Source organism: Haliotis cracherodii, unplaced genomic scaffold (assembly GCF_022045235.1).
Source record: "Haliotis cracherodii isolate W230 unplaced genomic scaffold, xgHalCrac1.p SCAF_1, whole genome shotgun sequence".
Lineage (NCBI taxonomy): Eukaryota > Metazoa > Mollusca > Gastropoda > Lepetellida > Haliotidae > Haliotis > Haliotis cracherodii.
Genome location: NW_027266264.1, coordinates 61196809 through 61256586, shown reverse-complemented (window position 1 = coordinate 61256586; position 59778 = coordinate 61196809). Strand labels below are relative to the sequence as shown.

Here is a 59778-nt window from a genome sequence, read left to right as displayed (position 1 = left end):
ATATTGTCAATTGGTACCGATAATTCCTCATAAAACACGTTCACATCGTTTCACTACACTGAAACACATTAATTATACAGTGTTTCAAAGAAAGAGATCATGGATGAATGAATGTGTGTGACTTGCTGATTTTACGAAACGGGTATCATATGTTTTTGTATTTTATCAAGGGAGAGCGAGATACGGGAATTCTGACTCAGGATGACCGCCTACCCACCACCGGCAGTGTTGAGACCCTGAAGAAGGAAGAAGAACAAATCTCAAATGGCCACGATGCGGGATATAGCCCCGCTTGCGACACATGTCTCCCGACAAAGTTTGAAATCATTCACCTGAGTGTCAAAACAAATATAGTTCCGACAATTCATGTGTACATGTTGGTTCAAGATAATGTCGGCATGAATATTTCACAATAAAAAAATAAATAAAAAAATTCACAATCAACCGTTCATTTTCGAAGGTAAAAAAAGTGACGTTGCATATGTGTTTTAAATAACTTGGACTGAAATCCGTTAAACGTATAAAATATATGTAAGCTAAATACGTAGGCAAATGTTACAATCTCTGAATTATTTGCTACATGCGACACACTACATGTATAGTCAATATGGCTCAGCTAAAAAGGTTCATCAGACCCATGAAACGCAGCACAGCTTAATATAATCCATTGAAAGCCACTGACGCTTAAATGACGAATATAAACACACATTGGTTCCACACCAGAATATATGACAATCAACTAGTAGAAATAAATAAAAAAATGAATAATTAATATGCTTAGTTGTATATGCAGTAATAACGGATGAAAAGGTAGGAGTTTAATTTGCGGTTTAACACTGTACAGAGTCACGGCAAAAGATTGGGAAAATAGATCGTTTGACATTAAAGAATGCAAAAGAATTTATACAAGTTTTTGTATATGCATAAAAGTGTAAAAACTTTGATGGAACAATTCGGTTTCGATTTCGAACCCTACATACATACATACATACATACATACATACATACATACATACATTCTTGCGTGCCCAAGGGACGCAACTCTGCACAGCGAATCGCAACAGTCAATCATAAAACTTTGTCAGGATTTGTGTGATATGTAAACTTTAAAATGTTCCCACAACGTGTGTGTTATAATGTGGGGATACGGGCACAGACAGGTGCCTGGTCGAGCCTCTTTGGCACAAAATAAGAAGGAAAAACGTAAACCACCGAAAATCCAAGCGGATGCCATTTTTCCCAGATGGAAAAGGACATGCAATGAAACAGCTGAACCTGGAATTATTTTTCCTCTCAGGTATTTTGCCGGTAGTGATCGAACTCGTTCACCATTTAAGTTAAATCTTTCAAGATGAATATACTATAAAGTTTGTTTGTATATTTGTTGTTTAACGCCGCACTCAGCAATATTCCTTCATACGACGGCGATCTGTAAATAATCGCGTCTGGACCAGACAATCCAGTGATTAACATCATGAGCATCAATCCACGCAACTGGGAAACGATGACATGTATCAACACGTCAGCGAGCCTGACTACCCGATCCCGTTAGTCGCCTTTTACGACACGCATAGTCACCTTTTACGGCAAGCATGGGTTGCTGAAGATCTATTCTACCCCAGAATCTTCACGGGCCGCACAGCATTAAATCTAGGGACGCAAGGATCACGCTTGATTTCAAACACTTCATGTAGAATTGTGTTGAATTGAAATGCATAAAAAAGTTTACTATAAAATACAAATAAAGGGTTAACACATTTCTTAAAAAGTGGTCTCTCCGGCTGGGGAAATTCCATGGTGAAACTATAGTAGTAATACAACCAGGGCGTTCCCTGAAGTCTTTAAAGATGAGGACACGCCCAGACCAAGCGCATTCAGCTGACAGCAGTTTAATCACAAGGTTAATTGAACCTTTGGATTTACATGGCAGATGGAATTATGACATTATCTAGTCATAGACAATCAGTAACGTCATTGAATTTTAAAGGAGACACTCTGAAAAATCATCAAATTTAAAATGTGACAATCAGAGACTAATAGATTTACAACAAAGACAATCTGTTCGAAAGAGACATCGAATTCAAAAGGAGATAAGCAGACATGCATCGAAGTCCAGTTGGGAAAATGAGAAACTCTCCAAAGGTAATCGAATTCCAAAATTGAAATATTCTGAAAGATGTAAATCTTCTAACGAGTAAATCCGAGTCACCAAATTGTAAGAGAGACGTTTGAATACTACTACGTATATGTACGTTTATGAAGCCAGCGATAACTAGCAGGGATGTCGTTACGATCATCTGTAGAGAGTGATGAACTTGGACTCAATAGAAGCTGAAATTTATAAGTCGACTCCTTCTTCATTAAAATGTCACTTTAAACACAGAGCACATAGCTGTTGAATAAAAGAATGAACATGACTTACATTTTTACCACAGCTGACGTGAAACAACATATCTACAACAACACCAACAACAGAAACAACAACAATAATAATACAGCGGTTAATATCCAACTAAATTGAATTGTATTTCATATGAAGCTTGTATTTACATAATTTATGTACAGTTTTGATATGGTTGAACATCATTGAGTCTACACTGGGCATGCTGCTAAGGAGAATTATGTTTTCTACATTCTTCGGAAAGTGTCAAGACTTTAGGCACCTTTGAGTTTCAATGGGAGAGCATTGTCATCAACAGGCAAAGTCCCATATATGTGTATTTCAACTGAGCAATGCAAAGCTAATTTTATCATGGTTTGGATTTCTAAATCAAACGAAGTTAAAGGTTTGATCTTAATATTTTCGTCTTTAAATTGTTGCCATCTTTCATATTGAAAAATACACGCCAAACTACAGCATGTCGCAGAACGAAAGTACATATAACTTTGCTTTTTCTGAAACAATCTTTAACCATTTTGAACAGAAGTTGTGATATAAGGGAAATAACTCTTGCAACACATTATGACACAATGCGTCAATCTATTCATCGACATGATACCAACTTCAGATAAAGGGCTTTAAGTAAACCAAACGCAATTTATAGTAAATAAAATCATGTGTTGAATTTCCACAGCATGATATTGATTTTGTTTCTTGTGTAATGAATACGAGAAAACCCATCCGGGCTCTTCACTTCATCAAAATGGCGACGGAAGCTCTTCGGGCAGAAAATCCCGACTCCATGGAGGCTTTGACGCGTGAAGCTGAAACACTCAAAGCTAAATTAGAAGATGAAAAGGCCAAACTAAATGATGTTGACAGTATGTTTATATTTTGGACACAGATTTACTACCTACGTATTTAATGGCACGCCATAAAATGAAATAGACCGTTTCCTTGTAGTACCTTTCGTTCGGTTTTCGATCACCAACACCGAGGCCAAATGTCAAGAACAACAACATATATTAGCCTTTAGCCCTACAAGTCCGAACACAGATAGTCCTTAGAATCACATTATACAAAAAGCCAATCACCTTGAAAGTATGATGCAAGATATTTCAATGAATTCAAGCAGTACGATACTCTATTTTGACAGATTTGACAGAATTAGATATGGTAAAAACAAGGTTATGTTCAGATCAAAAGTACCGTTATGAATGATTGTTTCCTGCTTTTTGTAGCCGGTATTATCGTAGTTTCAACCACTGATGCCTCCTTTATATATGTGTCAATGTTTTCTTTAATCAATAGGCATTATGTGAGATGAAAAGGTGGATTTAAATGGTTGTTCACGTGTAATTTGTATCTTCCAGTTACGTATAATGTAGCAGAGTGTTACTTTTGTCCAGGCATTCGCAGAGGTTGATATAAATTTAGCAATTTTACCAAATCTGAAAAAAGAAAATGCAGTTCAGATTATTTATTTACTATATCGATACTTGTGACAAATGTTTTGGCCTTGCAGTGATGATTTGTATTTCAATGATTAACAAGTCCCTCCAGGTTAGAAAAGATCCACAGCAAACTATGGAGGTTGCATTAGGTGAAAAATGGTTCGGATGGTCTGGCTCGGTGACTTGGTTGATTGCATTTTATCATTGCTTGACAGCATGGATTTTTACTTAAAATAATATCACTTAACAGGATTGTCTGGTCCAGACTCTCGAATATTTACAGGTCACCAGCTGGAATATTTCTTTGTAAGACAAGAAGCATGTTTCAGTAGCCTTGAATGGCGTCTGGTGTCCTATGGAGGTACTGATAGTGATATAACTGTATCATTGTCTGGTACTGGGTGCTCAGCTGCTTGTCTTGCATGCATATGTAATATTCCATTGCTGAGTAATTTTGTTGTTTGTTCAATCATATGTATGCTCACTGTCACTAGAAAAGCAAATGCCATACATGTTGGTTAATATATGAAGACTTTCAAGATATATTAGATTGGTTTGATGCACAAACGAACATATGGGTATGTTGTGTGAACAGATGCTCATGAATGCATCACATGCGACGTTAAAGATCCATGACTCAGGATGCACAATTTGTCTCGTGCAGGATTAGCGTGTAAAGTTTGGAAATCATGTGCAGCATATTGTGATAAGAGTAAAGTCACACTGGTAATGCTTGACTGATTGTAACTTTTGTCATTAATTGGTACACATTGAAATTATCTCTTTTTAACGTACATACTTCTCTATAAGTTTCTATGGTTCAAGTTTCTTTTGGCGGTGAGTATATATGTTATTTTTCTGGTGGCCCATATTTGCAACTGACGTCTGGTAACTTTTGACGTCGAGTGATAGTATGAAAAAAAAGGTGGTAGATTTTCAGAGTTAATCAATAATAAGTAAATTGCAGGCAATTCAGTGGCTTTTGATTGGCTAAGCAAGCCATTTTTTTTTGCATTTGTTTCCTAAAACCAAAAACAAAAAAGACCACGCCCAATAACAAACAACTGTTTTCTGATTGGCTTACAATAGAATGGGCGGGGCTTGTGTTGCATTATTGCACTGAACGATGTCACAGATTTCTTACTGTTGGCTTCAGTCTTGTGAGTGTTAAAGTGTAAATAAGCAGTCAGTGAAGTTTTTGTTGACATATATATATTTATTAGAAGTGACATGTATTTGCATTTATGGAGATCTAAATATAAAAGCTGTGCACACATTGTAAATCTGCTTTGCGTACATACACAGTTTGCGCACCAGTTTTTACATTTATACCTGGGCACCTATATACCTATATATATCTGGGCACAAGTGGTCTGTTGTCTTAGGTGCTGCAGTTGGCTGTGTAGAGTTGTGTCCCTTGGTTGCAGCAGAAACCTATCATCATGGGTTCGAATTCTGGTTTGCCCCTCAATATGTTTCTTGGTTTGTCGGCACCATACCCATGCTGGCTGGTTCAGCAAGGTGGTAAAGGTCTGAGACCTGCATCACTTTAGGCTTTCATCCCACATTAAGCTGTCACGGCATGGAATGCTGTTCAAAGCTGGGTAAAACCCCAATTCACTCCCTCGTATATTTTAGTTCTACCACTAAATTCTACACTTTTCTCTTGTACGTGAAGTGTTTGAAATCAAGTGTGGTCCTTAGGGACTGCTGTGAGGATTCTAGGGACTGCCTACTTCATCAGCTGTTAACATTATGTAATGACATGTAGAGCTGGTTATCTATATAGATCATAGAGATCGATAATCGATAACTAAATATCGATCAATTATTGAAAAATATCGGAGAAGGAACTTAAGCAAAAAAACAAGGAAGTCCCGAAAGAAATCAACATATTTCACACCACTTGTGAGCTGTGACACATTTATGCATGAATTACTTTGTGGACATTTTAGATATGTAACTGTTGCTTTCAGTCTTAGACAATTGACAATATTGACAATGACAAGCCTGTTTCGGTAAATCTAAACTTTATTTCATCACAATAGTTTATTTGAGTTTTTATCTATAACAACAGTTTCATATCCATAATTGTAAATATTTCTTCCCATCGGGGATAATTCCGATTATCGATCTTATTAGCCAAACCTAATAACAAAAAACCCGAGACTTTTATGTATACTTTCAAACACTGACATGTCTTTATGCTTGTTCATCCTACAGTGTGTGTACTGGGACAACGCTTGGCCAACCTGCCTCCATTCAACATCAAGACCCGCCGAGCCCTGAAAGGTCACCAGGGCAAGGTGCTGTGCATGGACTGGTCATCGGACAAGCGGCACATCGTCAGCTCTTCACAGGTGGGCATTTTCACCAAAACACTGTTGCAACTAGGGGTGACTATAGAGGGTGTGTTAGATATTGTGGTATAGGTACAGCTGTTGCAGGCAACAAGAGTCAAGTAAATTAACATCTGTTCATCACCACTAGTTTATATCATGAAATTTGATTGGACAGCTATTTTTAGCACTGTGTCATCGAACCTGACTCAAAGTTTAGCAATGAAGGATGGTATCTCTGATGAAAGTTGGGAGGTGGGATAGACTTGTGGTTGGGTGTCTTTACTCATCACGGCGAAGACCTGTGTTCAATTCCCACATAGGTACAATGTTTGAAGTGCGTGTCTGGTGTCCCCTGCCTGGATGTTGCTGTAATATTGCAAAGAGCAGCGTAAATCCATACTCTGTCACTCACTCTGTTGAAAGAATCTTCGTATGATGTCAGCACCAAGTTTATTGTGTTCCAGGATGGGAAGATGCTTGTGTGGGATGCCTTCACCACAAACAAAGTAAGTATAATCTAACATGTACAAGTGATACCTGTGAGAAAACCTACTCACCAGTTGGCTCCTTTGATTTGATAGGTGTTTGAAACTGTAAGACCCACTGTAATACCAAACTAATCTATTTTCTTGGTGTACACACAATCCTAGATCCTAAGTTTTGCAAATGTTAAATATTTAATGCTAATTTGATTGAGAATATTCCTTCCTGACATTTATGTTGGTGTGTAGTTTTATTAAAAATGCGTATTTCAAGAATATGTTTTGGGAAATTAACCTTCAAAGCAGTAGAAATTAACCTGAAGTGTTTACTTGCTTCAATGACTGCCTCCAGGGTTTAGTGGAAGAGCGTCCGCCTGGAGAGCGGAAGGTCTGGGTTTTCATCCCCGGGTGCATTAAAAGATGGTTGTAACCCTGTCTGGCGCCAGGCATTAAGGGCACAAAACAAGGACTGGTCAGCCCGGAGTCAGTATACAGTGTCTCAGTGGGGTATTCATGTTAAACTGCGGCATGGTATCTCAGTGAGCTTGCACTATAAATCGGCATCAGTCCGGACTAGTACAAGCAGGCACGGGTGGCCAAGTCGTCTACGGCGCTGCGATGCGCTGTGCAGAGTTGCGTGCACACCAGAAACCTATGGTTGTGGGTTCGAATTCCGGTTCGCCCCGATTATGTTTGTGGTGGTAGAGTTGCCTGGTTTGTGTACTGTTTAATATTTTTCTTGGTCTTACCTCAACAGGAGCATGCAGTTACCATGCCAACGACCTGGGTAATGGCATGTTCCTACGGTCCATCAGGATCTGTTGTAGCATGTGGGTGAGTACCGTGTGTTGTACCGAGATGCTGGTTGGGTTGTGCCATGTTCCTGCGATATGTGAGAATCTGTGGTATCACATGGACTAGTACAGTGTGGTTTCCCCAGCTGCTGGGTGAGTGATGGCGTGTTCCTGAGCAGTGGGCGAAACTGCATTTTTTGTGGTTCATATTGGGAAAGGGAGGCCACTCACAATCCAGAGCTGTCTCTGTTGTTTTCATGTTTGTGGAATATGGCCTCTGTCACGCACGTGGGAATTTTACGATCACTTTAGTGCTAAGATCACTTTGTACAACGGCACCCTGTTCAATATTCAATCCCTGAGGTAAACGGTAAATTTTGTCGAGAATATTTAACTTATTTGCAGCATGTGGAATATTTCAGGCTTTCCTGCCTTGATCAGCAGTTTGGATTACGTGGTATGGTTCTAACCAACTGTTGTTACATTCCAGTGGTCTGGACAACAAGTGCACCGTGTACCCACTGAGCCTGGAGGAAGACCCTGCCACAAAGAAGAAAGCTGTGGCCACTCACACCAGCTATCTCTCATGCTGCTCCTTCACATGTTCCGACTACCAGGTGAGCTTTAGTAGTCCCACGATACACCGATGCATTGGTAGGTCGCTACGTTTTACTTCTTGATACAAGTATCAATCACAATCGCACAACAAGGAAAAATGTATTCTTTAGTAAATGTTACACCAAACACTAATTACTAGAGAAAGTTGGTATTGAAAAAGTCAATATTTTCATTCATTGCAAATGTTAAATATTTAATGCTAATTTGATTGAGAATATTCCTCAATATTGACACTGCCAACTGTAAATCGTTAGTGAGCCAGGTATTTGGCCACCCTGTCTATGAAAACGTTTGCTTACGCACCACATAATGCCAACACCCACTATCTGTCCAAGAGCTACCGGCTATCTCTCATGTTGCTACTTCACTGACTGCTTCCGTGGCCTAGTGGTAGAGCATCTACCTCGGGAGCGGAAGGTCGGGGTTTGATTCCCTGCCACGTCATACCAAAAGACGTTTAAAGATGGTACTTGCTGTTACCCTCTTGGCGCTCGGCATTAAGGGGATAAAACAAGGACTGGTCAGCTCAGAGTCAGCATACTGTGTCTGAGTGGGGTATTCATGTTAAACTGCAGCATGGTTATCTCAGTGAGCTAGTGATGATTATGTTTCGAAGTTTGTCAGCTGAAGGGTTTCGCCAAAGTGGTAATCGTCCATGACCACTTCAGGATTTCCTCTCACATTAAGCTGACATGCCTCGATATAACTGGAATACTGTTCAAAGTGGTGATAAACCCAACTCACTCACTCACCCAAGTGTATTTAGTGGTAAATGTTCACCTTGTCATGCATGATTTCTGTGTAAAGATCCTTTCTCTGTTGCAGATCTTGACGGGCAGTGGGGACAGCACATGTGCCCTGTGGGATGTGGAGAGCAGCACACTCATCCAGAGTTTCCATGGCCATCTGGGGGATGTCATGAGTATTGATCTCTCCCCCACAGAGACGGGCAACATATTTGTATCTGGGGTCAGTGATTTATCCTAAAATCTTCTGTTATCTATGCTTTAAACTAATCTTATAAACTTGGTAATATGATCCGATAAATATGCATTATCCATATGCTTAGATAGTGGTTTCTCAATGTGTTGCCAAAACATGAGGACAGTCATGGCTGCAATTCATTTGGCACTCTATATCAAATTGGGTGGTTCACTCAAAAATTGTATTTGTACTTAAACATGGATTATTTTAAGAATAACAGTATATGATTAAGAGATGAACAGAGATCATTACACTCGTGTGGTGCCGTAGCATAAATATGATAAACAAGGAATAGAAAAGGTGTACTGTGATCACCATATGTATACGCAGTACAATTATTATTACTACCTCGGTGATCAGACTCGCTGATTTAGTTGATGCATGTCATCATGACCCAATTTGGAATCGTAGATTGATGCTCATGATGTCAATCACTGGATTGTTTGGTCCTGACTTGATTATTTGCAGCACTTATACTCCTTGAATGTGAGGCATGATTTGTGCATTGTCTAATGATGCTACTGCAAATCTGTTTTTGGCAGTGTTCGACCAATATCAATTTATGTTTTAAACTGCGATGCTGTTTTTGGCAGTGTTTGAACAATATCAATTTATGTTTTAAACTGCAATGCTGACACTTCAGATTGTACTCCGATACGAGGCAGCGTCAATAGTAGTAGCATTTATGTCATATTTAGTTTATGTCATATTTAGTTTATTTTACTAAATTTGCTAACAATACTGATGATGTAGATTCTAGAGCCTAGACATGATGGGTATATTTTATTGCTGTCACATGACTGCTGTGTTGTTCTAGGGCTGTGACAAGGTTGCGATGGTGTGGGACATACGAACAGCCGACTGTGTGCAGGTGTTTGAAGGTCACGAGTCGGACATCAACAGCGTCAGGTTCTACCCCAGTGGGGATGCCTTTGCTACTGGATCAGATGATGCAACGGTAAGTCAACTTTTTTTACCGCTTTCAACAATATGTCATGGCAGCCTGTATAATAAACATTGAATGCAAGAACAAGGAATGTCGACAATGACACAGGGTACAATAATGGGACACAGGGTACAATCACAGGGTACAATGACACATGGTACAATGACACAGGGTACAATGACACAGGGTACAATGACACAGGGTTCAATTACACAGGGTACAATGACACAGGGTACAATGACACAGGGTACTATGACACAGGGTACAATAATGGGACACAGGGAACAATCACAGGGTACAATGACACAGGGTACAATGAAAGGGTACAATGACACAGGGTACAATGACACATGGACAGTGAAAGGGTACAACGACACATGGTACAATGGCATAGGGTACAATGACACATGGTACAATGAAAGTGTACAGTGACACATGGTACAGTGAAAGGGTACAATGACACAGAGTACAATGACACATGGTACAATGAAAGGGTAAAATGACACAGGGTACAATGACACAGGGTACAATGACACATGGTACAATGAAAGTGTACAATGACACATGGTACAGTGAAAGGGTACAATGACACCTGGTACAATGACACAGGGTACAATGACACATGGTACAATGACACAGGGTACAATGACACGGTACAATGATGTAGGGTACAATAACAAGGTACAATTGTTTTGTAAGGTTTTATGAATGTTATGTTTTGTGTGCACATGATGTACGGTTGTTATTATAAAGTGTTGTCATCTCCTCATCCAAGCAGCTTCATATTGAATGAATACACACAGTTCTGATGGGTTATCAACAGCCTTTGTTACATGTAGGCTCTTGAGAGATTGATGTATTGATACAAATGTGTTTTTGTGTGACAACGCTTGTTAATTTAGAGGTATCAAATGCCATTTGATACCTGATTTTAATCACATTTTGACCAATCAGAAGCAAGCATTCTTCAGTGTCATGCTAGAAGTAATGTCAACTCTGACCTTGTGGCAGCACAATGACAGACATGTGACAGCCTAGCAACAGAGTAGTGGTAGACTAGCAACTGAAAAGTGTGTGACTAGTGACAGACCGGTCAGTAACAGAATAGTGACAGAATAGTGTACAGACATGTTGTGTACTAAATCAATCTGTGTGTGTGTTTCAGTGTCGTCTGTTTGACCTGCGGGCAGATCGTGAGGTCAACTGTTACAAGAAGGAGAGCATCATATTTGGCTGTAATGCAGTTGACTTCTCAGTCAGTGGTGAGTACCGTTCTTCGTGGGTTCACTCCTCAGTCAGAAGTGAGTTTTGTACATTGTAGGTTGACTTCTCAGTCAGTGGTGAGTACTGTACATTGTACGTTGACTTCCCTCAGTGGTGAGTACCGTACATTGTACGTTGACTTCCCTCAGTGGTGAGTACTGTACATTGTGGGTTGACTTCACTCAGTGGTGAGTACTGTACATTGTGGGTTGACTTCTCAGTCAGTGGTGAGTACCGTACATTGTACGTTGACTTCCCTCAGTGGTGAGTACTGTACATTGTGGGTTGACTTCCCTCAGTGGTGAGTACCGTACTTCGTGGGTTGACTTCCCTCAGCGGTGAGTACTGTACATTGTGGGTTGACTTCCCTCAGCAGTAAGTACTGTACATTGAGGGTTGACTTCTCAGTCAGTGGTGAGTACTGTACTTTGAGGGTTGACTTCCCTCAGCGGTGAGTACTGTACATTGTGGGTTGACTTCTCAGTCAGTGGTGAGTACCGTACATGGTGGGTTGACTTGTCAGTGAGCGATGAGTATTGTACATTGTGGGTTGACTTCTCAGTGAGCGGTGAGTATTGTACATTGTGGGTTGACTTCTCAGTCAGTGGTGAGTACTGTACTTTGAGGGTTGACTTCCCTCAGCGGTGAGTACTGTACATTGTGGGTTGACTTCTCAGTCAGTGGTGAGTACCGTACATGGTGGGTTGACTTGTCAGTGAGCGATGAGTATTGTACATTGTGGGTTGACTTCTCAGTGAGCGGTGAGTATTGTATATCGTGGGTTGACTTCTCAGAGAGCGGTGAGTATTGTACATCGTGGGTTGATTTCTCACTCAGTGGTGAGTACTGTACATTGTGGGTTGACTTCTCAGTGAGCGGTGAGTATTGTACATTGTGGGTTGACTTCTCAGAGAGCGGTGAGTATTGTACATCGTGGGTTGACTTCTCAGTGAGCGGTGAGTATTGTATATCGTGGGTTGATTTCTCACTCAGTGGTGAGTACTGTACATTGTGGGTTGACTTCTCAGTGAGCGGTGAGTATTGTACATTGTGGGTTGACTTCTCAGAGAGCGGTGAGTATTGTACATCGTGGGTTGATTTCTCACTCAGTGGTGAGTACTGTACATTGTGGGTTGACTTCTCAGTGAGCGGTGAGTACCGTACATTGGGGGTTGACTTCTCAGTGAGCAGTGAGTATTGTACATCGTGGGTTGACTTCTCAGAGAGCGGTGAGTATTGTACATCGTGGGTTGACTTCTCAGTGAGCGTCGAGTATTGTACATCGTGGGTTGACTTCTCAGTGAGCGGTGAGTACCGTACATGGTGGGTTGACTTCTCAGAGAGCGGTGAGTATTGTACATCGTGGGTTGACTTCTCAGTGAGCGTCGAGTATTGTACATCGTGGGTTGACTTCTCAGTGAGCGGTGAGTACCGTACATCGTGGGTTGACTTCTCAGTGAGCGGTGAGTACATTACATCGTGGGTTGACTTCTCAGTGAGCGGTGAGTATTGTACATCGTGGGTTGACTTCTCAGTGAGTGGTGAGTACTGTACATTGTAGGTTGACTTCCCTCAGCGGTGAGTACCGTACATCGTGGGTTGACTTCTCAGTGAGCGGTGAGTACCGTACATCGTGGGTTGACTTCTCAGTGAGCGGTGAGTACATTACATCGTGGGTTGACTTCTCAGTGAGCGGTGAGTATTGTACATCGTGGGTTGACTTCTCAGTGAGTGGTGAGTACTGTACATTGTAGGTTGACTTCCCTCAGCGGTGAGTACCGTACATCGTGGGTTGACTTCTCAGTGAGCGGTGAGTATTGTACATTGTGGGTTGACTTCTCAGTGAGCTGTGAGTCCGGTACATTGTGGGTTACATCATGACATGCATGTGCTTGTATTACAGGCCGACTGCTGTTCGGGGGCTACAATGACTACACCATCAACTTGTGGGATGTACTTAAGGGCACTAGGTTGAACATCCTATACGGCCACGAGAATCGAGTCAGTTGTCTCGGCGTGTCACCAGACGGCACTGCTCTCTGTACAGGAAGTTGGGACTATACTTTACGAGTAAGTTGTTGCTACATGTACTACTCAAATTTTGATAGGAATATCCCGTTTAGTCCTTGATGTATACAACTCAAACAAGTTAAAGAACACACGACAGATTGACTATAGTAACAGAGTTAGATTTCTTGAACTTTTGAGAGTTATATTTGATTGGTTTTAGTATGTAGATGTGTGTCTATGGTATGAAACATCTCTGTGTAATACATCAGTGATCAACATCAGGCTGTAGTTTCTTTTTGTGTACGTCACATAGCTTGGTTAGGTTGTCATGCTGAAACATGGGGTGTCATCAAAGCCGCTGACTTGAAAGTGTACACATCTGGCCTGTCAACGTTTGGTTCATGTAAAGTACTCTATACCTGTCAGAATAGTTTGTCATCATTCAGAATTTTGTTAGTCATGTCATGATGAAAAACGAAGAGCAAAATAGTGTGACTAGTATAAGATGACAAACATTCATATTTTGGGTATTGGTTTGAAACTTTCAAATACCTTTTGAGTCTTAATGAGTCTCAAAACACAGCTTTTCATTCATGAAAAACATGTTGAGGACATCATTTACCGCATACATACTGGTATGAACACAATTTTATGTTTTGATTTCTCATCCCTTGAAATAAAAGCAATGTCGACTTAACTGTTCAATAATAAGGAATGCGAGAATAATTGTATGTTTTACCTTACCTGATGCTACACAGTTCTATAGGTGTATCATCAGGTAAGTATAAAAACATTGTATTTATTCAGAAATGCTCATGTTTTACCAATGTAACTTGTGGGTTTCACCGAAGTGGTAAAAGTCTGAGACCTGCATCACTTCGGGCTTTCCTCCCACATTAAGCTGACACGCCATGATGTAACTGGAATACTGTTAAAAGCGGCGTTATACCCAACTCACTCACTCACTCATGTTTTACCATACCTGACGCCACCCGTATAGCTACCCAGGCAAGTATAAAAACATTGCATTTAATATGAAATACTCATCTTTACATTTTTCTAATCTATCATTGATATAATATATATGTAAACTTATTTTATGTTTTCTGATTGGTCTCTGTGAGGGTCATTGCCTTTCCTGCCCTCATATGGCTGGAAGGTTGGTTATAAATGCTGACAGAGTCCCCTGTCCACTGTTCCAGGTGTGGGCTTAGGTAGTCTGATGGTAGCCATCGAGATCAGCATAGACAGCAATATAGAGGAAAGTACATGGAACAACGAGCCTTGGCTGCCAGGCAACTGTTGCCATGGTGATGCACTGCTTGGCAACTATTGCAGGAAGTCTGGAACCAAGAGGATGTTAAACCAGGAGTAGCATCATGTCAAATCAGGACCTTCCAACTTGCAACTCAATTTTGTGCTTTGCAGGTTGTAAAAAGATGATTGTGTGTTAAGTGCTAGTTTATTGTGCAATATTTACAGTATTTTAAAGACAAATAACATGACTTGTTTCTTATTCCTTTAGATCTGTCATAATTTTGTCATCTTCATAAGTGAGGACCAAAGCAATGCATTTTATTAGCAGATTATATTTTGCCTAATAACTATCACAATTATGTTTCTTACCATTTGGATAAGTAAGGTGAGATATGTTTGTTTACTTTTTGCCTAATTTGTTGACATCTGGTATGATATCTGCTATGAGATCTAGGTCAGGGGGTAGCCTGGTGGTTAAATCATTTGTTCGTCATGCCAAAGATCCGGGTTCGATTCCCCTTATGGGTACAATGTGTTAAGCCCATTTCTGGTTTCCCCTGACGTGATATTGCTGGAATATTGCCAAAAGCGGGGTGTTAAACTATACTCACTCACCACTATGAGATATACTATATGATTTTCGTTAGATCTGCCGTTAGATCTGCTATTTGATATGTCTTAAGATCTACTATGAGATGCATCATGAGATCTGATATTTGATCTGCCAAGTGATCTTTTATGGTATCTACCAGAAAGATCTACTCTGAGATAAAACATGAGATCTACCATGTGATGTTCAAAGAGATCTACCTAGAGATCAATCTCATTAAAATCAGATCTTAGTTCTTGCTACCCCGATCTGAGGACTACCCATTCGGGGTCACATCAGAACGACCTTCATCCATCCAATCAGAGCGTTGCTTACCAGATAATGAAAGTGACAGACAGAATGTGATTTCTAGTCATGCAAACTTTAACTTTAACTTGGGGTATTCCGAACGATAGTTACAGGCTTAACGACTGAATCCATACAATCTAGACCATCTATTAACCATTCCAGAATGTTCTTTTGTTCAGGTGTCAAATTTTAATCAAGAATTTTTTAAAATATGTTTCAAAGCATAGTCACCAATTTGAAATTAGTGCCATAAAGCACCAGAAAGCTGTCTTCTGATTGGCTAATGTCGACTTCTTGTCAGTCATTCCATTGGTTGGTCAAAATTCGCACAAGGTCGGTCAAAGTTCGCACAAGGTCGGTCTGACGTGTCACGTAATAGGAGGTCCTCAGATCTTTGTTCAGCGGGAACTAATTTTAATGAGATTGGCCTTGAGATCTGCATGATATCTACTATTGGATCTGCTGTAGTTATTATTTCTGTTGATGAGAATGGAGATGAGTCCTTCCAGCCTACACTCCATGAAGAAACTAAAATACGGTTCAAAGCAAGGTTATACCCAAGTCACTAACTCTGAGAAGGAAACAAGGTTGATATAAGTCAGCATAATAAGGACCAACAAGGACCAATCAGTTTGTTTATATGTGCATTATTTCTGACTGCATCTGCATCAAGCATCAGAATAGTGACTTACCTCTTCAGTAAACATGATGCACCTGGTAGCCATGGTAACTGATGTAAACACTCATCACTCCTACCAGTCATCGTTGTTGAGGTCAAGCTGCTCTTGATCAAGGAGAGATCGGCATTGCATCGTATTAACTGCATTCATTTCCTGAAATATTATTCAGCAACACATTCTTGACTAAAAAAAAAATAAGAACAAAAAGAACATGTTCAGATCTCAATACAATGACTACCGTATGCCACGAAATAAGCGCTCAGGGCGCTCTCAAAATTAGAAATAGGGGCCACTTATTAGAATATTATTTTGGTGGAAACCACAGAGTTGAAAGATAAATTTCGAGGTTTATGCTGACAGCCTGAAATATTTATATACGACAGATTTATTTTTCTAGACTTAAAATACCCATAATTAAGGGTGCATATAACACACGACTACATATTCTACGCGATTAAATAAGTCTTGTGTACATTGATCAATCGGAATGGTTGCTAATTGGGATTGTTCACTAGCCAATATGTAAGCAAATATCGCCATGGGCGCTTATTATAGCAGGGCGTTTATCACGTTGAATATGGTATTTACAGTAAACAGTTAACTGATTTTCTCTAGTCACCAAATGCCATCTAGGACTATTTCACATCATTGCTTAAATACCTAGATGACTGGTTACGTACGTATATGCCCTCTTTTGTTTAGTGGTGTAACGATATGTCAATACAGTATTGCATCTCGATATGGGGGCCAACAATCAATTTGCGATCCCTGTATCATGATACATTTCATTACAAGTTATTTGGGTATCAATAACAGAAATTGTTCAACCTCACGAAGATTCTCTAGTATTTTGTGGTTGGATATAAATGACACAAAATTCACAGTGCCCTCTAGCCAAGATGTTTCTGGACTACAATATCTTTGAGCTCTGAAATTTAATAAAAAATGATTCAGGGATGTGACTAACCAGCAAAAAGAAAGAATATCAACTTGAGAAACAAAAGTACTGTTTCAGCTTACGAATCATATCGCACCCAAAGTAATGGATATGTATTGTACTGCGACCCCAAGAGTATCGCCTCTTCCCGAGGCAAGAGAGTTAACTTACTATATAAGTCCAGTTTCCACCCTTGCCGAACTAGGCTGGGATTATGGAGTTACATTTTGGCTGGGCTAACGAGTCTATGCATAGTCCAATCAAAATCGTGCACCGAAATCGAAATCCGGTTCGTAAACTGTCATGCAGAGTTCGGTCGATTGCAGGATTTGCAAAGCATGTGCATCGCCAACTCGTCAACAGATATTTTCCAAATCTTTTCATGTGTTTAATCCAGGTGCTTATGTGATTTGATGTACTTCGCGAAGTAAGACTGTTTTATCACAAAATAGTTCTTGATGGTCGATCAGATCATCTTGACTGGGCACCACCATTTTGTTTGAAGCAAATGCATGTGATACGAGAGGTGGAATCTGATTGGTCCATATGGGAGAGGCATAGAAAGGACATAACTCGTAATAGCCACTGGTGGCGCTACGATCAAGCCCAGGAATTCCAGCCTAGTTCAGCAAGGGTGGAAACTGGACTTTTATAGTCAGTTAACTCTCTTGCCTCGGGAAGATGACCGTATCGTTACACCTCTACTTGTGTCAGTTTGTCAATTTGTCAAGAATCATTGCAGGTTTCATAGTTGCATCAATTCATTTGGAAGATTTTATATGATGAGAGATACAGTCCTCAGTTTGAAAGGCAGTTTTGTATGTCAATCATGTTGGTACATGGCAAGTGTTTACCGATCCATAATGTATTTGTAATTGTCTTTATTACCTTTGCATAAGAACAAGATGTGCAATGATAGTTTCCAGTGTGCAATATGATATTTGGTAAGTTTGAATAACAATTATATTGTGTTCACATGTAAACTTAGACAAGATTTATTTCATTTTTGGTTGAGATTGTTTTGCGAAAAAAAATTATTTAAAAAAAAATCAATTTTCCAATATGGTTTTTGGTTTCCTCAAAATTTGAAGTAGGTAGAAAAAAATGTTGGGTGAAGGAATAGGGAAAGAAACAATTCATGGAAAGGCTGGATTAGCAACAATAAATTATTTTTTTGGACATTTTACTTTTAGGTGGAATAATAAACTTCTCTTCATTTTCATTTCAATTTATTGGAGTTCGTAAACCAAGTTTATTTAAAAGTCTGGCCTTTTTCAACCTTGGTGCACTGAGAAATCTGTAGGATTGTAAATGCATTAAAGTCTGCAGTCAGTGGTTTCTTGGTGAGAAATGTTCATGAAAATACATGTATAAAAGTTTTCAATTTACTGGAACATATAGGTTTTCTTGCATCAAAATCTTTACGAGGTGTGCATATATATACACTTAATTGCCTTTTTTTACTTGCATATATTTATATCTACCACCCCAGGTTTAATATATTTTTTCAAATAATGCATCTCTAACTCTTTTTATTCAAACTTTTAGTTTCTGAAAATATACATGTATTTAGAAAGAGTGCATTGCAAGTATTCACTCTGAAAAAATGTGACTATCTTTTTATTTGAGAATTAGCAGCAGGTGTGTGTGTATACAAGCTCCTCACAGGAGTGTTTCAAGAATCTTGGTATTCATCAGTTGCAGGGGGTAGGGTAGCTCAGTTGTTTAAGGTGCTGTGATTTGCTGTGCAGAGTTGCGTTCCTTTAGCATGCCAACACCTATGATTGTGGGTTCAAATCCCGGTTCGCCCTGATTATGTTTCTAGGTTTTGTGAGCACCATACCCGTGCTCGTGGGTTTCACCGAAGTGGTAAACGTCTGAGACCTGCATCACTTCAAGGCTTTCCTCCCACATTAAGCTGACACGCCTCGATATAACTGGAATAATGTTTAAAGAGGTGTTAAACATGGCCCTGTGGCGTATCGGGAGACATTGGGTATCAGCAGCAGTGTCCAAAATATCTGCCTGGCTGCCTGCCTGCCTCCCTGCCTGCCTGCCTGCCTGCCTGCCTGTGGCTGGTAACTTTTCTGTCGGGCTGCATGAAGTTTGCCTCCACCTGCCTGATGTATTCATTATAACTCCTTGTAGATTCTCAAGTAATTATTTCAACTGAATCAAGCTGCAATAGATGCAATTTGTCTCTTATTTTTTGCGAGTTTTCAATATTAATAACTGGAAACAAGACTGAGACATTGTTAATATACAAAAGAAGGGTTAACATCCATAGTGCTTAATGAACACTGACAAGATGTGGTAGAGTTTTTGAGCAGTTTGTTTAGACATTTGTGCTTAACAGTATTTACTGTGAACATATGGACATGACATACTTGAGTTGAACTTGTTTTTGTTTTATATGTGCATTAGACAAAACCAATGGATCTCCTTGAAAAGACCTCTCTATACTCATTAACATTGGTATTTGTGTCATGAAACCAGAACTGGATCTTTATCAAAACCTCATGTTGTCAATCATTCAAAGATTCTGAGCATATTTCCAAATACATATAAATGTATTTGTATATATTTGTGATGCATTTTAAACCTTTACTTTCATGCTACATTTTCTTTGTAGGGAAAATTGTGACTTTTTATGTAAATAGTATATTTACAACCATTTCTGTATGTGCTTTCACAAAGTGCAATCAATAGGTCTAGTCAGTTTGAGAACAGCTGAAAGGGACACAGCATATGTCAACATATGGAGTGTACCTCCAAGCTTTAATATAATAAGATAAAGACATGTTGATGTATTTGGGGATTATAAAGAGTAAACAAACTCATAAGTATTGTACCTATAATGTGCTTTGGAAGAAATGTGTTTTATATATCTGACTACAATAGTTTACCACTGGTCATAAAGTAGTTGACAACCAAGACAGAGTTGACATGGATTGCAATGTCTTTATTCTGTCAATGCTACGGGGGGCACAGGTAGCCCGGGTGGCCCAGTTGTCTAAGGCGCTGCGATTCGCTGTGCAGAGTTGCGTCCCTTGGGCACGCCAGAAACCTATGATTGTGGGTTCGAATCCCAGTTCGCCCCGATTATGTTTCTAGGTTTGTCAGCACCATACCCTTGCTCGTGGGTTTCACCGAAGTGGTAAACGTCTGAGAACTGCATCACTTTGGGCTTTCCTCCGACATTTAGCTGACAAGTCAAGATAAAACTGGCATACTGTTAAAAGCGGTGTTGAACCCAACTCACTCAATGCTACGTTTCAGTACCAATGCTTTTACCTAGTAGTGTGTGAAGACTATATCTTGACATGGACTAACAGGATCAGGTGGTCAGGCTTGTTGACTTGGTTGATGCATGTCATCGTATCCCAGTTGTGTGGATTGATGCTCATGATGTCAACCACTGGATGGTCTGGTCCAGACTTGATTATTTACAGACCACCATCAAATAGCTGGAATATTGCTGATTGCGTCATTAAACAAACAAACAAACAAACAAACAAACAAACATGGATTTTAATTCTACATTTCACTACAGATGCTAGTAACTTGAAAAGAAGTTTAACTAAAGAAGAAAACTCGAGTTCATTGATGCCAGGAGTTGACTTCTCGGGTGGTCACAATGTGTGTCATGGTCCCCAGACAGCATGACATCATGCTAGCTCATTGGTTGCCTGCTTTGCCCAGGCTGGATTATTGTTTGCAATGACTCCTGTACTGCCGAGTGCAGCATTAAACAGCATCAGCTCACGCACACACACCCTCACCCACACACCCACCCACACACTCACTCACTCACTCGTGACTATGGTGTTCTTGTTTAATGGCTTGTCCCTTTCACATAGACTGTTCTCTGTGTGTTACTGTTGGCTGTTTCAAACATGTTATTGTCGAATTCTCCACAAGATGTAAATATATCATTGTTTCATTGTTTTATTACTTAGAAACCTTAGTTATCAATTTTGAATTGTTTATATGAAAGCCTTGTACCTTCCCACTTCCGCATCTGAGAGATACCCATTATTTCAGACTCGATGCTGTTATTGAGTATTTGATGTTTGGAAATGACTTCATTTTGAAAACAGAATGCCACATATCACAGTTTTCAAATTATGACTAAGAAACAAAATCACATTAGTACCACTTAAAAGTCCTTCCTGCCTTCAAATCCCATTTAACAATGATTTTACTGAAGCACCCTCTCTCATTAGCTTGAAATAAGTGCTTGATATTATGTTCAGCACATGATTAGGGGGAAGAGGCAGGGTGAACCTGATCTTCCATGACTTACCAGATAGATTTAGTAAGTTATTATTAAAGAGGATGTCAAACTCTTGTATGTATTGTGATGGGGGTAAATAAAAAACCCTGTTTCTTTGTTATATGAAAATATACCTCTTTATTGAAATCTTGATGTTTCATGAATATATACCTCTTTATTGAAATCAAATGCTCTTGAGCTAGTATAAAACTTGATGAAAATTGATAGAGAAAGCATGTGGTTATTTGTGATACAATGCCATATGATAGATTTCTGAAGTTTGGATTACCAATGAAATTGTATGCCTTTTTAACTGTTTGATATACTTTAAAATATATTTTCTTTACTAATAATCAGCAGAATCTATGCACTTGTACACAACAGACTTAATTCAAAATTTACATATCGTCTTTAGCTTAAACAGAATCAGTAAATGTGTTATAATGTCACAGGACTTTCTGGTTCATCACCTGATTGTCTGGTTTGTTTACATGCCACTTTTGCATGATCAATTCATTTTTCACCGATATTTTATCTTTTATGCCCAATGGAATCTGTTTCGGTGGAAAATCGAGACTGGTTATTCTCTGGTGTTGACATTTTATATACAGAGTAAAAGTACATAACATTTCATTGTTTTGATCATAACTTCAGATTCCTATAGCTAAAAATGTATTAAGTTTTAATATGGTTTTGAGGGTTACCAACAGTTATCTTGTCTGAGAGTCCTGAGCTTTGAGGATGAGTACAATGTGTGAGCAGGTGTCTCTTGCCGGTATATTGCCGAAACACTGATGTGGATAAGGATGCTTGGGTGTCAATGTCTGCCTCCACTGCTGAGTGGTTAAGGCATTCGCTCCTGGAACCGAAAACCTTGGTTCCAATGCCCACAGTGGTACAACATGTGACGCCTATTTCTGGTGTTCCCTACTGTCATATTGATAGAATATTGCTAAAAGCGGCATAAAAACTACATATTCACACACTCACTCCTACATTCTGTGTGATATGACTCCCTGAGACATCATAGGCAAATTTCTAGACTGTAAGTGTCGATTTTCACAGTCATACTTCACCATGCAAACTGCTATGGTGCTGTTACCTTTAGTACTATTCCTGAGCCACTTTGAGGACCATAAGTAAATGACTAGTTTTGCCTCCAAGTTTGTTTTAATAGCCAATTCGCCCTTCAGACATCTATCATTTACTCATTCAAAGAGTAAGGGTGTGCATGGGATTTGTTAAGATTGAATTGCTGTCATGAGATTGGCAATCATGCCGATCCGCCCATTGTGCTCTGTGTCACCAGCAGTGTAAATGCTAGTCAATTTTGGACACACGTGCATCGCCGTTCATGTTTTATTTTTCATTAAATATGCATATCTTCATATCAGTTATTCTATTGCGGAACAAATACCCATGCTTTCAGAAGTCTCCAATGTTATTATGTATACGCATTTGTTATTGTTGAAAAGTTTTATGTCAGCACAATCTCAATTTGTTTCTTTCTACAATGTTTTTTTTATAACTAGTTTTAAGTTGTGTTGAGTTTCAACATACTGTTCTGACATATAGGTTTTATGTACCAAATTCTAGTCTGAGCAAGTTCTCAATAAATAATATAATATTTACTTTTTGTTTATCTCATGTGACTAACAACAAACCAGTGACCTTTGCCTTGTCTGAAGGTTGGCAGCTGCGTCTCTTAAAGCGTTTGCTTGTCACACTGAATGCCCGGGTTGGATTCCCCTTATAGTTACAATGTGTGAAGTCCATTACAGGTGTCCTCGTCGTGATATTGCTGGAATATTGCTAAAAGCGGCATAAAACCCACACCACTCATATCAGTGATTGTGGGTTTCAGCAAACGGATACAGGTCGTACATATTCACATTGACCTGATCTTAGGCTTCTGGGGCGGTCGGGTAGCCTAGTGGTTAAAGCGTTTGTTTGATCGTCACTCTGGGACTTTCCCGACATGGATACAATATGTGAAGCCTGTTTCTGGTGTCCCCCGCCGTGATATTGCTAGAATATTGCTAAAAGCGGCGTAAAATCATACCCACTCAGTGGCACTCACTCACTGACTCTTAAGCTTCACGAAACTGTCACAACCAGGAAGCATCAAACATTCTAATGATCACAAGGGTTATAAAATGAGTGACTAGCATGCGATAACCCAGCCTTCCTGACCTCAAGCGACAGCGGAAATACGGGTTGGTTAAGCCGTGGCTTGGAACAAAAATGAAGGTATTGTGTTTGGAGGATGGGGTCAGTAATTGATCAATCATCAAGACTGAAATCCCTTTGATTCTTCAGAATGTCATTATCGGTCATGCCCACCATGGGCATCAGTGTACGCCCTAACTCGACGACGAGCGGAAGATGATGTCAGAGCACAAGAAATGTGATTCGACACCGTTCCTCGCGGAGGTCCTGTGGTAACTGCCGCCTGTTATGAGGTCGACCTGTTCTGGCTCTCCTTTGACAACCAATGTGACCCCCACAAGTGTTGTATGGGTGATAAGCCTGGTGATGAGGCTGGTCAGGACAAGATGTTGTATGGGTCTATGTGTTATAGGGCTGAAACAGGGTCCAGTGATTCTGTTGCAAGAGGGGCAGTACAACAGGCTGAGAACATGGTCAGTATAACGCTGTCCAGTGATATTTCCTTCCCAAATCACCCGATCTCTCTTGACTTGACCACATATGCCGCCTGTTTCGGGAGTGGCTTCGCACGCACCGGTAGCAAAGGATTTATTCTGATATATTCCAGCAGTTGTTGAAAGTCGCGGTTCATCCCACAATACCTGGTGGTACATTATATACCTGTCTTACCAAACCCTTCTGAAATCATCCACGGGGGATGAAACAGCTGAAAGGGATGCCTGCCATGAAAACACACTGTTGATGAAAAGGTATTCTCGAACAAAATGCTTCATGAACTCACGTGTCTTTTTTAGTGATTTATTTTTTCTTATTTGTGTGATATAGAGAAAACACATAAATGTTTTAAACTTTTAAAACCGAAATATAATGCATATAAGGAAAGCTCCAAATAAAAAGTCCGTTTTAACCAAATTCAGGTTTAACGAACCATCAATGTTCTTTTTGTAAATGTAGACGTTTTTAGAAGTGGCCCGCCGTCATACACAATAAAGACGTCAAAAGGTGATACATGTAACCTTGCCTGGCGCTCGGCATCAAGGGGCTAAAACAAGGACTTGCCAGGTCGGAGTCAGTATACTGTGACTGAGTGGAGTATCCATGTTAAACTGAGTGATAATCTGATTATGAGTGAGTGAATTACTCATGATCGGCGAGACTTGACAAGTCAGGAGATTATGGGAAATAACAAGATCACTGAAGATGATATGAGATATAATCGTTATTGTTTTGTCGGTAGATAAGCAACACGAAAATCATATTTGAGAATAAACGCTGACAGAGAGGGCCACAGAATATTTTAACAAATATCCAAGAAATGTGTGTCCAGAACATTTCCTTTTCTTAGTTTAGAAACACATGCTCAGCTTCCTGCTCTGCATCTGCCGGTTGTTTTTGACAGCGGATACTAGTATACGTTTTCAGACAAAAATAACAAATATAATTCGTTACTTATGACAGGTGTTGGTAAGGAAACTGATTATCACACCTGTCACACCATTCTCCAGCCTCTTCCTTGACCTGCTATAAACCCCATCTTCAGCCACCCATGATTGTCGTAAGAGGAGACAAGCGGGATCGGGTGGTCAGGCTCGCTGACTTGGTTGATGCTTGTCATCGTATCCCAATTGCGTGGATCGATGCTCATGGTCCAGACTCGATTACTAACAGACCGCCGTCATACAGCTGGAATATTGCTGTGTGCGGCGTTAAAAAAACCAAAAACATATCAACATATTTGTTAGAATTATCAGGTAACTGGCTCAGACTGTGGAATACCAATAACAATATAATGACATTAATACATCATTTGAATGTTAATGATTGTTGTTGTTTTTTCATTTAAAAAATGCAGATGACATCACATTGCTAAGTCCTCTAAACTCCAACCTTCAGACAATGGTGGACACATGTGAACAATATAGCGCCAAGTGGCGCTTTACCTTCTCTGCCTCAAAGAGCAACATAATCTCCTTCAAGAAGTCTTCACCCCAGCCTACAACAATCATCCTCTACGGAAGAGAGATCCAGAATGTGTCTGAGCTAAAACATCAATTGAACGCTCACAAAGACTAGCAATAAAGATGGCCACCCACCTCAACAATTATCCAGCCAAACTAGTCGGCAAAGTAATCGCCTCTGTACTCTATCCCACACCCAGACCTGCGACCCTTAATCCCGAATCAGCGCCCTTCCGCATCGCCCTCCTGTTCATAGGAAAAGCCTCCCACATCATCAGCCGCCTCCCCAAACAGCAAGCCAACATCGACACCCACTTCACCAACTCCCTCAACACCCTGATAAGAGCCAACGGCAGGAACACATCTAAACCCCAAGAGGCTAAAGGTGTAGTCTACAAAATTGACTGCAACTGTGGGCAATCTTACGTAGGTGAAACATCCCGCTCAATCAACACCAGAATGAAAGAGTATAAAACCTCCACCATTAAGTCCGACAGCAAATCAGCCATCTCGGACCATATCATCAACTGTCCCAATCACATCATCAACTGGGACAACGTCCAGATCCTCGACAAAAACTTCCATGATTTAACTAAAAGAAAACTAACAGAAGCAGTCCACATTCGCCGCCACAAGCCATCAATCAACAGAGATCAAGGCTATTTCATCCCATCCGTCTACTATTAACTCATCAAACAATAATCACCTGTTTATTGGCTTCATGCCCCATTGGCTTCTAGCTATGTGTTTTCTGTCCATCGTGTTGTGATAGCATCATCCCTTTGTTGTCACACCTACCTATGTTATCCCACTCCTGTATGCCCTTGTTGTTACTGTTAATCCTCTACTGTTAATCCTCCACTTGCTATATATATTCTGCACTATGTCCCTCATTCAGTCTTGCGTGACAACGGTATAAGGATCTATACCGAAACGTCGCTTTTTACAGTATTAAGGAAGTTGTTATCCATAAAATTGTGTCTATCTTGTCGATCTGTATAATTACATGATAGAAAACGTCAACGCGTAGAACGATTCTCGATTATATCGGCCGCAACAGATTCATTTTGGCGTAAGAGGCAAAATAGCGACGAAAATAATACGAATAGATCACTAAAGATCAGTGATGACACGACTCGTTCGTGCAAATGTTAAGCATGTCCTACTTCACCAGAACCACACGCAACTTACATAAAAAAAACCCAGTTTAAATTGTTTGATAGACTGAATGAGGTACAGTAATTTGGAGTTTAACGACCGCTTCAGTCCCTGGCTATGTCGCACTGAATGAGGGACTTAGTACAGAATATATATTGTAGGTGGAGGATTAACAGTAACAACAATTGCACATATGAGTAGGATAACATTGGTATGTGTTGACAACAAGGAGATAATACTGTCACAACACGATGGACAGAGAACACAGACATGGAAGCCAATGGGACATGAAGCCAAATAAACAGGATAAGTGATTATTGCTTGATGAGTTCATAGTAAGCGGATGGGATGAAATAGCCTTGATCTCTGTTGATTGATGGCTTGTGGCGGCGAATGTGGATTGTTTCTGTTAGTTTTCTTTTAGTGAAATCATGGAGGTTGTTGGAGAGGATTTGGACGTTGTCCCAGTTGATGTTGTGATCAGGACAGTTGTTGATATGGTCCGAGATGGCTGATTTACTGTCGGATTTAATGGTGTGCTCTTTCATTCTGGTGTTGATTGGGCGGAATGTTTCACCTACGTAAAATTGTCAACGGTATAAGGGTCTATACCGAAACGTCGCTTTTTATAGTAATAAAGAAGTTATTATCCATAAAATTGTGTCTACCTTGAAAAACAGTTTGTTTATTGCCCAACGCTGCATCCATCAATACTCCCTAAGAAATGAGAGTTCGAGAACGGGATAAACTTTAACACTGCATCAGCATTGTTTCAGCATAGACTGAAATCAATCATTGTCATGCTTTATCTTGAAGTTCAAATTTAACACTTTTGTTTGGTCAAGAAGCTATTATACTTTCCCTTTTTAAGTTCTGAGGAGATAAGGGCGACCCAGTTATCGAAAGGCACCCGAAGACACTTTGCCAGAAGCCACTTGGTTCGAATCCTGAGTCACCCTGATTATGTTTCTAGGTTTGGTGAGGCGGTCGGGTAGCCTAGTGGTTAAAGCGTGCGCTCGTCACGCTGAAGACCCGGGTTCGATTCCCGACATGGGTACAATTCGTGAAGCCCATTTCTGGTGTCCCACGCCGTGATATTGCTGGAATATTGCTAAAAGCGGCGTAAAACCATACTCACTCACTCACTCTAGGTTTGGTGACATCTTATCGTCCTCATGACCTTTCCTTAACACCAAGCTGACACGATCTTATATAACCAAATTACTGTTCAAAGCAGCATTAAACCCATCTCGCTCACTCATTCACTCTTACCTTTAGGTTAAATTGTCAGTTCAATTAGATATGCAGTTACCATTGGCAAACACTATTTAATATCAGCTTTAAACCATTTTGAAGTCACCGGAAAGCATCATATCTAAATTTACTTTACTGCAAGGTTGCTACAACAACCATGACTTAAGTTGACAGAGTGTTATTAGTAGAGTAGGATATATATACACACACGAAAACCAACTGTGATGTGCGTCACCATTGTTTTAGCCAGTGACATGACTTCCTGGTGCTTGACGATAGTATAAAACTGTGAAACACATTTTGATCTTAACACACAGCATGGATTTGATACGAGAATCAAGACCTGAGTCCATTACTATCACCGTGCTTGGGGCGCACAAGGTTGGAAAGACATCCTTTGTCTCTCGCTTTCTGGACGGGACATACCCCCCTGAATGTACTCCGACGATCCATGAGACTTTCACCCGTTTCGTGCAAACTTCAGGTAATACTTAATTTGTTGTTTGTAATTTGTAAAGGTGTCGTTTTATCCACGCAAAATTACGAGGAAGCACAAAACGGTCATTTGCATTAAAGACGAATATAACTTTCACATACCATTAATTCCTTACAACTCAGGGATAAAAACAGATTGAATGGAACCATTATTGTAATGTTTACAAAATGTTTCACAACGAGACAAATATCGGTTATGAGGTTGCCTGAATACCCTTATTCAAAATATTAGCCACAGAGCCCACATGGCGGTCAATTGTAGGATTCCGACTGTATCATGAACATGTGTTTATGAATCACTATCACAAAGTAATGATATAAGGTGTTCGCGAAAAGGTGAGCGTATCCTGCCCCCGAGGTGGCACCCGTCACAAACACAAGCAAAGGCAAGCCACGTGTTCACCTAAAAATAACCGCGGGAAACATATTGGTACAGTTCAAAATAGGGAATTGCATCGACCATCATTTGGAAATGGTCTCAAACTGGCCCATGTTTGTCATTAAGTTTAAAATACACGTGAAGGCTGATGCTGTATGATTGGGTATGACGCTGGTTTATGTTTTTATGTCACCTGATTTCCAGACGGAAGTTACCAGCAGATACAGGTGGTGGACACATCTGTGACAAAAGAGGCACTGGACACGACGGATACGCACATAAAAGACAGTGATGCCCTTCTGGTCCTCTACTCTGTTGACAAACGAAAGTCTTTGAAGAAGGCCATCAGGATATGTCGTCATGTTTTACAAGTTAAAGGTAAATATTAGCTTGTGTTTTCAGTATGACATGAGACCCGTGAAGTTCCGGGGTAGAATAGGTCTTCAGCAACCCATGCTTGCCATAAAACGCGACTATGCTTGTCGTAAGAGGCGACTAACGGCATCGGGTGGTCAGGCTAGCTGACTTGGTTGATGCATGTCATCGTATCCCAATTGCGATCATCGATGCTCATGATGTCAATCACTGGATTGTCTGGTCCAGACTCGATTATTTACAGACCGCCGTCATATAGCTGGAATATTGCTGAGTGCAGCGTTAAACAACAAACCAACCAATTACTTGTCATGCTGTTGGATTGTTGCTTTTCGCGCATTCTGCGGACATTATTTCAGCTGTAGGAGTCAACACTGTCAAATTGCTGGAATATTGCTGAGTGCAGCGGTAAGAAACAAACAAACAAACAAACAAACAAACAAACAAACAAACAAATGATCCATAAATATTGGAAACATTGTAACTTGATCCTCACATTGTTGTTTGGTTGTCATTTACAGATTCGACAGATACCCCTTTATTTCTGGTAGGCAACAAGTCCGACCTAAAATGCGGACGGGGAATGAACAAAGAAAAGATTAACAAATTTATCCAAAATCGTGTTTGTTGCTTTCACATGCAAAGCAGTGCCAAAACAAACCAAAACGTCAGGATGATATTTGACTCAGTAATAGAACATACCCTGATCAAAGCACTGAAAGATGCCATGTCTTCCCAGCGGCGAAATACTCATGTTTCACTGTGCGCTGTAAATGGGGACCATCGCCCTCCGGCCAGAATTTCAAAGAACTCACTTAAGAGCACCATGGGTTCTGACAGGCGTTCTGAGAAAAGATATAGTTTCTTACGGTCGAAACTCTCTCTTGAGCACGGGACACATCCTCCATGTCCCAATCGTGAAGACAGTATGAAGTCACAAGGCGACAGTTGGATTTCTACCAGGAAATCATCCAGTAACAAGTCCCCATTGACGGTTATGAACACCCAGGCCGTGAAGGGTAAATCTTCATTTTCATCATCTGAAAGAAGAAAGACCAGCAAACGGTCACCTCCTTACGACTCAGATCTCGATAAGGTGAGGAGGATGTCAACAACTGCGGCGATCGTACAACGCAGGAAGTCACGCGGGTCCATGACGATTCACGCTGACAATAACATGGTAATGTCATGTCCCAATCCCCACGAGGTACATGTCGGTGTAGACACAAGATTTTGCGTTACTCGAGTCATTGAAACTAGGCACATTTGCAGTGGAAGCTCAGAATTGTCGGCCCTCGGGGAAGAAGACAGCACAAATGGGAGACGTAGAAAAATCGGCATGTCTCTCCACTCCATCCAGGACCGGCACGTGGAAGTTATTCGGCATGTGAGTTTGGCGTCTGTTGGGGTAGAAATTAAGAAGAATGGACAGAAGAAAAAATGTAGCATCATGTAGCCAAGGTTTACATTTGTAGGGAGATAAATGGTGAAACCAACGAACACGGTTTGGTGCACCCCAATGATATCCTGATGGTCTAAGGGAGGTAACTCATCCTGCGGCTGCTACTTGACCCAATATGTAGCCAGGCCCGATATATATTATTACAAAGTACTACACCTGTATTATATTAATTCAATGAGGAATTTTAAAAACCTTAAGTCATGAGATGCCAGTCATGAAGAAAGATATTTTATATTACTCTTTATGAAACAATAACACATTATTGGCTCAATCGCGTGTATTCACAGTGCAAGAAAAAGTTGCTTTTATCACACTCTCGAATTGATTTGACTACACATGTTCAAATGTGTGTTTGTTAACTCCATGTTCAGATAGCCATAGTATTATATGGAGTGAGTAAGTGAGTGAGCTGGGTTAACCGCCGCTTTGAACAGTATTCCAGTTATATCACGGCGTGTCAACTTAATATGGGAGGAAAGCCCTAAGTGATGCAGGTCTCAGACGTTTACCACTTTGTTCACACCATTGATATCCTGATGGTCTAAGGGAGGTAACTCATCCTGTGGCTGCTACTTGTTCACCGAAGTGGTAAATGTCAAAGACAGGAGCACGGGTGTGGTGCTGAGAACCCAAGAAACATGATCGCAGCGAAACGGGAATCGAACACAATCATCGATTCCTGCCGTGGCCAGGGGACGCAACTCTGTACAGTGAATTCTTTCGCCTTTGACGACTGCCCCCCGTACCCCTTTTTGTTTTGAAAAAACACTTTATCAGTTTATCAGTGTGACATCGACCCTTATGTATTTAGAAGTGTGAAAACACTCTTGGCTTTTAAGCATATATTTTGAAGATAATGAATCTGTAACCTGTCTTTAAGACTTTATTGACTTTTCATGTGGTTTACATAACTGACATTTATTTGAGTTGGATGTTTTGATGTGATATTGTGCCCTATGTGATAAGTCCACACTGGCTTGACCTTCCCATCTGTATGTATCTGTAGAACATTGATCGATTTCTATCATTGACTTGATGATGAAGTAGCCCCGAAAGAGTGTGAATAAAGAATACAGAACTTTAATCCATGTGCGTTGTGTCTCTGTTAACTACTATCTTCTTAATGCCTGTAAAAAACATGATGAACACCTTTTTCGTTTGTATACTGCTTAAAACAAGCTAAGGACCACCCAAGTCTTTCATATCACTGTAGTTAATCTATCATGGCATGGCAGATGAATTATAGTAATACGAAAGAATGGGATGGTCCTTAACTTTTCTTGAGTAGTATAAAACAGGAAACGTCAACGCCAGAGAATAACCAATCTCGATTATCCCCCGAAACATTTTCCATTGGGCGTAAAAGGCAAAAATAGCGGTGAAAATGAAATGAATGGATCCCTTAAAATCAGTGTTGACACCAAGTTTTCGCGAATGTGATTATGTGCCACCGTCTATTTGTTTCTGAAGCGTTTCAAAATGAGATTCGAAGCCCGGAAATATCTGCCGAGACGTAAAACCCCAATTAACCTCAGCTCACCACATCTCTCTCCAGCCAACACAGTACGTTTTCACAACGTTGTGGTATTGTTGTGGACTGGTAATATGACCTTCTTCAAACATTCGCCATCTTGGATCGAAAACGAGGCTTGGAGAGCATAGCTGATGGGGAACAGAGAGCACATTGTGACTCAGTGTCCCCGCATTTCACTGAAGGACATTTCAAACAAGAAATAGGTATCCTCTGTGTCCAATCCAGAAGATATTGCACATTTAATCATGAGGTGCAAATAAAGTATGCTTGTAATACACGGGAATTCGCATTTTGCTGTCAGGATCCCGGAAGTGAATCGAAAGGTGCATTTCGAGATACGTATCTCCGAAATAGATTGTTTAATCATAGCCTCGTCTGCATATGGGTACAGTGTGATAGTATATTCAATGACAGATTTTTTGCGTAGTGAACCAACAGCACAACATGAAACACGTCCGTGTATTATGCTAATTTGCTGAGTCAACGCGTGGCTTGGCGAAGTCGAGATATTCATGTTTATATCACGAGTTATAGAGGTGTTTGCTGCACCTCCCACCATCGTTTTGCCATCTGTCCAGTTGACATAAGGCACTTTTTCTGTTTTGATTTTCATCCAAACATATTACGATGTAAATGAAAATATACTGAACATAATATGTGTACTTTCTTTGGTACATCTTCCCGAAGCAAGGGAATCGACTGACAAAAAGTCCAGTTTCCACCCTTGCCGAACTAGGCTGGAGTTTCATGACTCCATCGTAGCGCCACCAGTGGCTATAACGTGTTATGTCCATTCTATGGCCGTCCTATTGACCAGATTCCATCTATCATCCATGCAATTCCTGCAATCTACCGAAATCTGAACTGCAGTCACCATGTTGTTTACGAATCGGTTGTCGAGTGCGTTACGCGATTTTTGATCGAACTGTGCAAAGGACTCGTCAGGCAAGCCAAAATATAACTCAGAATTTCCAACCTAGTTCCGAAAGGATGGAAACTGGACTTTAAAGTCAGTTAACCCTCTTGCCTAGGGAAGATGCGTTTCGTATGAATGGATGCTTAGTCAGCACAAAATCAGCTGCTTGGACTTCTCCACCCAATCCCACTCTAGTCGCACCTTAAAGTTATATAATTATTTCACTTGTATATCTTGGCGCGTCAGCTTGATTTTGAACAAAAAAACAACAAACCCTTTTCATATTCACAAGAAATTGTACGAATCCTGGTATAACATGAGGATGTGTTCAGGAATCACCATCAAATAGTGATGTACCTGGGGAGCTTATCCTGCCCCACCGGTGGCACCTGTCACAAACACATCCAAGGTGACGTCATATGTTCTCCTGAAAAAAACCCAGGAACAAATGGTACAAGTCAAAACAGGGAATTGCTTCGAGCATCACTTTTGTCACTGATGCGTCAAATTTGGAAATGTCCGCGTTTCTACCATAAAACGTTTTGAAAGCTTTACTCAGGCCTTGAATGGTGTAACCTTGATCAAATAACACCTGTTACGAGAATGGCAAGACCACGCTCCAGCCCGGGCTCGGTTAAAACAAGAATTGCAGTTAGATCCGCTATCTATCGTAGATCTCCTAAAACCAAGAGATGCAATAGCGAAGGCCAAACTAACACTATTTTCTGGCCTTGAATGGTGTAACCTTGATCAAATAACACCTGTTACGAGAATGGCAAGACCACGCTCCAGCCCGGGCTCGGTTAAAACAAGAATTGCAGTTAGATCCGCTATCTATCGTAGATCTCCTAAAACCAAGAGATGCAATAGCGAAGGCCAAACTAACACTATTTTCTGGCCTTGAATGGTGTAACCTTGATCAAATAACACCTGTTACGAGAATGGCAAGACCACGCCCCAGCCCGGGCTCGGTTAAAACAAGAATTGCAGTTAGATCCGCTATCTATCGTAGATCTCCTAAAACCAAGAGATGCAATAGCGAAGGCCAAACTAACACTATTTTCTGGCCTTGAATGGTGTAACCTTGATCAAATAACACCTGTTACGAGAATGGCAAGACCACGCCCCAGCCCGGGCTCGGTTAAAACAAGAATTGCAGTTAGATCCGCTATCTATCGTAGATCTCCTAAAACCAAGAGATGCAATAGCGAAGGCCAAACTAACACTACTTCTGAGAGATGGACAGCTACTCGAACATATTTAAACAGAGCAGCCAAGGATAAAAATGAAATTATAACATTATACGAAAATAGAAATCATATCAATACAAAAACAGAAATTATGTGAATACCAAACTCACAATAGATATGTGTACCCAACTCGCACACATGAGTCCCAAAGAGGGACAGTTCAGTCAAAATTGGTTAGGCAGAAAGCGACCTTTTAAACACTTAATGCAACAACAACAAAAACAACAACAACACTCGTAACTCAGACAGAAGTATTTGATAATTTAGATAATGCAGAGTGAAAAAAACATTTTGAAAACTATTTAGAGTGAGTGAGTGAGTATGGTTTTACGCCGCTTTTAGCAATATTCCAGCAATATCACGGCGGGGGACGCCAGAAATGGGCTTCACACATTGTACCCATGTCGGGAATCGAACCCGGGTCTTCGGCGTGACGAGCGAACGCTTAAACCACTAGGCTACCCGACCGCCCCGAAAACTATTTAAAACATCAAAACGAAATCACGTTTACACTAAAAAAAATTTGTCATTCAGAAATAGATTATCTATATATTGTGTGCAAATCTAAAAACTTTTACTGTTTATGTTTTAAGTTGAACCATTCGAGATTATAATATGTAAGGCTAAAATATTAAAAAGGTTGTTTAATATTGGATCCATTTTGACAGCTTTCTCACTGCAAAACATCCCATTCCCTTACACAACTATATGTGCACTATTGTCTTGGAATATCAAGCCTTCAAACAGATATGAAAAGCACATGTCAATATACCAAAATTAGAAAACTGCGCCAAATATTCAAACAGTGTTAGTCAAGTGATCAACGGTCTCTTTTACTCGTCGGTCGCCTTAGAAAACTCTGCATTCGTGATGTACTGGATCTACTTTCTAGTTCAGTCAAAGAGTATATTATCATTTGGAAACTGAAACCACGTGTATCCATTATACGACCACAACATTAGATCAGATGTTTGACGTGACGTCATCCCCACTAGGTCTGATCACGCGCACCTGTCCAGACGACAAATTCACAGCGGCGGGAAGTCAGCGATCGTCTATTAGACTACACAAATAACTGATTGTAACGTCATCGAACGACAAAATTAAAGCGTTCACACATTGCTGACATTTCACATAACATATCAAATAAAAATTGCAGATTTAAAATAGATTATCATACGATAATCAAGAGTACAGTCTACATTAATAATTTGTAAATCTAACATTAATTAGATCTAATATCCATGAAAGAATGTTGGAAATACGAACCTGTCGTGTTATGATAATACATTACATTTTCTGAAGAGAATTTTAATGTGTTTTTGATGATATATATACATACACAATTTGTTATCAGTTATCTTGTGCAATCACAGCATGTACTGTGTATATTAGACTCATGGGAAATACTGTTTCATCAAACCAATCACCATTCGTGACCAACTCGTGTTATTCCGGGACAAGCCGATCTTCTTGCAGGTTACGGAAAGGGGCGAGTGGAGACGAATGACCAATCACAGCGCCATTATCACAGTTACACAGTTTTCAATGTGACATGGGTGCATAATCAAAATTCGAAGTCGTTCGCTTGAAATTCAAACATGGAAGAAAATGATGGAGAAGCACGGTAACCACTTTACTAATCTGACCATATTTCGCAATCCGTAGCACTGTATAAAATATGAGTTACACGATGTTAAAGCTGAGATGATAAGGGCGATGATGGTTATTATTTTGATTTTGCGCACTCAGTGTTTGATATCTTAATTCACAGTTGAAAAGGGAATTTTCATTTAGTGATTTATCGCGTGGGAATCTTCTATTTACATACTCTCTCTGTTATTGTTGGTTGTGGTGTTTACTGCATTCATATTTACAAAATAAACGACGAATGGGAGTTGTCAATCGGACAATAAAACACTGCTAGGAGAATACACCATGAGAGGCGCAATCCCGAGTGGTTTATTCTCCCTGCACTTTTATATTGTACGATAAATAACGACCACGGGTCGTTTATTTCTTATATAAGATACCAACATAATAATGTACGTCCTCTTTAAGCATATATAGCTTTAAACATATATTTACCCGTATTTTAACAATGATGACTCCTAAATAGAATCCAACCTCGGCAATGTCGGACAAGTCCATTTTATGAACAGGTGGGTTTGGTATTGGTATGTCCCACATATTCTCACAAGCCTCACGTCGATTATCCGTACCTTTTCTCCCAGTACCGATCATCATATCTCTCCCAGTCTTGGATGCGATCGTTTGGCCACTCATGACTGCGTCTATCTACGTTGCCCATCTACACATATGGAGAACAACCCACTCGACACTTCACACTAAAAAATAACGTCGTCCAATAGATGTCGTCATCAAGTTGCGAGCGCATATTCGAATCTCCAGAAATGACGTCCTGATATGTCTGTCCGTCTGTTACTTCGGGCTTTCCTCCCACATTAAGCTGACACGCCGTGATTTAACTGGAATACTGTTAAAAGCGGCGTTAAACCCAACTCATTCACTCGTGCGTGCGTGCGTGTGTGTGTGTGTGTGTGTGTAAATAATAAATATTATGAAAAAAACTCCTACTGAATTTCTTGACATCAAGATGTATTTCTTGCCAATAAAATTCAATACATGTTTCCAACAGACGCCAGACTTAGGAAGCCCTTTTACGTCAAAAACAACCGTATAAACTACTTTTACTACAACTACTACTACTAGACGAAGTATCTTATCAGCTGGTCGTGCTTTGTTAATTCTCAATATGAATCAGACAACACAAACATTTATTACATATTTATTTACATATTTACACTGCGACAGTTGAAAACCATGGGTATTGTTATGGTACTAACCCTTAAAGGTCATAATCAATTCACAGTGATTAAACTGACAACATCAACATCAACCACTGCACGTTGTGGACCGGCCTTGTGCCCAGTACATCACATACTGCACTTATACAAGATTATTACTCACACCACCGGACGCTTATCAGTATGTGGAAGCGTTTCATGGTCACACATGCCACAGGATTGTTAGTTTCATTTGGTCGTATGCACACATCAATATTGATGTAAGCCTTAAGACGGCGGCCTGTAAATAATCAAGGCTGGGCCACTAAAACCAGTGGTGGATACCATGAGCAACATCCAACGCCGTCGGGGCACGATGATACACAAATAAACGAGCCTGAACACTTGATATGTGTTGAGGCGCCTCGAAAGAAACACAAAGGTTGATTGGGACACCCTAGACTAACATATAGTCTCTGAAATGAACATATCATACAGAAAATAAAAATCTAATAAAAAGGGAGCCCAGTGATTCTCTTCATTTTCAGATACTGATACTGCAGTGATCTAGACTTGCCAAACATTATAGACTTGCATGGGCTGTATTTGATATAAATGTATCATGGTCTGTAAGACAGACTAGGGACACCCTGTAACCTAGGCTTCCGACGGGGATATCATGCCCACGTTGGCGTTGTACATTCACCACTTGCATTGTAGACTATGCTGTTGTATCATCGCGGTCTGTAAATAGTCTCGGATCCGGTCTTCAGCAACTCGTGCTTGTCAAAGGCGACTATGCTTGTGGTGAGAGGCTACTAACGGGATCGGGTGGTCAGGCTCACTGACTTGGTTGATTCATGTCATCGTATCCCAATTGCGTGGATCGATGCTCATGATGTCAATGACTCGATAATTTACAGACCGCGGTCATATATCTGGAATATTTATTGCTGAGTGCGGCGTTAAACAACAAACAATCCAACAATCAATCACAGCATGATCAACAATCCAGCCTGGAGTGTACGGCGAGCTCAACGAGCCAAGTTACACGGCTGTAATACTTTTTCGGCAAGTCTGAGTGAGTGAGTGAGTTGGGTTTAACGCCGCTTTGAACAATATTCCAGTTACATCACGGCGTGTCAGTTTAATGTGGGAGGAAAGCCCAAAGAGATGATCTGCACAACAAATTGCGGCGATTTTACAACTGGGCCACCTGTGCCTCCCCCAACCCCTGCAACACAGCAAGTCATATTCATATTCTGAAGGAAAGAAGCAAGGCAACAACTATAAATTTCCTTATATACACGAATATGCCCAGATAGCTTCATCAAATATGGTTAAAAACCAGAGTTATTATCTAACATTTGAATCTGTACAATTTCATAGATATGAAACTACCGGAGCACTGATTTTTCACAATTTCTGCTGTTTCTATATGATTTCTATTGTGTTATACGATCAGTGTATATTTTCACGAACTTCAGGATTATCTGAAAGTAGCTGCTGGTGAAAGTGCGTGTACAGGGTCCCATTTACCATGTAAATGTCAGTGCTGACACTCTGACTTAATTATGTTCCATCAACCGCATACTGAGCACTCTTCCGTCGAACTTGATGCATAGTCAGGTGCAAAATAGGAGCCGGTTTTGTTGAGCCACAAAACAAGTTCTAAAAACACGTGTGACGTGAGTGTCAAGTCAAGACGTGTTGGCGACATTGTGCTGGCAACACAAGTAACAGATGAAGACAGACGGAAGGTCACTTCACATGACGACGCAAGCCCGCTTTCGTTTGTTCTTTCTCTGTGAGGCAGTTGATGAGGGAAGGCATGACGGAACTGAAACAGAAGGTAAACTGTGAATGAGAGAGAGAGAGAGAGAGAGAGAGAGAGAGAGAGAGAGAGAGACCACATGCACATTCAAACAACATCACAGTTGACATATATGCTTTGTTTGTTTGTTCGTTTGTTCTTTAACGCCGCACTCAGCAATATTCCAGCTATATGATCGCGGTCTGTGAATATTAGAGTCGGGAACAGATAGTCTGGTGATAAACACCATGAGAGAGAGAGAGAGAGACCCGTCCCCGCCAAATATGGAGCTATTTTAAAAGTAGGCACAATGTCAGTCAGAACCAAGATGTCCAAATATCAACGCGCCTACCTCGTGCTGAGGAAGAACTCGATGCTCCAAACATCGGACTGTAACTACTGCAGGGGGCTGAAATAAGAGATATAGCCTCTTGAACATATATCTATATTTTTGGTGAGGATCAAATTTATTAAATGAAACTATATCTGCCCGGAACGGACATTGTGCCATTAAAAATTTCAACATATCTAGGTTGTTGTTGTTTGTTGTTGTTGTTGACCACCCGATCCCGTCAGTCACCTCATATAACAAACATGGTCGCCTTTTTACGACAAGCATGACCTATTCTACCCTGAATCTTCACGGGTTATCTCTAGATGTTCATACTCCTGGCGAAATGGAAGTGAAAAACTCATGTGACATCATGTGTTAAATGACGCAGGATGTACCGCCCTGTAGCACCCAATTAATGGAGGCTTACGTAACGCCGCACTCAGCAATATTCCAGCTATATGACCGCAGCCTGTAAATAATCGAGTCTGGACCAGACAATCCAGTGATTGATATCATGATCATCGATCCACGCAATTGGGTCATCGATGGCATGCATCAACCAAGGCAGCGAGCCTGACCACCCGATCCCGTTAGTCGCCTTTTACGACAAGCATAGTCGCCCTTCACGGCAAGCATGGGTTGCTGAAGACCTATTCTACCCTGGAATCTTCCCGGGGCCGTATCTTAAGAACATCAAGGTGAAAAACGTTTACCTACCGACGTATTTAACCCACTGATCGTCATTTGCTTGGTAGGAGAACTGGGGAGTGTCCGTGGCGTGTGATACATTCCACCAGTCGGCTAGCACGTTGCGCTGGAATCAGGAGTGAGTACGTGAGGTTTTACGCCGCTTTAAGCAATTATATGTCGTGTTCATTGTTTCCTGTAGGTTAAAGTATGTCTTTGTTCCTATGCATACAAATAGAGGTATACTTTGGTCCTTGAATAACACATTATATTCCTGATCTATTAAAAATCCATGTTTATCATACTATCTCAACCGTTGTATACAAGCCTTTCATCATTAGTTTTATCATGTTATGTTTGTTTGTTTGTTGTTTTACGCCGCACTCAGCAATATTCCAGCTAAATGATGGCGGTCTGTAAATAATCGAGTCTGTACCTGACAACCCAGTGTTTGACATCATGATCATCGATCCACGTGATTGGGATACGATGACATGTATCAACCAAGTCAGCGAGCCTGACCACCCGATCCAGTCAGTCGCCTCTAACGGCAAGCATGGGTCGCTGAAGACCGTTTTATCATGTAAATGCATCTGCTCACTTTATATACTTTATTACCATCCACCTTGAAATGGTTAATAATGCATTAAAAAGCACGAACAAAAACTCATTGATATTTATCATACATCTTTTTTCGCTTTAGCTTTCGTCTCGGGCGATTTTTCCTCCAATTGTTTGAACATTTCTTTCTTTTCCTCCGTCATTTCCCCTTTCTCTTCAATCTCTCGCTCAAAAGCGTCCAGTTGCTCTTCATTAGACTCCCGGTAACACACTGCAATAGATAATGTCAATTTCATGCCATGGTATGAAACTGTTCCAGAGATACTGGATGAATCCCGTGTAAAGACGGTACGTGTCTTTAAGCACTATAGCTATTCAGTGAGGCTTCCTGCAATATTAAAATCATTACCGACTGGCAAACGATTTCATATATAGAACATACTGTATGTTTTATGTGTTATTTGTGAGATGAGTCTATCAAAATATGGGTCGAGACGAGATGACCTATTGAACACATCTCAAGATGAATTCATAACTAAAACTAACACGTCAGGTGAGTTTGTCACTGTAAGCAATACGTCAGGTGAGTCTGTGACTAGATAATACGCTCAGGTGAGTCTGTGACTGTAAGCAATGCGTCAGGTGAGTCTGTGACTAGATAATACGCTCAGGTTAGTCTGTGGCTGTAAGCAATGCGTCAGGTGAGTCTGTGACTAGGTAATACGTCAGGTGAGTCTGTGACTGTAAGCAATAGGTCAGGTGAGTCTGTGACTGTAATACGTCAGGTGAGTCTGTGCCCCTAAAATAATACGTTATACATTACGTGAGTCTAAGAGTTTTAAGAACACATCTAGGTGAGGCTATGAGTTTAAGTTATACGTCCAAGTGAATCTGTGATTATACGTAATACGTCCAGATGAGCCCACGAGTTGAAATAATTCGTACAAGTGAGTAAGATTGTTTGTTGTTTAACGCTGCACTCAGCAATATCCCATCGAGTCTGGACCAGATAATCCAGTGATTGGCATCATGAGCATCGATCCACGCAATTGGGATACGATGACATGTACCAACCAGGTCAGCGAGCCTGACCACCTGATCCCGTTAGTCGCCTCTTATACAAGTGAGTTAGTGATTATATGCAAGATGCACAGGTGAGCCTCTGAGGCAACGGAACACCAGGTGAAAATGAGTATAAACGGTGACTACACGTAATGATGTCACGTGAGTCAACCACTAATACGCCCAGGTGAGTCTGTAACCATTCATGATGAGGTGTGGTGGGATCGTGAACAGAAGTTGAAAGATATTCGTTCGTACAAATCTAGACCTGCACATCAGTACACAAGAAAGTATGGTCAGTCTATGACGATACCTAATGACTGTGTAAGTCACGCGCCATGTTGGAAGGTGAGTAGATGGCAAATATTGAGTCCGTATTGTTTGTTTCTTGCCTTAACGCCACACTCAGCAATATTCCAGCTACACGACGACAGCCTGTGAATAAATTGAGTTTGGACCAGACAATCCAGTGATTGACATTGTGAGCAAGATCCACGCCGTCGGATACAATAACGCGCAATTAACCAAGTCACGAGCCAGACCACCCGCTCCATGTGATCCCCTCTTATGAGTAGCATAGGTTGCTAGGGCATATTCTAACCCGGAATCCCCACTGGGGAATGAGTCTGTACTAGTATACGGTAAACTACGTTTATAACGAACACGCTTATAACAAACTTACTGATATAACGAATTTATTTTTTAGTCCCGGCCAATTGTTGTATGTATGTTGTACATATGCTTATACCGAACTACGGTTATTACGAACCAGAATTAGTGGCCCCTTTGAGTTCGTTATAACCGTAGTCTGCTGTATCACATTGAGAGGTGACAACAGATATTCGGATATGACAAGGCCTGTACTGTAGGAACAACTGCACAACACGATCTCTCCCTGCTGATACTAAGATGTAAAGCACACTGTTACAACGATGCCAGAATTCTCTCCTACCTGCCAGAAACATATCTGTGATGACGTTGAAGTGACGGAGCTCCAAGAAGCATCCCCCGGATCTCTCGGCAAGTTCTTCGTAGAAAGGTTTGGCAGATGCTGAACTGGAGTTCGCTTTCACCCCATACACCTAGAAGTTAAGGGGTTAACTTTGAACATGAGGTATAGTTTGGTATGTGGCGAGGTGAAATGGGGTTTAACGTCGCGTCCAAGATTATTGCACGTATATAGCGACGTGCATGCACATGTGTGTGCGTGTGTGCGTGGCTGCTTGAACTAGTCCGGACTGATGCCGATTTATAGTGCTAGCTCACTGAGATATCATGCCGCAGTTAAACATGAATACCCTCAGACACAGTATACTGACCAGTCATGATCGAGCCGACCAGTCCTTGTTTTAGCCCCTTAATGCCGAGCGCCAGACAGGGTAACAACAAGTACCATCTTTAAACGTCTTTTGGTATGACACGGCCGGGGATCGAACCCCGGACCTTCCGCTAGACGGGCGGACGCCCTACCACTAGACTCAGACTAGGCGATCCCATTTTTGTATGTGTTTGTTGTCCTCTCCTATTAACACATGTTTCATTGCGTAATCGCAAATGAGAGAAACCACATGCACAAACAACATCACAGTTGACATATATGCTTTGTTTGTTTGTTCGTTTGTTGTTTAACGCCGCACTCAGCAATATTCCAGCTATATGATCGCGGTCTGTAAATATTAGAGTCGGGAACAGATAATCTCGTGATAAACACACTACGTAATTGGGTTACGGCGACATGCATCAACGAGCTCGCCGAGCCTGACCACGCAATCCACTTAGTCACCTCTAATGCAACAAGCGTACCTTGCTGGTGGCCTGTCTTAGTGTGTATCAAGATGACAATAACCTTATGAAGGACCACACACCTTGACGCCCATGCCTGTCAGTACGTCCAGTTCGTCCTTCCAGTTGATGTTCTGGTCAGTGTACGATGGGGGGTGGGGTTCGGCGTCTCCGATCACCACCAGTGCTTTGGCGGACTCCTCAGACCAGTCGAGTTGCTGAGCCTTGCGGAGCACCCACTCATAACACTGCAAAATCAGTCGCGGCAAGGTAATATTTACTGCAAATCGTGAAATTAATGCAAGAGGAGGAATAAAGTCTGTTTTTGTAGTCGGTTAAATAATTTGAGTTGTACGAAGAGGATGGTGTGGGAAGGGAAGTAACTCGAAGTTACTTGGTTCTAAATAGGACTCATAAAAAATAAGTGAGTGATGGAGTGAGTTGAGTTTAACGCCGCTTTTAACAGTATTACAGTTATATCGCAGAGTGTCAGCTTTATGTGGGAGGAAAGTCCGAAGTGATGCTGGTCTCAGACGTTTACCACTTCGTTGAAACCCACGAGCACGGGTATGGTGCCGACAAACCTAGAAACATAATCGGGGAGAACCGGGATTCGAACCCACAATCATAGGTTTCTGGCGTGCCCAAGGGACGCAACTCTGCACAGCGAATCGCGCCGCCTTAGACGACTGGGCCACCCGTGCCCCACCATAAAAAATACATGCCTTGGACAGCTACGTATTCTTTTTGCTGCTTTCCACGACTATTCCCATGAGCAACGTTTTGTATTCAGAGGACATGCGCCGTCTACATGACGCACGAAACATCGTGAAATGAAAAAAATATTAAAACTGATTTAGAACATTAACGTATACAGGGAGAGGAACCCTTTTATTAAATAATCAGGACACTAAACTTAGATAAGGGTTGAAATTGCGATAAATCTGAACAATCTTTGAAATAATATTACAAATGGATTATAAACTGGACAAAACTATCTATAAACAATCCTGAAAGAATACCCATCACTGGCACAATGGCGAGGAACATTAAAAAAACCATTTCACAGCTTAATGTTTCCATTTTATTGTGAGGTTCCTGTACCTTGGATGCCTGATAAGATGAAACAGTCCCTGCAGACCACCTTGGACTATGCAGTACTGATACTTTTAGACAATATTAAAAACGGTTCTTACCTCGGGAGTGTCGCCGCCGCCTGTCTGCGGTACATCCATGGCGAAACTGACCAGTCTTTGGACATCTGACGTCAGGTCAATCGACCGCAGGACGTATTGGGAACCTTGGTCACAGTAGTCTCCGTGGGCAATGAGGCCGATCCTGATGGACGGGATGTCGGCGATGAGGCGCAAACACGTGTCTCGCAGCTTCCGTCGGACCTACAGCAGGTTAACTGACTGTGAGTGTCGGTGAGCTGTTGGTTGTTTCAGATACTAGGGAACTGAACATTGAACATGTTTCATTGTGTAGATTAACGTTATGATTACCAAGGCTATTCACTGTGCATGGATACTTTAAATTATTTACTTAAAATACACATGTTGCTATCTATAAGATAAAAGTGACGCATCATATTCCTACGGAAGCATTGGGTTTTTCTTGAAATTTCAAGATACTAAGTTGAAATTTCAAGACACACAAGTTGAAACTTCAAGAAACTAATTTTTAATTCCAAGATGTTATGTTGAAATTTCTAGATACTACGTTGAAATTTCAACTTGGTATCTTGAAATTTCATCTTAGTATCTTGAAACTTCAACTTACGTATCTTGAATTTTCAACATGCCATGTTTATGTCTCAAAGTAAAGCATGTTCCTTTACGGCTGAAACGTCTTAAAGCTGGAGTATTGTCGGGTGCGGCGTTAAACACCAAAGGCACAAATAGAGTATGGCATTTGGAAATACAATATGAATATCGTCAATGTAACGTTCAATATAAGGGAAAACTTACCTCATTTAAACAGCTGTACATGCTCCCTGTTGTGTCGAAGGAGAAAACGACCTCCACTCGCCGGCCTCCATTGTCAAAACTACCCATGATCTCCTGTAAAAAGAAGGGAGACGATTTTTTCATACTAGCTCTTACTTCGCTATATAAGCTGAGGAGCAAAGGAAACTATACTTCTCAGCTGATTTCATCCTGTGCATCCAAAAAATAAACTGTATTGGCGCTTAGTCAGGACTCACTAATTTTAATTAAAAAATTTTTAAAACAAAATTTGATTTAAAACTTTTAAAGATTAAAAGAAGAATCGCATAATACACAACTGTTGATAGGTATCTTAATCATCTTATCTTTGAAAATCAATAAATTTGCTTTTTGTCGGCCCAAATTTACATGGTAGGGGTCATGTGAAGCAAATTCATTTCTTACCCCAGTCTCCATTGAACCCGTTTATTTTTACATACGATTACCCAGCCACAGATTACCTTATACAAACCGTATGGTGGTGAAATAGACAACTTTAACAAAAGTTCTTTGAATTTCCAATATATAATCACGGTGTGAGAAACAGTGTGTATCGTATATTAACATGAAGATGGTCGACTTCAAGACACGATGCTCTGTACTGTTTGCAGTGTGTCCTCATAAACCATATTCCTTCTTCCGACAATATGTAAATATCACTTTTACAATATATCTCTATTGGGGGATAGGGGTCGTCTCATGGAAACGGTAAGTGATTAAGGAACAGATTGCTATTTAGATATTAAAATATAGTTCATGATTTGATTTTGCTGTGATTTACTGACAACGGAGTTCAAACACCTCAAGCTACAACTTACACAAAGCTGTTCCTGGTTTATTTCCTCAGATACCGGGGTCGCTGACGCACCCTCTGAAACATCAGTGATGACATCATGTCACAACCCATAGCGGAAGTATCATCATACAATAAATAACTGCAACTACAACTACAACAACTACAACTGCTGATGTTACTACTTGTATAAAATGATGATTAGGATGTCGATGATTTCGATTTACTTACCCGATATTTCAGATTCGACTTTTTTAATTTCCACTTTGATAACAGAGCCATCGGTGATCCCCGCATCCAACAAAGAAACACCTAGGAGTTGTCTCCCTTCACTCTGCAACATTGATTGTTTTGTAAGTGTTGATAGCACACTGTATTGGTTGGTTGGTTTTTTGTTTAACGCCGCACTCAGCAATATTCCAGCTATATGACGGCGGTCTTTAAATAATCGAGTCTGGACCAGACAATCCAGTGATTTACATCATGAACATCAATCCACGCAATTGGGATTGATGACATGCATCAACCTAGTCAGCGAGCCTTACCACCCGATGCCGTTAGTCGCCTTTTACGACAAGCATAGTCGCCTTTTACGGCCAGCATGGGTTGCTGAAGACCTATTCTACCCCGGATCTTCACGGGTCGATACCACACTGTGATGTTAAAACGCGCACGACCACACAGAATACGGCACTTGATAACGATTCCAAATATAGCCTGAAATATAGTCGTACAACACGCAATAGGTACATGCGCATTCTTCGGTGACCATATTATTAATGTGTGTGCTGTTCGTGATCACAAAATACTTCGGCAATGGATCTTTCTCTAAAGGGGGGCGGTCGGATAGCCTAGTGGTTAAAGCGTTCGCTCGTCACGTAAAGACCCTGGTTCGATTCCCGACATGGGTACAATGTGTGAAGCCCATTTCTGGTGTCCCCCGCCGTGATATTGCTTGAGTATTGCTAAAAGCGGCGTAAAACCATACTCATTCCCTCACTTTCTCTAAAGCATTTCTTTCAAAAACGATTCGGACATTAGTCCTTGGATTACTAGACCAACTCTCTAACATTTCGCCTAAAGTAGTCGCTACCTACCTTGAGGACGACGTTGGTAAACGACACACATTCCGCCTCTGCTATTTTGTTTTGTAGGTGGCGGAAATCGTTTGTATTCTGCATGGCATACTCCTCAGTGCGGCCGTCCGGGAACTTTACCAGCAAGTTCAGCAGCTTTGGAGTGACTATCTGAATACAACGAATTTATGGGTTATCAGTTATAGACCTACTCTTCTTACAACAAATATATTTTGAAATTTTTACGTAACAAAAATTGAAGGGGAGAAAGAAATGTTTCTAGCGCCCAAAACTGGCTTCCACCGTAGATAGCGCTTACGTGAGATAAATCGTTACCTCCTAAGATGACCTAAGCTGGGCCCCGTCTCTAATGCGCAAGTTGACGACGCACATAGGGAGCCGGGAAATGTTGAGCCAATATCTTGAAAGAATAGACGAATGGACAGCTCAGTCTTCTCAGCTTAGGAGAAAAAGCTACACTGTGTAAAATCTGTATTTTGCTTTGTTTACATTTCAAACAAGTGCAGTTTTTCGAGCACAGCGTTCCTTTTCACACCTTAAATAATTTGCTTGATTTCATCAAGCCACTTTGTATTGGTGACAAAGACCATTGGTCATTTGATTCTAAAATGTATGAGGAATTCAAGGATGTGTGTATCGCAGCTCAGTTTGGAATATACATGATGTTACAGGCGTCTCATTACCGGTGTGCCTGAAACGTAATTTTGTAAATACTTTCTAATATGGCGGAAAGTTCACTTCGGCGTTCGTGTTTGCGTATTTTACAAAACATTCGAAACGATTGTAGGGTTATCGGAGACGTTTTGGAATGTTCATTGTTGATTTGATAGATACCCGTGATCACTAATATGCCATTTTTGAAATTCATTTCTCCGAGTAAATATCCGAAATTTAGATTTCAAAACATGCTGTAAATATCGCCGTGAATGGTGATTTAGCAATGTGTAAAAAATGGCGCCATTAACGATGTACCTAATTTTCAGAGGTCATTTTCAGTACTTTTGCTTGGCCTAAAATGCCAGTGGATGATATCATAGAACAGGGAATTTCCCACATTATTAGAAAATGTGAAGTGTATCTGTGTGCATGATGTATTTTGAATTTTATTCGACTTCAAAGTGAGGGTTGTAGAGGAGGGACCCTGTGTCCCTGTGGCATCCAGGGGGTTAAGGATTACCTCACAATGATTGTGACATGGACGTGACTATGACGTCACGATAAAATGGCACTATGCACTAATCACTCTGCCACTGAAACTGGTAAACTGTATTATTTACACCCGGCAAGCTTCGGCGTTTTAAACATATATCGACTTGGGTTAATATAGTCGATATCAAAAGACACTTGGTGAGATTCTCTACAGAGCTATATGATATACGTATTATAAACAGACGACACACATACATGATTAAATATGCGGAGTGGCAGGGGAGGGCTTTCGACCGTGGATTTTATCAATGAATGTACGGTACAGCTGAACAAAACCAGTGCGTTGTATCTTATACATGGACAACTAAACAGGCAATTGTTAGTCCCGATATCTTGAAATAGCATTTACCGTATTTCCTCTATTAGACGCCCGGGCTTCTATTTACTTCGGACAAGCCTTTGACCCGGTGTCAATTAGAGGCCCGGCTTCTATTAATACCCCCATTATGTAATTTAGGTCCCAAAAAGGGATCATTAATTGTATCAATTGATTTTTTGCACTGAACAATTGATCCGGCGTCTATTAGAGGCCCGGCTTCTATGTTTTGCGCTGAACAATTGACCCGGCTTCTATTGGAGGCCCCCGCGTCTAATAGAGGAAATACGGTAGACATGTTAAGAACACCATACCTCAGCCTTCAGGATAGTCTCTGCCCGAACTCCGAGATATTCCAGCGAGAGGGACTTGTTGAGGACTTTCCCCTGGTATTTTATGCGGACCACCTCTTCAGCCACTTCCTCTTCCCGCGCGACACGCTCACAGACAGTGCGAATGGTGGCAGTTGGAAGCAAGTCGTACTGACAGTTTCTGCCTGTCGGCAATTTTACATACACATCAAGACCGGACTTGGCTGCCATTTTCGTTGAAATTTTTCTGTTGCTTCTATGTCCGACAAGTTGCTAATACAAGTTTGGTTTGCGGATACAACAAATCTTGCCATTATTAATAACACGAGGCTCCATGTACTAAAGATAGCAGCCAATCAAAATTGCGTCTATTTTAAGACACGGCAGCTCGTCTAATTTTAGATTTAGTAACGCGAACTGATTATGTTGATAAGCATTTTTCCCCGTATTATATATGTTATTATTAAGATATTTACACACAGTTTGTCCATATCACTATATATTCACGTTTCTAAAGATGTGGCTACATGCTTACAACGACAAACGACATGCCTATTTACATGTTTCGATTTGAGGAAGGGAGGCAACTCTAATTAAGTACGGTGTCAAGAAAGTTAGGTGGTAGATCTCCCGCCTCGGAAATGCGCATGCATCACAAGAAAAAGAAGAGAAAACACAATTATAATTACTTTGTTTTAATTGGCATAATCCGTGAATCCTGAAACACCCATAGACTAAGACCGAAATAACATAAATAGTTATATGATATATATAAAATCGAGCATGTTTTTTGTGTGAAGAAAATACATCATAATCGAATAACAAATATGTTTCCGACTATATACGTCTCCATGTTACATGTTGTTGAACCTGTCATTACACCAAGTCTGTCCATGTCCTTTCTGGTATGTGTGGTTTGACAATAAACCTAAAATGTTATTAGCGTCTCTCTGTGAATGTATCAGCAAGAATGAATCCTCACCGTGAACCGGCTTCATTGGCAGCACTGGACGTCCTACTAACATTTACGGCACTGACGTTTTTCAGAATTGATTCGGAAATACAAGAAAGGCACTGTACACAGTGTAGACACAACACGTGTCTTGTCCATAGTTTCCAATTCAGCAAAAAGTGGCGGCAGTTGTTGATGACATCAGCAGTAAAATGTCTTACAACTGCACCCCGTGGGCAGGTATAGTCTCAGTTGCCTAACTCTCTGTCCGGGCGGAGCCTTTTCACAGTACCCCCACACCTTCACCCACTCATAATCCTCCGAACATCTGCCCCCACCCCCAGAAGTGCCGGATCTATTACTGCAATTGCCGCACTGCAGACCAGGTGCGCTACAAATAGAAGAAAAAAGCAATATTTTAAGGCTTTTAAAAAGAACTCTGTTGCGTTATGCATGACTTAAACGTTTGTTATGAAATATTGGAAAGATGTAACATCATTGACAGTGTTTTAGCCCTCTAGACTACTATCAGTAGTCGCTTTGTCCTGAGCAGTAACTGCATTCACTGTTATGTGTGGTCTGAGGACGGGTTTTCACTGTATTTTACACGGGGCCTTAGCCAACCGTATCTCTACAATTTATAAAATGTTACCATTTAATGATGTATCATACCCGCAGGACTTGTAAGATACCCGTTGGTAGTCGGGGTTGACAGTCCAACATCTCCCGCCATATAGCTTGAACATGCGCAGTGTGGTCTGCGTACTTCGACAAGTGTAGTCACTAGGAGTAGCCATCTTGAAATCGCTGTAAGGAAAACAACTTATGGTCATACAACTGCCTCGGTTTAATTGTAAAAAGTTGCCGCTTTATCAGATTCATGTTTATGATTGAGTATGGATCAACGCTGCAGTATTTCATGATTCATTTCACGACAAAGGGACACGGCTTGTAGAAATTCGCCACTTTGGATATTACCGTGAGCACGGGCATGGTGCTGAAAAACTCAGGATAATAATCAGCAAATCCTGGTGCGACTAAGGGACACAACTCCGCATTACCATGCACTGGACTACCAAAACTTGGACGTACGTACTCCGTTCATACTCATAAGGGACGACCTCAAGCAATAGGGATGCCATTGATAAAATTGAAATACAATATATTTAGTTTTCGTATTACATGCAATAAAAACTGCTGAATGGGAAATGTACGATAGAATTTGTAAAGAAGGTTCTCGTGGCCTGACAATCTCGCGTTGACCACTTATGCACGGAGACTACAGTGAAACTACGAGCGTTGAGACATCAACATCCCCGTAAAGATCCAGGTTAGAACTGGTGATCGACGAGCGTTGAGACATCAACATCCCCGTGAAGATCCAGGTTAGAACTGGTGATCGACGAGCGTTGAGACATCAACATCCCCGTGAAGATCCAGGTTAGAACTGGTGATCGAGGAGCGTTGAGACATCAACATCCCCGTGAAGATCCAGGTTAGAACTGGTGATCGACGAGCGTTGAGACATCAACATCCCCGTGAAGATCCAGGTTAGAACTGGTGATCGACGAGCGTTGAGACATCAACATTCCCGTGAAGATCCAGGTTAGAACTGGTGATCGACGAGCGTTGAGACATCAACATCCCCGTGAAGATCCAGGTTAGAACTGGTGATCGACGAGCGTTGAGACATCAACATCCCCGTGAAGATCCAGGTTAGAACTGGGGATCGACGAGCGTTGAGACATCAACATCCCCGTGAAGATCCAGGTTAGAACTGGTGATCGGAGAACTCCACCCCCTCCATCCAACACTGGGGCGGTCGGGTAGCCTAGTGGTTAAAGCGTTCGCTCGTCACGCAGAAGACCCGGGTTCGATTCCCGACATGGGTACAATGTATGAAGCCCATTTCTGGTGTCCCCCGCCGTGATATTGCTGGAATATTGCTAAAAGCGGCGTAAAACCATACTCACTGACTCACTCACTCCATCCAACACTGACCAGAACCTCAGCTTGAAGGGCGAACTGGACGTGCTGACAGGCATGGGCGTCAAGGTGTGTGGTCCTTCATAAGGCTATTGTCATCTTGATACACACTAAGGCAGGTCACCAGTTACATATGCTTGTTGCATTAGAGGTGACTATATGAACTGCGTGGTCAGGCTCGGCGACCTCGTTGATGCATGCCGTCGTTTTCTTATTGCGTAGATCGATCCTATGAAGTCGATCACTGGATTGTCTGTTATAGACTCGACTGTTTTACAGACCGAGGTCATACAGCTGGCCTTATTCTTATCATAACAACATGTTCTACGGCTGGAATATTGCGGAGTACGGCGTTAAACAACAACATTAACAACAACAAAATAAACAAACAAACTGCATCAACTCTCGAGAATGGACTTACTAATCTCGGATATCGACTCCACTTTAATATGTCCTAACACTGTCTGCTGGAGTCGAATCTTAACAATAAGCTGATGTTACTGACTAAAGCTGTGTCCAAGTTTGAAACTATACGAGCTTACTCTTACCCTTCTTTGTACCCGGTTGGGTAGACATTCTCCGAATACAAATAATCGTTGCTACGTTGGTTATTATTTCCATTCAGACTCCCAAACGGGATGAGACCAAACTGAGCATTAGGTTGTGCGAAATTCTTGAATCCTAGGATAGGAGCTAGGAAAGTCCTGTCCCTCATCTCGGCACTGATGGCATCGCTGGAACACATAGATGGAACATGTAGAAGAAACTCGAATGTGTTAAGCGTTAGCCTTGCAGCTGAACATACCATCAAGCATTTATTTGTCTCATAGCTGAACTACGTTCATACAATTCAGGACTGATGTGACAAGGATATATTACAAGAGCATAGTCAAGTGTACAGTGGAACAGAGACATTCCGTTTATTCGTTAACCCGGACAATTTCCCCCGGAACGGCACCGTACGGACTAGCGAGGTTTAACTGTATACAAGTACTATCTGCGTTCTGTTGACGCTGTGTGTGTGTGAATTTAGCAATATAGCATCTACTTCGTGTCTCCTCTGTTATCCGGAATCAACATGACAATTATTACACTATGATTAATCATAGAATCAAGGTGACAAAATTTGTGTCGAGAGCATTCTTGAAAATTGTTCAAAAGAATTAATTGTGGTTTCTGACAGACCATGTGATTGCGTGGATCGATGCTCATTAATTCAATGACATGGAATACATGGAATATTGCTGAGTGTGGCGTTAAACAACACACACACACACACACACACACACACACACACACACACACACACACACACACACACACACACACACACACACACACACACACACACACACACACACACACACACACACACCACACAAAGTTTTATATATTAAACGGTCGGTCTCTAAGAACTCACTCGGGGTATTCGAAGGCATCACCTGATGGAGAGTACCCGGCGGAGAGGTCCTTGTACTTGTAACACTGTCCTTGAAGTCCTGGGGGTACGAAATTGGTGTGGCTTGGGTTCAGAGCCTCCAGAGCAACAGACACTGACTGCTTCGTTGTGCTTCCCGTCAGGACTGGGACCTGTATCCCAGGTTTTTGCACGGGCTGTCTTGGAGAGAAAGTGTTTTCCTCCCCGTGACGGGACCCTACTTCAGTATCGGACAGTTTAGGTTGCACCGTCGCTGAAAATTTGTTACTTGGATTTGTTGGTGGAATAGCAGGACTAGACGACTCGACAACAATCGGTGTCTTAACAGGTACGTTATCACCAGAATGACCGGGAGGGATACTACTGGCGTCGTTCAATGTTCCCGGTTTAGCTTGTGTTGTGTCGGGGATAGCTGAATTCCTCACGTTAGATGGATAGGTGCTCGTGTGACCTAATGATTGGCGAACATTTCCAGGAGATCCAGCGGCATTAGGGTAGGAAGGAAGATTTGGACTTATATTCGTAATGACCGAATGACGGGGAAGCGAGGCATCACTTCCATGCAGATTTGGGCCAGTATTGGCTGTTTGTTCTGGTGAAGCACCGTGTGGTAGATTGCTGTTGTCATATGGGCTTTGCCTTCCGTTGACTACGCTTGATCCAGCTGAAGGATATTCTTTGTATTGACTGGGATGTGTTTGATCCTGGTTGGTATCTGGAGTTGGGAAAGATCCAAATGCCTGTCCAGGTTGTAACGTCGGATTATATCCCACATCAGGATGTTGTCCTTGACTTTCTGGAGAAGGATGTTCCTGTTCTAGATGACCTCCTGGAGGGGTGTATTGCTCATTGTGTGATTCTCCAGACGGGGAAAAGTGTTCGCTGGATTGGTCCTTTTGAATCGGAAGATATTGTTGGTTCGGGTGGTCCGACTGACTTAACTGACTCACCGGCAGATACTGTTCATTCTGCATGTCCTCGTGACCTTTATGTCCAACCGGGGAATACTGCTGATTCAGCTGGTCTGCTTGACCTCCATGCCCCACCGGGGAATACTGCTGATTCAGCTGGTCTGTTTGACCTCCGTGCCCCACCGGGGAATACTGCTGATTCAGCTGGTCTGCTTGACCTCCGTGCCCCACCGGGGAATACTGCTGATTCAGCTGGTCTGCTTGACCTCCATGCCCCACCGGGGAATACTGTTGGTTCAGCTGGTCTGCTTGACCTCCATGCCCCACCGGGGAATACTGTTGGTTCAGTTGGTCCGCATGACCTCCATGCCCCTCTGGAGGATATCGTTGATTCGGCTGGTCCTCTTGACCTCCATGCCCCACCTGTGGATACTGTTCAATTGTTTGGTCAGCCCGAGCTAACGCAGGAGAATAACGCAGACCATTTTGACCTAACGGTTGTTGAATAGGTTGATAATTTGAAGTTTGTCCCTGTTGTATTCCAGAAGGTGCTCCAGGGTATTGACTGTACTGATCACCCTCTCTCCCAGGATTAGACTGCCTAGCACGTAGTTCCCGTTCATCAAACGGCGTCACCTGACGATCACTAGGATTCCCGTATACAGGACCACGCCTTTGATCGACGCTTTGAACATGTACGGGATTGATTGGATTCGGAGGTCCTAGGGGTACACCGAACTGAGGAATTGGTGGTAATGGTGGGTTAGGGCGAGAACTGTGATTTTCTGTTGGGAATAGTCCAGAATCAGAGGACAAATCTTGCCTGCCTTGGTACTGTGATTGGCGCGGCGGTGATCTACTACCGCTGTATTGAGGTACGGGCCCGTGAGAGTTGGGGTTGATCTGTCTAGGATATCCCGTGGCAAATTGATCACTGATTGGTTTTCTGTTTGTATTTGGTGACTCGAAAGGTCCACTTCCTCTTTGGTTATTCCCCTTCGATCGGGCGTTCAAATAGCCCGCCGGCGTATTGCCAGTGGTCTGTAAATCTGGGTTTAAAAGGCGTGAAGGTGCTCCTGTTAAGATGCTATCTGCTGGATGATCAAAACCACCATCGGGCTTGACGTAAGGAACAATACGTCTTTGTGGACCTTCATGAGAACTCTCAGGGGAAACCTTCCTTGGGTAATACCTCCCCTCTGGCAAATGTCTTTGTCCAAACGCAGGACCTTCAATATGGCTGGGTACAGGCCTGGGTGGTCCTCTTACTAAACTAATCACATCTGGTCCAGGCTGCCCTGGATACCTTTGACGAGGGTTTGTTTCAACGGGTCTGACCAGATCCCTTTGTCCAAAAGGGTTTTGTTGGGAACGTGGTAATTGGATTGGACGTTCCCTTTGAGAGAATGGATTCTCTTGGGGTCTGTTCGGGTTATATTCAGTGGAATGTTCAGGTGAATTCCGTGAGTCTCTTAGGGATCCAGATGATCCTCGTCTGTCAAAGGGTTCAGGGGCTCTTTGTTCCAATAAGCGGACCCCTCCTTCGTTGTCGGGATGTGGTTGTATGAAACCTTCCCTTGGACCATCGGACCGGGGATCGAACCCTTGACTTCTTTGTGGAATATAACCCCTCGGTTGTTGGCTTCTGTCGTTTGGGCGTCTGAACGTGTCAGGAGTGTTTCCTCTTTGTGTGAAGGAATCCGTTGGTTGGTTATTCACAGCGAATTTGTCCGGCTCAAACGAGAGTTTGTTCAGAATGGAATCAGGAGGCGACAGGTCCTGCGCCACGGACAAGCGGCCAAGGCAAACGAAACACAGCAGGGCGGACTGAAACGGTAAGTTTTGCTTCATGAAAACCGTATCTCTAAAAAATGTGCAAAAGTATTCCAAATATGTGTGTAGTCATTTTTTAAGAAAAAATTTGGGAAAGTTATGAAAAAAGATTTTTTTGATGAAAACCGGGGCTCTTCATAGGGATGTCAGTATTGGCTGAAATATCGATACACTGGATATTTTGTATATAACACAAGAAATCACATAATTTACCAACTTACTCCCTCAGAACATGCCGAGTAATATACATCATTAAGGACATTGAGGCGCTTGCGGCTATAGTTTCACCACTGTTTTCTATATAATTTCTGTTTTTGTTTTGGGCGGATTTTTTCTAAAGATAATCTTAAATCGTTGAACTTGAACCATTTTGATTTTCAGAATGATTAAGGTGAGGCAATACGAGACCAATTTTTTTTAGTGTAAACGTAATACATGTTCTGTATTTGCACTGGATTTATTACCTGATCATATAGAATATATCAAAAATTATTTTTTATGAAATATACAAATCAGTCAGTCTCTGTGCTTAGGGACAACTCTGTGAAGATCCGGGTTAGAATTGGTCTTCAGCAACCAATGCCTGTCGTCAAGTGAATCGGATGGTCAGGCTCGGTGACTTGGTTGATGCATGCCATCATACTTCTTCCTGAGGCAAGGGCGTTAACTGACTATATAAAAGTCCAGTTTCCACCCTTGACGAACTAGGCTGGGATTTCTAGGCTCGATCGTAGCGCCACCGGTGGCTATCGCGAGTTATTCCCATTCTTTGTCCTATTGACTAATCAGATCCCATCTCTCATATCACATACATTTGCTTCAACCAAAATGGCGGTGCCAAAGTCAAGACAATTTGATCGATAATCAAGATATATATTGTAATAAACGAGTCTTAACCCGCGAAGTGCATCAAATCACTTGAGCACCTTGATTAAAAATATGAAAAGTTTTGTAAAATATCTGTCGACGCCCAGTTGACGGTACGCATGCATTCGACCGAAATCTGCACGTTGAAATCCATGTTGTTTACGAACCGGATGTCTGTTTCGTTATGCGATTTTGATTGGACTATGCATAGACTCGTTAGTCCAGCAAAAATGTATCTCCGAAATTCCAGCCTCCCAGCCTAGTTCGGCAAAGGTGGAAACTGGACTTTTATTGTGAGTAAACGCCCTTGCCTCAGGAAGAATTGCAGTTGCGTAGATCGATGTTCATGTCAAACAAACAACCCTGCCTGGCGCTCGGAATTAGAGGGCTAACACAAAGCCTATTCATTTTAAACTGCTGCACGGTATCTCAGTGGGCTAGCACTAGCACTAAAATCGTTATCAGTCCGGACTTGTACAGGCAGCCACACACACACACACACACACACACACACACACACACACACACACACACACACACACACACACACACGTGTATGCACGTCGCTATATCAGTGCAATAAACCCCATTTTACTTCACCACCCCTCCCTCTCTCTCGCACCCCCCTCCCCCTAAAATAGAGTTTGGTATTTCATTTGTATTAAAACATATCTTTGATAATATCATTACAAACAATAATTCATCAGAAACAGAATATTAAATACAACAATTATGAAAAGATCCATTAAACACTTACCTTGATTAGAAACAAAATGCTTATTTATGCATACACAATTTAATAATGATCTTGATTAAGTACCATCATTCAATGTCCCATTAAGAAACATGTAACGTCAACGATCAATTCCACAACTAACATGACTTGTCAAATGTGTATACCTACCAACATTCTCCTCCCGATTCCGATCTAAGAATGACCCCTACAAACGTCCATCCAAACTTGTCCGTTCACTAAGCCTGTCTTAAATACACATTCAGATAGCTTTTATAGGTATCTGGACTTGCAAATTGCAGGGTATCGCGACAACAGCGGGCGGCGTCTGCTTAAGAACTGTGGTTTACCGCAGTTGTCATATAACAATTTCACAAGTGCTTAAAGTAGCCACAATTATGTTACCTTTAAATCAAATGTCATAAAATTTGCAGCCATTCTGGAGTCATGAAAAACGAGAATACGCCCCTTCCTTTCCAACCCAGTGACTTGGCAAAGGTTAGAGTGTGTCATCAATAGACAACAAACTTATAAGGAAGACAATTATTAGATTTGAACCTCACTTTATTGATATATGCAACATTAACATGCAACTTGTCAATTTAACGAAAATGCAAATTGTAAGGAGAAAGGATCGAGATTTTTGTTTATATTAATAATTCATTCATCATTAGTAAAATGAAAAAAATATTAGTAAAATCATGAAAAAATTATTTAGTAAAAGAGTCATATACATATTATATTTTGAAATATTGCGTATTTAGTATTCTTATCTATATATGAAAATATAATTTTTTGTGGAAAAAACTAAACATTATTTGGCCGATTTTGTTTTGTAATAAATAACTTTCTGGATTGGCTTTTAAAGTTGTGGAAATGTTCATATACGACGAGGCAATGAATTAATTCTTTCTGAGAGATATTTTACAACTGATTAATTTTGTCAGGTAAAAATCCATGAAAATGTCATACAAGGAAAGGAATTAGGCGGTGTCCTGGCATTATCAAACGGGAGAAATATAAATGTCATTGATTAGTGATAAGATGACAGCTGTCAAATTGAGCCATCAAACCGCCAATCAGTGTATAATCACCTTTATATGCAGAGGATATAAACAAGTAGGTTTAGCTGTACATTTCGAAAATAACACAATGGATTTGACAAGAATAAAAATGTGTGTCACATTACATATCCTCAACAATACTGAAGGGACTATAAGCCGCTTCACACTATCTGAACGGTTATTTGAAGCAATGGAGCTAAGGAGAAACAAATGTTCTTCTTAATTTTGTTTCCTAGATAAATTCTTATTAATGGTTATGATAATCATTTTATACTACCTCATTATCATACATTAATAATTTATATGTTCCCACTGCTCCAGGTTAATTATCACACGATGTTTATAGCTTCAGCCATCCCTTGGCGCATGAAAACAGCTGTTTAGTTTTGTGGCTGTCAGTCAAGCATGGCAGTTATATACCGGTAGGATCGGGAATGTATCTCTGGGTTTGATGTATTAAGCTTTATTTCACCGTCTTGAAGGTTGTGTGGACTGTATAGTATCACAACGACTCGACCTGACCCCATCTCGTTAAGACATCGCCTGGTTCGAGATGCAGGAGATATATGCACAGTGCATTCCCATATCACATCGGCGCGTGCAAGCCGTCAAGTGCATCCCACGTGGGAGATTATTTTTTGTACTCTCTAGTCAACAATCGTCGTGATTTTTATGGCACTTGTTCAAGAGTCAGCATATCGGGCCGAAACACGCGAAAAATATCTTAGTGTAACTTTTCTTGTGTCTGGTGATGTTATGGTTTAAGGAATAATGTAGCGTAAATGTTTTATGACAGTTCTTATTATTATCACCTTTCACGAAATGCTGATACGATATGGGATAATAGTTGTATATAGTTACAGTAATACAGATATATTTATGAATATATTAGGATTTCAGTCAATAGTTGATTAATATCATCTCACATCGCCTAACATATATTTGGTAGGTATGTGGATATAA

The 59778-nt window shown here is 41.1% G+C and overlaps 2 protein-coding genes and 1 pseudogene across 2 annotated transcripts; 2 read left to right on the top strand and 1 right to left on the bottom strand.

The window, feature by feature from the left end:
• The first annotated feature begins 3139 nt into the window (after positions 1 to 3139).
• On the top strand, positions 3140 to 22073 carry LOC139471153 (guanine nucleotide-binding protein subunit beta-5-like). The gene is made up of 10 exons (XM_071253795.1): positions 3140 to 3261; positions 6058 to 6194; positions 6641 to 6682; positions 7416 to 7492; positions 7943 to 8069; positions 8896 to 9039; positions 9872 to 10012; positions 11166 to 11262; positions 13167 to 13333; positions 14476 to 22073. The coding sequence occupies exons 1-10, from the start codon at positions 3144 to 3146 to the stop codon at positions 14485 to 14487; spliced, it is 1062 nt and encodes a 353-aa protein (XP_071109896.1). The 5' UTR covers positions 3140 to 3143; the 3' UTR covers positions 14488 to 22073.
• A 7619-nt stretch (positions 22074 to 29692) lies between these two features.
• On the top strand, positions 29693 to 30528 carry LOC139470555 (uncharacterized; annotated as a pseudogene).
• A 6617-nt stretch (positions 30529 to 37145) lies between these two features.
• On the bottom strand, positions 37146 to 49300 carry LOC139466790 (uncharacterized). The gene is made up of 12 exons (XM_071248479.1): positions 49035 to 49300; positions 47196 to 47345; positions 46330 to 46432; positions 46124 to 46176; positions 45288 to 45380; positions 44514 to 44714; positions 43401 to 43565; positions 42488 to 42617; positions 40599 to 40744; positions 39943 to 40039; positions 39244 to 39300; positions 37146 to 38918 (listed from the first exon to the last, which is right to left on the bottom strand). Exons 1-12 carry the CDS (start codon positions 49260 to 49262, stop codon positions 38845 to 38847), a joined length of 1497 nt encoding a protein of 498 aa, XP_071104580.1. The 5' UTR covers positions 49263 to 49300; the 3' UTR covers positions 37146 to 38844.
• Between the last annotated feature and the right edge of the window lie 10478 nt (positions 49301 to 59778).

Bases quoted from the DNA above. Each gene is read 5' to 3' on its own strand.
- LOC139466790 (XM_071248479.1), bottom strand. From the start codon at position 49,262: ATGGCAGCCAAGTCCGGTCTTGATGTGTATGTAAAATTGCCGACAGGC. The intron at 46,433-47,195 runs GTAGGTAGCGAC...TCAATGTTGCAG, and splicing joins TTACCAACGTCGTCCTCAAG to AGTGAAGGGAGACAACTCCT. The intron at 45,381-46,123 runs GTAAGTTGTAGC...TTCTTTTTACAG, and splicing joins TAAACCAGGAACAGCTTTGT to GAGATCATGGGTAGTTTTGA.
- LOC139471153 (XM_071253795.1), top strand. From the start codon at position 3,144: ATGGCGACGGAAGCTCTTCGGGCAGAAAATCCCGACTCCATGGAGGCT. The intron at 6,683-7,415 runs GTAAGTATAATC...TTACCTCAACAG, and splicing joins ATGCCTTCACCACAAACAAA to GAGCATGCAGTTACCATGCC. The intron at 9,040-9,871 runs GTCAGTGATTTA...GTGTTGTTCTAG, and splicing joins GCAACATATTTGTATCTGGG to GGCTGTGACAAGGTTGCGAT.